The sequence below is a fragment of the Malus sylvestris genome, chromosome 13 (assembly GCF_916048215.2).
Source record: "Malus sylvestris chromosome 13, drMalSylv7.2, whole genome shotgun sequence".
Lineage (NCBI taxonomy): Eukaryota > Viridiplantae > Streptophyta > Magnoliopsida > Rosales > Rosaceae > Malus > Malus sylvestris.
This window is the reverse complement of record NC_062272.1, coordinates 3,596,235-3,667,227: the sequence shown is the minus strand read 5'-3', so window position 1 is coordinate 3,667,227 and position 70,993 is coordinate 3,596,235. Positions and strand designations below refer to the sequence as shown.

At 37.1% G+C, this 70,993-nt stretch overlaps 5 protein-coding genes, 2 long non-coding RNA genes and 1 pseudogene across 9 annotated transcripts; 4 read left to right on the top strand and 4 right to left on the bottom strand.

Annotated features, from left to right (window-relative positions):
- Positions 1-4,122: 4,122 nt before the first annotated feature.
- On the top strand, positions 4,123-13,131 carry LOC126594955 (cytochrome P450 CYP749A22-like; annotated as a pseudogene).
- A 10,318-nt stretch (positions 13,132-23,449) lies between these two features.
- On the bottom strand, positions 23,450-25,280 carry LOC126594967 (uncharacterized). Its single transcript, XR_007613486.1, has 3 exons — positions 25,166-25,280; positions 24,320-24,397; positions 23,450-23,590 (listed from the first exon to the last, which is right to left on the bottom strand). It is a non-coding gene; the product is annotated as an uncharacterized LOC126594967 (long non-coding RNA).
- Positions 25,281-27,144: 1,864 nt separating this feature from the next.
- LOC126594947 (cytochrome P450 CYP749A22-like) lies at positions 27,145-29,752 on the top strand. The gene is made up of 5 exons (XM_050261237.1): positions 27,145-27,552; positions 27,665-27,888; positions 28,196-28,428; positions 28,672-29,053; positions 29,155-29,752. Exons 1-5 carry the CDS (start codon positions 27,258-27,260, stop codon positions 29,581-29,583), a joined length of 1,563 nt encoding a protein of 520 aa, XP_050117194.1. The 5' UTR covers positions 27,145-27,257; the 3' UTR covers positions 29,584-29,752.
- A 346-nt stretch (positions 29,753-30,098) lies between these two features.
- Positions 30,099-34,106, bottom strand: LOC126594945 (uncharacterized). Its single transcript, XM_050261224.1, has 5 exons — positions 33,925-34,106; positions 31,606-33,159; positions 31,017-31,130; positions 30,624-30,773; positions 30,099-30,512 (listed from the first exon to the last, which is right to left on the bottom strand). Exons 2-5 carry the CDS (start codon positions 33,151-33,153, stop codon positions 30,366-30,368), a joined length of 1,959 nt encoding a protein of 652 aa, XP_050117181.1. The 5' UTR covers positions 33,154-33,159; positions 33,925-34,106; the 3' UTR covers positions 30,099-30,365.
- Positions 34,107-41,424: 7,318 nt separating this feature from the next.
- On the bottom strand, positions 41,425-44,728 carry LOC126594953 (ACT domain-containing protein ACR4-like). The gene is made up of 8 exons (XM_050261242.1): positions 44,180-44,728; positions 43,809-43,881; positions 43,660-43,705; positions 43,462-43,576; positions 43,295-43,362; positions 42,624-43,214; positions 42,411-42,515; positions 41,425-42,106 (listed from the first exon to the last, which is right to left on the bottom strand). The coding sequence occupies exons 1-8, from the start codon at positions 44,181-44,183 to the stop codon at positions 41,765-41,767; spliced, it is 1,344 nt and encodes a 447-aa protein (XP_050117199.1). The 5' UTR covers positions 44,184-44,728; the 3' UTR covers positions 41,425-41,764.
- An 8,110-nt stretch (positions 44,729-52,838) lies between these two features.
- Positions 52,839-53,620, top strand: LOC126594969 (uncharacterized). The gene is made up of 2 exons (XR_007613487.1): positions 52,839-53,172; positions 53,306-53,620. It is a non-coding gene; the product is annotated as an uncharacterized LOC126594969 (long non-coding RNA).
- A 9,397-nt stretch (positions 53,621-63,017) lies between these two features.
- Positions 63,018-65,477, bottom strand: LOC126594959 (uncharacterized). 3 transcript variants are annotated; one of them, XM_050261249.1, is made up of 8 exons: positions 65,320-65,477; positions 65,113-65,222; positions 64,942-65,021; positions 64,670-64,811; positions 64,412-64,561; positions 63,925-64,126; positions 63,433-63,534; positions 63,018-63,336 (listed from the first exon to the last, which is right to left on the bottom strand). In XM_050261249.1, exons 2-7 carry the CDS (start codon positions 65,188-65,190, stop codon positions 63,434-63,436), a joined length of 753 nt encoding a protein of 250 aa, XP_050117206.1. In that variant the 5' UTR covers positions 65,191-65,222; positions 65,320-65,477; the 3' UTR covers positions 63,018-63,336; position 63,433. The 3 variants fall into 3 exon arrangements, with proteins under 3 accessions (XP_050117206.1, XP_050117205.1, XP_050117207.1); XM_050261248.1 differs by having other exon boundaries at positions 63,018-63,534; XM_050261250.1 differs by having other exon boundaries at positions 63,018-63,534; positions 65,113-65,202; positions 65,320-65,468.
- Positions 65,478-66,169: 692 nt separating this feature from the next.
- Positions 66,170-69,086, top strand: LOC126594956 (D-aminoacyl-tRNA deacylase). Its single transcript, XM_050261243.1, has 8 exons — positions 66,170-66,415; positions 66,476-66,805; positions 66,899-66,962; positions 67,312-67,364; positions 67,545-67,600; positions 67,733-67,807; positions 68,350-68,547; positions 68,743-69,086. Exons 1-8 carry the CDS (start codon positions 66,311-66,313, stop codon positions 68,828-68,830), a joined length of 969 nt encoding a protein of 322 aa, XP_050117200.1. The 5' UTR covers positions 66,170-66,310; the 3' UTR covers positions 68,831-69,086.
- Positions 69,087-70,993: the final 1,907 nt, after the last annotated feature.

The window sequence follows — 70,993 nt, the reverse complement described above, 5'->3', positions numbered from 1 at the left end:
TATGGTGGCAGCGAAAAAGAAACAACCGACTCAACAGGCCTGGTAGGGAAGTGTACAGGAATATGAGTAACTGGAGAAAGAGATGAGACCCAAGTGTGAGAGTTATCAACAGTGACATGGGGAATGGAGGAAGGGAGGTTGGCAAGAGGAAAAGTGGACTCATCGAATTGAACATGCCAAGAGATAAAAAGTTTGTTGGAGGAAAGATCAAGACACTGAAAAGCACTTTGATTAGATGAGTAACCAAGGAAGAGACATGGGCGGGAACGAGGGAGTAATTTATTGGAATTGTAAGGACGTAACCAAGGAAAACACAAGCACCCAAATGTACGAAGACGGGAGTAATTGGGTTGTTCATCAAAGAGTTGAGTGAATGGGGAGAGATTATGAAGAAGCGGAGTAGGCATGCGGTTGATAAGATAGGCAGCTGTTTTAAAGGCATAAGACCAATAGGTGAGAGGTAAAGAAGCTTGATGAAGAAGGGTGAGACCAGTTTCAACAATATGACGATGTTGTCGTTCGGCGACTCCATTGTGTTGAGGAGTGTGAGGTGGTGTAAGAAGATGGGTGATGCCATTGGATGAGAGAAAATGTTAGAGTTTGATGAATTCGCCCCCACCATCAGTGTATAATCTAGTGATTTTTCTTTTGAAGTAATTTTCGACAAGTGCTTTGAAGGTGACAAAAGTGGAAAACACATCAGAATTCTTTTTGAAAGGGTAGAGCCATATGTATTTTGTAAAATGGTCAACAAAGATAACATTGTAGGAAAAACCATCAATAGAAGAGTACGGAGCAGGGCCCCAAACATCACTATAAAGGAGGTCTAATGGACCATAACTGGTGAGAGACGAAGTACCAAACGGGAGCCGATGGCTTTTATTACATAGACATGAATGACAAACAGACTCGAACAACCTGGAAGACACATTAATGGAAGACATACGAAGGACTTGTTGGAGAGTTTGGTGGCTGGGGTGACCAAGACGACGATGCCAAAGGTTGGGAGAGACCACCACACCCAACATAGCTTGTGGTTGACAAAAAGATTTGGGAGACCACTCGTACACATCATCCTTATTCGGGCCTCGAAGAAGAACCGCCCCCGTGCTCAGATCCTTGACATGAAAGAAATCAGGAAAAAGTTCAATAGAGGTATTATTTTGTTTATTAAATTTAGAGATAGAAATAATGTCTTTTTGCATAGAAGGAACACACCGAACGTTTGATAAGTTGAAAGATTGGGAGGAGGAGGAGGGTAAAGTGGTTGAACCGACATGAGTGATACCCAAACCTGAACCATTACCAATAATTATTTCATCAGGAGCATCATATATAGAGGCACCAGAAAAAGTGTTGACATTGGAGGTAACATGGTGAGAGGCACCGGAATCAAGCAACCATGTTGGAGAAGAGGTGGACCGGCCATGGGTGGTAGGATTGGCCACTGGCGGACTGTGAGGTCCAGATTGGAGTTGAGGGCAGCGTTTGGCACTATGACCTTGAGTGCCACACCATTGACAGAAACCACGATAACCTGTGTTGTTCATGTTGGTAGAGCGGTGACCATTGTCGGTGAAAGATTGTTGGGTAGGCTTGTAGGAACTACGAGAATTGGTGTCAATGGAAGATGTGTGGGGGTGCCCGAAGGAACCACGAGAAGGATTGCGAGAGGCAAAGGACCCACAGTTGGAGTTGGAGTTATGAGAGCGGTAACCACAGGTTGAGGTGTGGGAGCGAGATGTCTAAGTGACATTGGCAGTGATCACTGGGGCTGCAACAACGGTATCATCACGCTTGAGAGCAGCTTCATGTTCAACCAGTTTGTCATGCAGGTTTTCAAAAGAGATTGAGGTGTCGCGGGAACGAACTACCGCAACAATTTCCTTGAAATCAGAGCCAACACCATTAAGAATGTAGAGGAGGAGATCGTCATCAGAGAGGGAGACATCATTGATGGCGAGCTCATCTGCAATAACGCGGACTTCTTGCAGATATTCAGAGACAAGCTTGTTCTCACGGCGCAGGAGAGTAAGGCGTTCTTTGAGACCAAGAACACGGGCACGAGCTTTGCTAGCAAAGAGATGGAGAAGTTTGTCCCAAGCCTCCTTGGATGTCTTGGCAGAGGCAATAAGGGAGATGACCTGCGGTGAGACGGAAGCAAGAATCGCATGAAGGAGGAGTTGATCTTGCCGAATCCAAAAGGTGCGAAGCACGGTTTGAGCGGTTGATGGGCAGAGATTAGAACCATCCACATAACCCATGAGGTCGTAGCCGTAAAGGAGGGCGTTGAACTGAGCACGCCAGGATGGGTAATTGGTGGGTGTGAGGTTCACAGGTAGTTGGGCTGTAGCGTTGATTGTGATCAAGGTGGGAGTAGTGGAGTTGAGCTCTGGTAGAGGGTTGGTTGTAGAGGCGTCAGTGGCCATGGATGAAGACAGGGAAGAGAGGGATCAGGAAAAAAAAAGATTTCTCGTTGGAGTTTTTGGGCTCGTGATACCATATAGAATGGGTATATTTCATTGATTTGTTTATAGGTACAGGTCTGTGATTATATACACTTTGAATACAATCCTAATATGGTAAATACAATCATACTTGAATGACTGAATCAATCCTAATCAAAATAGAATAGGAAAGACAGCATAGCATATATCATAGTTGACTTTCATACGGAGGAGCCGATTGTGTGGTAGATGGAGCAGATTGTGTTGTTGACAAACTGATCTCCTTTGATGTAGGAGATTCCTTAACAATTAGTTCCTGTTCTTGCAGTTCTTCATCTTGTTTTTTATTTTCTCTCATACGCGAAGACTACATTATGAAATGCTTATTAGTTAAGTTGAATAACAGTGTCATTGGTTTCAGCAATCTTCTACTCACTATACGCAGTTGTTTTATCCGTAGAGTAGGAATAGTTCAAGAAACAGGATGCCATTTTCTTGTACAATAAATCGTACGATCTACTCTGTCTTGCTCCAATCTAATTGCAGACGTGAGCAACCATAGAGTATTTAACAAATTAGCCAATCCGCGTGGTGATCATTTCCCTTTGGAAGCTAATACAATCTGGATAATGTAGATATCTATGGACAAGAGTCGCATCTGGATAATGTAGATATCTATGGAAACTCAATAATTTTACTCATGTAATACTAAGCGCAGAAAAGGAAGACAAATAAATTGTTATTACGTAAAAATTTCTATATCAAGGTGAAGGAGATTTTATGAAAGGATGTGCCCAAGCCAATTAATTTCTTGGCACCAAGCTGGATAACTAAAATCTTGGATGAAATGGTAAGAAAAAAACTTAGCTATGAAAAGCCAATGCCATTTCAGGCTGAGATATTGCCTATAATTATGAGCCGTAGAGACTGCCTTACCATTGGCAAAAATTGGCTCATGCAGAACCCTTGCATATATATATATATATATATATATATATATATATCTGCTGTTAAGGCTAAGGCAAATCAAGGAGGGTACTGAAATTGTTGTCGATACACAGGGTAGGATGACTGACTCGCTTTGCATAAATGGAGGGGAAGTACATAACCTGTGCCAGGTGACATATTTATTGGCGGACAAAGCTGATCAAACGTTTGACATGGGTTCCGAACCCCAAATTGCTCAAATTGTTCAAAAACTAGGCCTGATGGCCAAACTGTGTTGTTTTCTGCCATGTTCCCTCCCGGGTTTGAAGCCTTGGGGCGTAAGATACTACTCCTGAACAACAACAACAACAAACCTGTCGGGATACAAGTCGTTCGAAGAAGTCTTGTGAATAAGAACATTACGCAATTGGTCGAAGCGAGGCGGCTGGAAAGCTGAAGGTACAGAAAGAATAAAAACAAATATGTTTAACAATTTATGTGATGCTTTGTTTAGGGATCTGCTTAATTAGGAATGCATAACCTAGTCTCTCCCTGTCCCATCATGGGGGAACAGATCAAACAGATCGTGAGTCCTCCATGTGAAGCTGAGCATGCAGCTGCCATGAACTTGCAGCATAACATTAGCCTAGCACTTTACATATTCAAGCTCATGTCATGCATTGACACTACGAAGCAGAATTAGAAATAAATGATTTTCCTCAGAATTCATGATGGAAGATTATGCAGATGGACACTTTGGGACCGATATCAGAGAGGACCGGGGCTGCCATTCCTACCAGGGGCCAGTACCTATTTCCCAATTCTCACAAGGCAAGGTTCCAGGACCAGGAGACCTGCGCAAGCTCTACTTGTTTATTTGGGCCTCTTCTTAATAGTCTGTCAAGAGAGCTAAAGCAGAACTCAAAACACATTTTGGACGACATCACAAGTCAGGCATTAGCATCAACTCCTGGTGGAGCTCAGCTAGAAATACATCAAGTTATGCAAGTGAGAAATTGATTCCAACTTTACTACTTCAGACATTAATGTTATTTACTTCTGCTCAACTTTAATCTGAATTTTTTTTAAATTTCCTCATTGAATGATTGTACTTAACTGATTCTATTTGTCTTTGCACAAACCTTTCTCTAATCATGGATTTTATAAGCTTGATACACAATTTTCCTTTAGGAAGTTATTTTATTGTTACCACATGCTGTATATATTTTAACTGCTGTAAGGATCTTGTGAATTTTCCTTGCTTTGCACAATTTTGTTCCACCTTCTGATATTCTTTCTTTCTTTGTTTATCTTTATGGCGCGAGGGAATGTTATTGTCATGTTCATTGCAACGCTGCGCAAGAGAGCCAATGCTGAGTGTGGTTTTTGTTTGGAAACTGCCGGAGCCAACTGCAGCTACACATACAGAGACTTCCTTAAGCTTCACCTATATGTTGTTCAAAGACCAGAACCTAATGGTAAGATTTCTTGCAACCAACATTGTTTTTTTCTTAAACTATATATTCTTCCATTTCTCATTCCTTAAACTCTATTACCACCACTGCTATGCTTATCAACCAAAATTTTTTTTATTCTAAATTAATAATAAATTAAAATGGCTACCAAATGAAAACAACAGTAAAATCCGAACCAAGAAAGTAAACTAACAAATAAAAAAGACAAAGGTAAAACTAAACACAGCAAGAAAACCAAGTCCAGTCCGGTTGTCTTTGACTAAATTTTGAATTTGGGCATCTCTCTGGTGGCAAAGCCATGAACCAAGAGTCTAAGATATACGTACCAAACCCTAGAGGACATAATATAGCATTACGTGAGGAGATTATGTTGTAGTAAAAAAAAAAAGAAGATATTATGCTGCCAAAGAGAAGGATCAAGGAAGATCGTATGATATGGTTTCTAAAATATTTATCCACGTACAATTCATTTGAGTATAAATTCTTAGAGCCGGAGCTACATGCAGAGTAGCATGGGAGCCCCAGTAGTCATTGTTTCTAGCATTCTGTGTGTGTTCGTTCTTGTTGGAGTATGTGGCCAAGTGGCCACCTTTTAATTAAACAAATCAAAAAGAAAAAAAAAAGACAAAATAATTATGTCTCTTCCTTGTTTTGGGGAAAAGAAAAGGGAATTGGTCTAAAGTTGTCTTGGTCCATGGGAAGTCACGGATGAGTTCTTTGAAAGAGAAATAATTGCTATTTTGATGAAGTGTAGTAATGAAGCCATAAGAGAGGAAAAAACATAGCAGAAAATGAGAGCAAAAACAGAGGTGCTGCAGCCCCATTTTGAAGAGAAGAAAGAAAGGTGATTTTCTTTCTTTGTTGGTACTCACTCAATCAAAGTTGTATTTGTGTATTAGCTTTGAGCTTTGTATAGAGAGGAAATTATTCACTATATTTCCCTCTCTATTTGTTTCTTTGGTGTGTGAGAGCTATTGGGTGTATTGGGCTTTTGGGTTGTGAGATTGTCAACACTTTGTAAACTCCCATTTGGTTGATAGTGGATTATTGGGTGAGCTCCTACTGCTCCGAGGATGTACTCCAGTTACACTGACTGTTGAGGAACCTCGTTAAAATCTTGGTGTCTTTAATATTTTGTTCTTGCATTTCATTTGATAAATTTCCTGTGGGTTAGCTTGAGTTGGTTCCAACGGGTTTGGTGTTATCTTAGCACAACAATTGGTATCAGAGCACTAGTTGCTCTTGGGTACTGTCTAGTTGCCAAAGATGTCAGACGGGCAAGATGAAAATCCTTTTGGAAGCACCTCCGGGTTTGCAAGAACTACGGTGCAAAATGCAAAGTTCGAAGTGGAAAAGTTTGATGGCACAAACAACTTCGGGATGTGGCAATGTGAGGTTAAAGATGTGTTGGCTCAACAAGATCTACTTGCCGCTTTGGGAGAGAAGCCGGAAGCTATGTCGAAGCCGGAATGGGAGAAATTAAATTTGTGGGCTTGCTCTTCAATTCGGTTGTGCCTTGCAAAAACTCAGAAGTATTTTGTGATGCGGGAGACGATAGCAAGTGTGTTGTGGCAAAAATTGGAAGACAAGTATATGACGAAGAGTGCAGAGAACCGGCTACACTTGAAGAAAAAGCTCTACCGCTTCCAATACAAAGAAGGTACAAAAATGATTAGACACCTTGATGCTTTTAATAAGTTGATTGCCGACTTGTTAAATTTAGATGAGGATATTAAGGATGAAGATAAGGCCTTAATATTGTTGAATTCCTTGCCGGACTCTTATGAGCATTTTGTTACCACTATTATGCATGGTAAAGAAACTGTGAAATTTGAAGATGTGTCAAATGCCTTGATGAATTATGAAATGAGGCATAGAGATAAAAATCATGATAGTACCTCTGAAGCTTTATTTGTTAGAGGTAGATCATCGGAGAGAAGATCATCTTCTAGTAGGAAAAAATCACAGTCTCGACCTAGAGGAAACTCTAAAGGTAGAAAACCTTTGGAAAGGGATGAATGTGCCTTTTGTCGTAATAAGGGCCATTGGAAGAAAGATTGTCCTAAATTGAAGACCAAAGGCAAAGAAAGTTCTGAAGCTAATGTTGCTGAGGTTGAAACAGATTTTTCTGATTTTGCTTTAACCACTTCCTCATCATTTGATTGTGCTACTAAGTGGGTGTTGGATACGGGTTGTACTCATCATATGACTCCTCACAAGGATTGGTTTTCAAGCTTGAAAGAGTTTGATGGTGGCGTTGTGTTCATGGGAGATGACAATCCTTGCACAACAAAAGGGATTGGTACAGTTCGTTTGAAGTTGCATGATGGCATGGTTAAAGAGTTGACAGGTGTTCGGTATGTACCGAATTTGAAGAAAAATCTTATTTCTTTGGGTACTTTGGAATCTAAGGGTTTCAGGTTTCATTCAGATGGACATACATTGAAAGTTACTTATGGTGCACTTGTTGTGATGAAAGCTCCTAGATGTGGCCATTTGTATTTATTGCAGGGAAGCACTGTGACAGGTGAAGCATCTGTAGTCTCAGAAAATATGGGTACATCTGATTCAGATACTACTAGACTATGGCATATGAGATTAGGCCATGCTGGTGAGAAAGCTCTACAAGGGCTTGTGAAACAAGGTCTTTTAAAAGGTGCCACGACTTGTAAACTTGATTTCTGCGAGCATTGTGTCTTGGGGAAGCAAACTAGAGTGAAGTTTAGTACTGCTGTACATCAGACGAAGGGCATTCTTGATTATGTGCATTCGGATGTTTGGGGTCCTACAAAGACTCCCTCTTTGAGTGGTAGACATTGGTTCGTGACCTTTGTTGATGATTATTCAAGAAGGTCTTGGGTCTACACTATGAAGCATAAGAGTGAGGTGTTAAGCATTTTCTTGGGATGGAAGAAAATGGTTGAGAACCAGACTGGGAGAAAGATTAAGATTTTGAGATCGGATAATGGTGGTGAATACACATCCGATCCTTTCTTTAAAGTTTGCAAAGAGGAAGGAATTGTGAGACATTTCAGTGTTCGGGGAACTCCACAACAAAATGGAGTTGCAGAAAGATTGAATCGAACATTGCTTGAGAAGGTTAGATGTATGTTGTCTCAGTCGGGTTTGAGCAAGTCATTTTGGGCAGAAGCAGTTAATTATGCATGTCACATCATCAACCGGTTACCCTCAGCTGCTATTCAGGGTAAGACACCAATGGAGGTATGGACTGGAAAATCTTCTTCTGATTATGACTATATCCGTATTTTTGGTTCACCTGCTTATTTTCATGTGACTGAAAATAAACTTGATCCTAGAACCAAAAAGGCTATCTTTCTTGGTTTTAGTAGTGGTGTCAAAGGTTACAGGTTGTGGTGCCCAGAGATGAAAAAACTTGTAATCAGCAGAGATGTGACATTTGATGAAGAAAGTATGTTCAAAGACTCTGAGAAAAATGTGAAAGATGTCCAACAGGTGGAGCTTGAGAAAGTTGCCTCTGGTACTTCAAATCCTATTTCCGCTGATGTTGAAGTCACTACAAGTGAAGAAGTTGGAGACCATGAGGATGTTGAAGAAGTTGAACTTGAAGATTCTATTCAAGTTGAAGAGCAAGTTTCACCTCAAGAGTCTATTGCCAAGAACAGAGGAAAGAGACAAATTACCAAGCCAGCTCGGTATAGTGACTATGTTGCTTTTGCTCTTCCTATTATCACTGAAGAGATTCCATCCAATTTTGAGGAAGCCATTGAGAGTGATGAGAAGAAGAGGTGGTGCAATGCCATGGGTGATGAGATGAATTCTCTCTTGAAGAACAAGACTTGGGAGTTAGCTAAATTGCCTAAGGGCAAGAAAGCTATCGGTTGCAAATGGGTGTATGCCAAGAAGGAAGATGCTGATGAGAAAAGCAATGTGAGATTTAAAGCAAGATTAGTTGCTAAAGGGTATGCACAAAAGGAGGGCATTGACTACAATGAAATATTTTCTCCAGTTGTGAAGCACTCCTCAATTCGTATTATGTTAGCTCTTGTTGCACAATATGATCTTGAGCTTGTGCAACTCGATGTGAAGACGGCTTTCCTACATGGTGATTTGAATGAAGAGATTTATATGTGTCAACCGGATGGGTATATAGTGAAAGGGAAGGAAAATTTGTTTTGCAAATTGAAGAAATCACTTTATGGCTTGAAGCAATCTCCAAGGCAATGGTATTTGAGGTTTGATAAATTTATGAGAGGCCAAAATTATTCTAGAAGTCAATATGATCATTGTGTGTACTTCAAGAAGTTGCAAGATGGGTCTTTCATTTATTTGTTGATATATGTTGATGATATGTTGATTGCCTCAAAAAATGTTGAAGAAATTGAAAAATTGAAGAAGCAAATGAAGAATGAGTTTGAGATGAAGGATCTTGGTGAAGCGAAGAAGATCCTTGGCATGGAGATCACTAGAGATAGAGAGAAGGGTTTGGTCAGTTTGAATCAAAGACAATACCTTGAGAAGTTGATTCGGAAGTTTGGAGTTCATGATTCAACCAAACCGGTTAGTACCCCTTTGGCTTCTCATTTTAAATTGAGTTCTCTACAATGTCCTAAAAATGATAAAGAGAAGCTGCAAATGAAAAATATACCATATGCAAATTTGGTTGGTAGTTTGATGTATGCAATGGTATGCTCTAGACCGGATATTGCTCATGCAGTTGGCATGGTGAGTCGATATATGCATAATCCAGGTAAAGAGCACTGGCAAGCAGCTAAGTGGATATTGAGATATCTCCATGGTACTCGAGATGTTGGTTTATGCTTTGAGAAAGATGACTCTGGTATTGGTCATTTTGCAGTTGGTTATGTTGATTCAGATTATGCAGGTGATCTGGATGGAAGGAAGTCTACTACAGGCTATGTGTTTACTATGGCTAAAGGACCAGTTTGTTGGAGGTCATTTTGCAGTCGTCTGTTGCCTTGTCTACTACAGAGGCTGAATATATGGCAGTTGCTGAAGCTATAAAGGAGGCCATTTGGATACATGGGCTTATTAGAGATTTGGGGGTTGATCAGAAGCAGGTGGAGGTACATTGTGATAGTCAGAGTGCCATTTATTTGGCTAAGTATCAGGTTCATCATGCGAGGACCAAGCACATAGATGTGCGTTATCACTTTGTTCGTGAAATTGTTGGTGAAGGGGAAATCATTCTCCAAAAGATTCCAACGAAAGACAACCCCGCTGATATGTTGACTAAGGTTGTTGGTGTAGCCAAGTTTGTTCACTGTTTGAACTTGGCTCACATTATGCCTATATAAAGAAGGCGTTGAGCAGTAGGAGTTTTGGAGTATTTGGCTCGGCATGAGTTGTTCTCTTGCTAGTGTTTGGGAGTGATGTTGTGTGTTAATTGTGTTGGTTGGCTTATCATGACGTTTTTCGGAACTTGGCCAAGGTGGAGATTGTTGGAGTATGTGGCCAAGTGGCCACCTTTTAATTAAACAAATCAAAAAGAAAAAAAAAGACAAAATAATTATGTCTCTTCCTTGTTTTGGGGAAAAGAAAAGGGAATTGGTCTAAAGTTGTCTTGGTCCATGGGAAGTCACGGATGAGTTCTTTGAAAGAGAAATAATTGCTATTTTGATGAAGTGTAGTAATGAAGCCATAAGAGAGGAAAAAACATAGCAGAAAATGAGAGCAAAAACAGAGGTGCTGCAGCCCCATTTTGAAGAGAAGAAAGAAAGGTGATTTTCTTTCTTTGTTGGTACTCACTCAATCAAAGTTGTATTTGTGTATTAGCTTTGAGCTTTGTATAGAGAGGAAATTATTCACTATATTTCCCTCTCTATTTGTTTCTTTGGTGTGTGAGAGCTATTGGGTGTATTGGGCTTTTGGGTTGTGAGATTGTCAACACTTTGTAAACTCCCATTTGGTTGATAGTGGATTATTGGGTGAGCTCCTACTGCTCCGAGGATGTACTCCAGTTACACTGACTGTTGAGGAACCTCGTTAAAATCTTGGTGTCTTTAATATTTTGTTCTTGCATTTCATTTGATAAATTTCCTGTGGGTTAGCTTGAGTTGGTTCCAACGGGTTTGGTGCTATCTTAGCACAACAGTTCTCTCAGCTGTCATCAAGGTCTTTCAAAAACTATGTTGGACTCCGATTCGCATTCAGAATCTGATGGCTTTGCAGGGAATCACAGGCCCTTCGTACAAACTTGTGCATGGAAACACGAAAGAAATCATAAGCATGAAGATGAAAACTATGCGCAGTCCCAGGAACTTATCGAATGACATACTTTCTACAGTTCAACCGCATATTCACTCATGGACCAAGATCTTTGGTAACAAGCTCTACATTAACTACGTACAGTTTTGATCTGAATTTTGGTTAAAACAAATTTAAGTTTGGTTGTTTTGCTGCAACAGGGAAGAATTTTCTTCTGTGGTATGGTCCTCAACCTCAGTTGATCATTGCACAACCCGAGTTGTGCAAAGAGATACTAAACAACAACGATAGAAACTACAGAAAACAGAAGTCCCAAGGGTATACAAAGAAGCTTTTAGGAGATAGCATTTCGATGGCAGATGGTGAAAAATGGATAAAACTAAGAAAGCTGGCCAACCATGGAGAGAGCTTTTAAAGTAATTAATTAAGTTCTTACAGTTAATTATATATAATTCTTGCAACAGATACTAATTTAGTAGTAGCTTTGTCAATTGTTTATAAGAAAAGAATAGATTCAACGAAAATTTGCTAATTGCATGCTGGTATTGTGTTACTATAGAGTATGATTCCTGAAATGATAACTAGTTCTGAGACAATGCTACAAAGGTGGAAGAAACATGAAGGCAAGAAGATTGAAGTGTTTGAAGAGTTCAGATTGTTCACCTCAGAAGTAATTTCTCGAACAGCATTTGGCAGCAGCTACTTGGATGGGAAGGACATTTTTGAAATGCTGAGGGAGTTAACCGTCCTCATATTCAAAAATGCTCTCAGTCCCAGGTTTCCTGGCATCAGGTTAGTTCTTATATATCCCGAAGAATTCATGATATTCCTTTCAGCAGTGAAATTTTTTTTTACTGATCATTAGCAATAGTCTTGGAGGATTATGGAATTTATCACTTCCTATGCTTAGTCTATCAACTTGCAGTAAGCTTTATAAAACCAGTGATGAGATAAAGTCGGAGAAGCTATGGAAAGGAATACGTGACACCATAACAAAGATTGTTAAGAAAAGAGAAGAGAAGGCAATGACTGGAGGAGAAGATGGTTTTGGGAGTGATTACCTTGGAGTACTTTTGAAAGCTCATCATGATACCAATGAGAAGCAAAGGATTTCAGTGGATGATTTGGTCGACGAGTGCAAGACATTTTACTTTGCTGGACAAGAAACCACTAACTCTTTGCTTGCTTGGACCGTCTTTCTTCTTGCGCTTTATAAGGACTGGCAAGAGGAAGCAAGAAAGGAAGTCCTACAATTGTTTGGCAAAGAGAATCCAACCTGATGGCATTGTCAAACTGAAAACGGTAAGAAAGTCAACCAGTTAATTGATAGCATCTAAGTAACAAAAATATTGTTCTCGATTAAGGCTGATTTGCTGATTCATTTTGTAACCTAATTAATTTTCATTTTGAATCTGATGCATGCATGCAGATGACCATGATCATCAATGAATCTCTAAGATTATATCCTCCTGTTGTTTCCCTACAAGGGAATCTGCAAAAGAGGTTAAACTGGGAAAGCTCATTGTTCCCGCTAATGTTGAATTGCACATTCCAAATCTAGCACTTCACCATGACCCTAAATATTGGGGACAAGACGTGAACCTTTTCAAACCAGAGAGATTCTCGGAAGGGGTTGCTAAAGCTACTAACAACAACATGGTTGCATTCATACCCTTTGGAATGTGACCTCGAACTTGTGTGGGCATGAACTTCGCACTTATTGAAGCAAAGATTGCTCTGTCAATGATTCTGCAGCGCTACCATTTCACCCTTTCCCCGGGTTATGTACACTCACCCATTCAGTTTCTGACAGTTCGCCCACAACATGGAGTTCCAGTGATGCTACGCCCACTGTGAACAGTGAAAACCAGAGCTTCCAATAAAGTTGCATTAGGTCCATAATAGAATAGAGAATGACAAGTCTTAGCGAAGACAAAAGAATATCATGCGAAATTCAATCCTGGCTGCAAACCGTATGAGAACCTATTTAAGTTGATTCCGTTCATGTATTCATTTATTTTTACTACATGCTGTATTCGTTTTATTTTCTCTGTGAATTGTTATAATTTATCTTTAATAACCATATAGTCATAACTGATTCATGTAACTTATTCATGTAACTATATTGGTTAATCAATTGGTTTGAGTTAGTTAGAAGAAGGTTGTTAGAAAGGGTAATTGAGTCATTCTGTATTGAAAGGTTAGCTATTATAAATAGCTGTTGTAACTGTCATTTGGGATTGTATTGCATTTCATATGGGTTTGTGAATATACAGAGCTTTCGTTTCGTCTTCCTCTCTTCATCTTTCTTTCTGCTATTGTTCTATAACGTTAGTATATCATAATATTCTAGGTTAATATGGTATCATCGCCGGAGAAGGTTCGCTGCCATTTTCGATCCTAGGGTTTCTTCCGCTACTCTGGTTCAGTTTCTTGGTGGTTCCCCCAAGGATTTCTTTCGCTGGGTTCTTTGGTTGTTTGGGCTACTGACGTTTCCACTGGTGTTCGAAGGATTGGCGTTGTGTTTGAAGAATTGATTCCTTTCAGGTGATATCGTTCATGTTTCTTCATCTGGGTTTGTGTCTTGAATGTTGATTTTGTTTCTGGATAATAATGGAGTTTCAGAGTCTGTTATGATTCTTGTGAATTGGGGATTCTGTTATGTTTTCTCCTGGGTTGATGAATGAATTCTGATATAGTAGTTGTGTTTTTTAATGGAGTTTGAGATTCTGTCATGATTCTTGTGATTTGGGGATTCTGTTATGATTTCTCCTGCATTGGTGAATTGGTGAATGAATTCTGATATAGTGTTTGTGCGTTAGTTAATTGACGGGTTGATAGTGCTATTCTGGTATATCAGTTTCAAGAAGGTTGTTCGTATTTGTTTGATTCAAGATCTGCTTGCAAGAAAGTGTCAATCTTTCTTGTGTTGTCCAAGGTGTTAATCTCTCTGGTTAGTTGGTGTTGATCTGTGGCAGTGTTCATTTGTCTCTCATGGCTGCGTCTTCGTTTAAAGTTGAAGGTGTTTTGGGAATGCTTATTATCAAGCTTAGGGATGATAATTTTGCCAAGTGGGCTTTTCAGTTTCAGTCGGTGTTAAGAGGATATAAGTTGTTTGGTCATTTTAATGGTACAACTCCTTGTCCATCAAAGTTTGTTGTTGATTCAAATAACGGGGTCACAAGGGATATCACAGAGGCGTATACTGAATGGGAAACAACTGATATGGCTTTGTTGAGCCTCTTGCTTGCTACTCTTACTGATGAGGCTATGGAGTATGTGATTGGGTGTCGAACGGCGTATGAAGCTTGGAATAATCTGGTTGATCGATATGCCACTGTGTCTAAATCCAGAATCAATCATTTGAAAACTGAATTACACACAATTCAAAAAGGGTCTGATACGGTTGATAAATATATGTTGAGGCTTAAACATATTAGAGAACAACTTAGTGCTGCAGGTGAATCTATCTCAGATAATGATGTTATGATTGCTGGTCTTGCTGGATTACCTAGGGAGTATGGTGTTATTCGTACTGTTATATTGGCCAGGGAATCTACACTCACGTTGAAAGAGTTTAGAGCACTGTTACTTGGTACTGAAAGGGAAATTGAAGGTGAACTGAATACACTGTCAGCACTCTACGTTCAAGGGTCAAGTTCTGGTTCCAACACTGGTTCTGGTTCTTCTGCTTCATCTTCCAATTCTCACAGTCATGAACATATTCCAGCTATCACTGCTGGTACTGGTACTCTCACTGCTGTACCTTATGCTTCACAACCGTCCTTACCATCACCTCCAGTTCAACAATCATATTATTCTCAACCTCCACCTCAGTTTCCAAATGACTCAGTTGGTTACGGTTTTTCTACAAATTACAGTGGTCAAAATGCATCTAGACCACAGTCTTTGAATGCACAGTCTGGATCTTTTGGGAATAACTATAGAGGTCACAATAACTATAGAGGTGGTAACAATTACAAAAATAACACTGGCTTCAGAGGAAGAGGATATAGTTCTGGCAATTCAGGGGGTTCAAGACAATCTGGGAATGGAAATAATCATTGGTCAAGTATGGTTGATACTAGAACTACAGTGCTGATTGAGTGTCAGATTTGCAACAAACGAGGACACACTGCAGTAAATTGCTTTCACAGGAATTCAAATGTCCCAATTACGGGTGTTGTCGTCGAATGTCAAATATGTGGGAAGAGAGGTCACTCAGCCTTGGATTGCTATCAAATGGGAAACTATGCTTATCAAGGACAACCTCCACCTCCATCATTGTCTGCAATGAATGCACAACAGACTTCTCAATTTCTTCATCCCGATGCTTGGATTGTTGATTCTGGTGCGTCACATCATATCACTTCTGATATCAGTGCTCTCTCTCAAGTAATACCTTTTGAGGGATCTGAGAAGATAACAATTGGGAATGGTACAGGTCTACCAATTCAGAATATTGGTTCAACTATGCTTCACACTCATAAATGTTCCCTGATTCTTAATAAAGTTTTACATGTGCCTAATATTGCTAGGAGTTTACTCTCTGTGAAACAGTTATGTGCAGATAACAAAAGTTGGTTTATCTGTGATGATTTTGAATTCTTTGTGCAGGACAAGAAGACAAAAGAGATAGTGTACCACGGAAAGAGTAGGCCTGAGGAATTGTTCTAGATCCCTGTGGTTACAAGTGCAAAGGGTTCTCAGTTCATAACAAAGTATCCAGCAGCTTATTTGGGCAAAGCAGTGAAGAATACTATCTGGCATCAGAGATTGGGACATCCAGCTCATGATGTAATGACTACAATGTTGAAACAGTCAAATATTTCAATACAAACAGATGATAATCATAGTACTTGTATTTCTTGTATTCAAGGCAAGATGTCTAGGATTCCATTTCCGGTTAGAACTGATAGGTGTACCTTTCCTTTTCAGAAAGTACATACTGATGTCTGGGGTCCATCACCTGTAAAATCCATAGAGGGATATAGGTATTATGTAACATTTGTTGATGAATATACAAGATTTGTTTGGATATTTCCCATGAGCAATAAATCTGATGTGTTTACCATCTTTGTTAAGTTCTACAAGTTTATTCTTAATCAATCAAGTCATTGCAAACAGATGGGGGAGGGGAATATACAAGCAAGAGTTTTACTTCCTTTCTAGCTGTCAAGGGTATCTTGCATCTCATATCTTGCCCTTATACTCCTCAACAGAACGGAGTGGCAGAAAGGAAACATCAACATATTTTGGAAATGGCAATCACTCTTCTTAGTGCTTCTGGTTTACCTTCTGAGTTATGGTACTTTGCTTGTGCACATTCAGTTCTGTTAATCAATAACATGCCTTGCAAAAGTTTGTCTTTCAGTTCTCCATACTTGTCTTTGTACAAGAAGGTACCTGATATACAATATCTTAAGATTTTTTGCTCTGCTGTATTTCCATGGCTGAGACCCTACAACATTAATAAGTTACAACCACACTCAGTGATGTGTGCATTCTTGGGCTATTCACAGGGGTACAAAGGAGTGATTTGTTATAACTTACAGACCAAGAAGTTTATTATTTCTAGACATGTCTGTTTTGATGAGTCTTTATTTCCTACGAAAATGGTTCAACACACAAGCCCTGCACGGGTGGATAGACATGAGGAACATGCACAACCAAGGGATGTATCTGTTATTGTTTCTATACCAGTGTCACATGCAAGGAGACCTACGGATTCTGCAGACTCCCAGAACTCTTTATCTCAATCAGGCACAGAAATACTTTCTCCACATACTACTACATCAGAAGATCATGTCTCAACAGCATTAGAAAATCAAGGGTCTGGAACACCTTCTGCTCATTCCTCTTCACCGATCATTACTCATTTGCTTCCTGTCATTGATCCTGCACAACTCCAGGTAGTTCTTCCTTTTACCTCTTCTTCATATCCTAATAATTCAGTCATCACAGATGTCAATCAGAATTGTATCCAAACCAGGTTAAAAACTGGTACCATTGTTAAGAAGAGTTATGTGGGATGTCTTGCTTCTCTACCTCAGTTGCATTCCTTACATCTTGATGAGTTATTCTCTGCTGATTTTTCTACCAACTTCCGTACTACTTTGTCTAGAGGTTTTTCATTTCTTGCTGACATCACGGATGGGGAAGAACCTCGAAATTTTAAAGCTGCATCATTGAAGCCCGAATGGCAACTTGCCATGCAAGAGGAATTTAATGCACTGAAAACTCAAGGCACTTGGATCCTTGTTCCACATCCATCCCATCGGTCTATTATTGGAAGTAAGTGGGTGTATAAGGTCAAGAAAAATCCCGATGGTAGCATATCTAGGTTCAAAGCCCGGTTGGTGGCACAGGGGTACTCTCAGGAGCACGGCTTGGATTACTCAGAGACATTCAGTCCAGTGGTTAGACATACCACTGTACGACTTATCTTAGCCTTAGCAGCTCAGTTCAGTTGGCAATTACGACAACTTGATATCAAAAACGCTTTTCTTCATGGAGACTTGGAAGAAGAGGTTTATATGAAACAACCACAGGGGTTTGTGGATGCTACATATCCTAATCATGTCTGCAAATTGGTTAAATCCCTTTATGGGTTAAAACAGGCTCCTCGAGCTTGGAATTCCAAATTTACTAGCTTTCTTCCTGCTATTGGATTTCAATCCTCTCTTTCAGATAGTAGTCTATTTGTCAAACTTGATGGTGGAGACATAATCCTTTTATTGTTGTATGTTGATGACATAATTCTCACTGGTTCAAACTCAGTTAAACTACAGTCTGTAATTGATGATCTTGCTGGTGTGTTTGATCTCAAAAATATGGGGCGGTTAACCTACTTTTTGGGGCTGCATTTACAGTATCGAGATGATGGTTCCTTGTTTATCTCTCAGACTAAATATGCTAAGGATGTGTTAAAAAAGGCAGGCATGAAGACCTGCAAGTTTACTTCCACACCATCTAAGCCTCATACTCAAATTCTTGCTGGTGAAGGAACAATGTTATCAGATCCGAGTCACTATAGAAGTATAGTTTGGGCTCTTCAATACCTCACTTTTACTCGACCCGATATAGCCCATTCGGTGAACATGGTTTGTCAATTCATGGCACAACCAACTGATTTACATATGTTTCTGGTCAAACGAATCTTGCGATATATACAAGGCACTATTGGCTATGGCTTACAGTATACAAAAAGCAAGGACTTTAATATAACTGCTTATTCTGACTCAGATTGGGCAGCAGATATCAACACCAGAAGATCCATTACAGGGTTTGTTGTGTATCTTGGGACAAATCCAATTTCTTGGCAGTCTAAAAAGCAGTCCACAGTTTCTCGAAGCTCTACAGAGGCAGAGTACAAGGCATTAGCACACTGTGCGGCAGATGTGTTTTGGATACGCTCTGTCTTTAAGGATATTCATCAAACCATATCAGTCCCAGCATCCTTGTACTGTGATAACCTCTCGGCATTGGCTCTAAGCTCCAATCCAGTTTTTCACTCCAAGATCAAACACCTTGACACCGATTATCACTTTGTGCGTGAGAAGGTCCAGAAAGGAGATCATATGGTTCACTATATTCCGACAGAGGATCAGGTAGCTGATGTATTCACCAAGGGGTTACATAGTCCAATATTTCAAAAACATTGCAGAACTCTTGGCTTGGGAGTTGGTTCTGCAACAAACTTCACTTCGGTAGCTCAGCTCAGTTTGAGGGGGGAGTAATAACCATATAGTCATAACTGATTCATGTAACTGATTCATGTAACTATATTGGTTAATCAATTGGTTTGAGTTAGTTAGAAGAAAGTTGTTAGAAAGGGTAATTGAGTCATTCTGTATTGAAAGGTTAGCTATTATAAATAGCTGTTGTAACTGTCATTTGGGATTGTATTGCATTTCATATGGGTTTGTGAATATACAGAGCTTTCGTTTCGTCTTCCTCTCTTCATCTTTCTTTCTGCTATTGTTCTATAACATTAGTATATCATAATATTCTAGGTTAATAATCTTTGCACAATTTTCTCTCCCCTTTTGACATTGTTTTCTGTTTTTATGTATCATTCCCACGTCATGAAGGATTGTGCTTATGCTCATTGCAAAGTTGTCCAAGAGATGCAGCGCAACCATGGTTTTGTTTGGAAATTTTTGTAGCCAACTGTAGCGACAGATACGGAGACTTCTGTAAACTTGTGCTGTCCTTGTGTGAAATATGTAACATTTTTATAATAGCCGAACCAAATCGAAACCTAACGGCACATCTAAATCAAGAAAGTCAAGTGAAAAATACTAAAGACAAAAGTTAAGCTAAACAAAAGAAACACAACCAAGTCCTATTTGGCATCTCCGGGCGGCCTGCAGTGAGAACATTCGGCAGTATCTGAATATGGCATCTCAATGGCACCGAAGCCAGGAAAAAGGATATATGATTTTAACTTTGTTGCCAAAAAGAAACATCCAAGAAGAATATAAGATATGATTTTTTAACTTTGTTATCCACAATTGACTCGAGAATAAGTAGTTATGAGTTCAAAGCTACAACCGGAGAGAAAAACTTAACGAAAAATGAGTTGTTTGGGTCCAGTAGTCATTTTTTCTAGCATTCTGTGTCTGTCCATTCTCTTAGCTCTCATCAAGGCCTTTCATAAACTATGGTGGACTCCAACTCGGATACAGAAACGTATGGCTTTTCAGGGAATCAAAGGTCCTTCTTACAGATTTTTCCATGGAAACACCAAAGAAATCATGAGCATGAAAATGGAAACTATGGGCAGGCCCGACGCTATAGTATTTTGCGTACTCATTTTTGACCTTACGTCAATATATGTTTTCAACTTTATATCTTTATAAAGTATGATTTTTACTATTACACTGATGGGGAAAGAAAGTATGAGCCTGGGGGCACGAAAGATGGAATCATTGCAGCCGATCGCGATGGCGTGGCATTTTCCCTTTTGTGTAACCGCTCTTACCTAATATCTTTGTTACATATATGTATATTATTCTTCTTTCTATTTTCAAGTATTTCAGTTTCGTAAGTGATTTTAAATTTCGAGGACGAAATTCTTTTAAGGGTGGTAGATTGTTACAACCACCCCCAAATAATTACATTATTTGTTATTTCCACCCCCCCCCCCACTGCCACGTGGCAGTCACCTAACCCTCTTACTTTTCCCTCTCTCTATCCATTACCCCCGAGACTTCATTCTTCTTCATCTCTATTTCTCGTAGCTCTCTCAGCTATCCCGTGTATCTCTCTCTCCCTTAACCTCTCACATCTCTCTCTTCCCCTGGACTCACTAGGACAGTGTCACCATCAGGAGAGGCTCGCCACAAGCCCAGGACTCTCTCTCTCTGTGAACTCGACGGCACGGAGCAAAGCTCCGGCGAACTTTCTTTCCTTTTTTAGTTAGGGTAAGTCTCGAATCCCTCATTCTCTTTCCTAGCATGATGCTTGGTTGTGTTTTGTGAACTAGATCCTTCCCTTTTTACGTAGGTTTTTCTTTGGAATCGTTTTGGGTGAGCACACCCGTTTTCCGACGAACCAGTGGACTTTGGGGGCTTTTCCGGTCACCTCCGACCGAGTCACGGTTTTTGGAAGGTAGCAACATCCTCCTCTCTCCTTGTTCTTCATGTTCGTACTTAGATTGGAGCTTAAAGCTCATGTTTTCAGGTGACCGGAGCTGTAGTAGCTCCGGCCTTCTTCTTCCTCGGCAACCAGGCCATCCGGCCTTTCCCTCCCCCTCGGGCCGTAGGCCCGTGTTGTCTTAGCCCAAAACCCCAGCCCTTTTAGTTTTAATTTTAGTTATTTATTGTTTTTAAAACCCTTAGGGCCTGGGCCGGTTTTTGGTTAAAGGGCTTAAAGCCCTGTCCTTTAATGAGGCCTTAGGGCCTTTATGAATGTGTGTGTGTGTGTGTGTGTTTAGGCGTGTGTGTGTGTGTGTTTAAGTGTGTGTGTGTGTGTGTGCGCGCGCGCGTGTGTGTATATGCATGTGCATGTGTGTGTGTGTGTGTTTGTGGTGTGTATATATTTGGGCTTAAGCCCAAACCCCTTTCCTTCACCCTAAAACCTTTTTAAGTCAAAACCCTAGGTTCCTAAAACCCATTAAAACCTAAACCCTAATCCGGATTCAAGCCTAAACCCCATTTGACCTAGTTTGACCGTTGACTCCCAGTCAACGTTGACTTTAGGGTTGACTTTTCAGGTTTTCGTCCGGGACCCTTCTTAAGGTAATTCGACGTTCTGAATCCGTTTCTAATGTCCGTATTCCCAAATTCAATTGCTAGTATATAGTTTTATTTATTGGACTCTTTATGTGCTTATGGGCAATTATTGTGACGTTCCCGTCTTCGCTAGTGGCGCAACTTTTGGTAACTAAGTACTGTGAGTGAACCCTTTCTAAAATTTCATGATTTTATAATTTAATTGCATAAATGATTAGCATGCCTACGAATTTATGATTCGATTTATGTTGAGTCTGTTTATTGAATTTATTGATTTCGTCTCGTGTTTTGGTGAGGAAATAAATTGTTAGCCTTTTATATATCGTATTTTCTATAAAAACCATGATCTGGTAGACTATCTGATGGATGACGATATGATGCTAGAACATGTTTTAGAAACCCCTCTTTATAGTATAGACGATGTATGACTTTATACTATGAAGTGGTTATTTATGAGAGGCGTAACTATTTGTACGTACCTAGAGGACACTATGCCGCCTGGGGCGAGGATCTGGTGTTGGCATTTAGGCCGGAAGAAATAATCCTTAGCTACGGGCTGAGGGACATGGAGCAGGTATTGGGCCGGGAGTTAGTAATCTCTGGCAACAGGCGCAGAGACCACGGAGCAGGCATTAGGCCGGGAGTTATATTTATTCGGTGATCTTTCTAGCAGCACATCGCGTTTACGAGACTATTTATGATACGTTTACTGTTTTGATTTCCGCGATGTGACTTTTGAGATATTTTTTGCATCCTAGGATTTTGATTAAATCCATCACTTATTATGTTAGTAGTTTTCATTATATAAATTGTGGGGGTTAGTACTTTGATAACTGTTTTATTATTATGTATATATATGAACTTGGTCCACCCACCTTTGTTTTGCACCCCCATTCAGGACTTAGGATCAAGGCACTTAATCCCGGCGTCAAGACACTTCCGCAGCAGCATCTTTGAATCCTTTTGATGTAGGACCCACTTCTTTATTCATTCAATTTTATCTTAATTCTTTTTAGTGATCAGATTTAGTTGTATGCTCTGAGCACGTTCCTAAATTATTATTTTATTGTATTTTAAATTTCTAACTTTTATTTACTTCTTATCCTTAGCTTTTGTATCAATTAATGGCTTTCGTCACCCTCGGGTGTCGGCCAGCACATGTCTATCCTGGTATTCAGGGAATATCAGGGTCGGGGCGTGTCACCTTTTCCCACTAAGTGGGGTCGGCTATATGAATCCTAGAACGTCATTGGGCTCGGTCCTGTGTCATGTTCTCCGTTAAATCCAAGTACTCTAATAGCGCGTTTACTAATCCGTAATCAAATTGAGAGGAATTGGATTGAGAAGGAATTGGATTAAGGAGGAATTGAAATGAGGTGGAATCAAAATCAGATTCCTGTTGAAGTTGTTTACTAAAACTGTTCGGAATCGGAATAAAATTCCATAAAGCTGTTTACTAATTCAGCAGAATCGGAATATAAACCAGTATGATTACTAAAATGCCCTTGTCTCAAATCAAATATTTTATATACTTTTTTGTAATAAAATTTGATATAGTATATAATAGTAAGAAAAAATTAAATTGCTTTTTTATTTCACAGACATGCTAAAATGATTTTGTTTATTTTTTTTTATAAATTTAAGTATTGACTTTAATATCTAAATTTTCTTGCTCAAGTTGTAGTTTTTTCTCTTCGGCATATGTATGAAGTTGTGCTTAATGTGAATGAACATAGAATTATGCTTAATGAGCTAGTAGCACATGCAACGAGGGGAAAATAAGTCTAGGGTTAAAAGGATAATCTTGGAAATAATGAAAGTAAGTGAGGGCATAAAGGGAAAAAAATTATCATTCCAATTGCTTGGGCAATCCGGAATCCAAATACCTTGTATATGTTGGGAATCCAAATCCTCCAATTTCAGGAATTGGATTCCATTTTTTGTGTGGGCCCCACGCACTTTTGATTCCTCCCAATTTTAGTAAACACAGGTATAATCCGTAATCGGAATCGGATTCCTTATTCTCATTCCGATTACGGGTTAGTAAACACGCTATAAGTCTTTTCTTAGAGTCTCTTCCAAAGTTTTCCTAGGGAACGTAATAAAAATTTACAATTTACAATTGATATCTACAAGTTAGATGGTGACTTGAAAATTAAAAATCCATATGCATCCAAATTCATTAATAATTATAAATTCATGGAGTAGAATATGCGACACTTCAACATGAGCAGCAACCTTAACATGACGGTGGAATTCTAAAAGCTCTCATTTCCTACAGGTTCAGTAACATTGCCTGCAGAGAGAAAACGATACGAAAATGAGTACTTTGGAAGGCCTAGTGATCATCCTTTCAGGCTCTGTGTCTGTTCCTTGTTTTAGCTCTCATCAAGATCTTTCACAAGCTATGGCGGACTCCGACTCGCATACAGAAGCTGATAGCTTTGCAGGGAATCAAGGCCCTTCATACAGATTTACTCTGAGAGAAAGCTGAAGTAGAAGTTGTGGCAATTATTTATGAATTGAAAAATCCTCAATTACTAAGGACGGATTACACAGATTATTCATGTGGTCAGTGGTCACAGGGAAGTCAAGGTGGTATAAATGAATGGACTAAACATCACAACAATGCACTAATCATAGTAATTTGGTTCGAATTCGTCTTTGGCGAATATCAAACATAAAACCTCTTACCTACTTTCGAAGAGGAGTACTATTAGAAAACTAGTCTTATAAGAAAGGATATACTTCTCATATGTTTAGTACTTTTATCAAACAAAAAATCAATATACGTAACAGGTAGTCTAGAAAAATATATGTTATCTAACGGTACAAAACTAAAGTCCTTATATACCTCTTTCTTATCTAACTAAGAGGTACTTTAACAAATTACTATATATACATAAGACACTTTAATCAAATTAATATACAGAAAAAAATTGTTATAATACCCCCTTCGTAGCTAGGTATATAAAATGACCCAATAAGCAAATGACCATATCTTTGAAACTAAATCCTTGTATACCTCGAAAAACATTGTTACCGCGGATTTTTATTGCTCTTTGCATCTCCCTGGGCTTTGCCCTCTTTGAATGCAATTTATCTTTGACAAAACAAGGAAGAGGAGGACAAATCCAACCGTGAGTAAAATAGGAAGAGATAATTGCTACAATTAATTCTCCACTTAGAGATTATGTTCTTTATTAAAACTTCCTTGACGTCAAGTTTGAGTATCTTTATATGGAAATGATTCATAGTTCTTGCAGATTATAACAACACTTCGTTTTGATTTATAAATAAACTAAATACTTTATCTTTGTCTTAGGTTACATTATAACGTTTAACATTGAATTTGTAAGACGGTTTAGCAATTTTTTCAAAAACTTACTATTCCAACCAAATGCTCAAGTATTATGCCTTCTACTTTTCTAATTTCCTTTTTCTGTGTGTTTTCCTCTATGTAGTAGGCTCATTACTTAAAACTATGATTTTGATGACACAATACGATCTACAAATGAATGTTTCTTATGGCCTGCATATCCATATATAGCAAGCAAAGTTTAACTTCATTGGTTCTTAGGTACTACAACGTCTTTTTAGTTGCTTTGTGGAAACAATTCATGCTTGTAAGCTTGTTGCGACTAATATATTCAACGCCCACAGCAAAGTGCAGACACATTTTCTAATGAATTCTAATATAATTCAGACAAAATTCACAACTATAGCCATAATCGAAAACGAACTCAAAAAATAAACGATTACAGTAATAATTTTAAACAAAAGGTAAACTTTATCCGATTTAATTAGATAAGATTGTAGAATTTTGATGAAATAATGATCGAAATGGCAGATAACTAAATAAGGTCCATACCTTTTATTTAAGACGAAAAATAGGTTGATAAAATTGAGATGATCAACATCAAATATCAAGATCAAGAAAGAAAATTTGAACAGCCGCCATGTAAGAATTGAAGAGAACAAGTTCATCATTATACCCAGGACGACGGAAGAAAAGTCATGTTTTATACCCTAAAGAATCCTTTCAGCTTTTTATTCTTCAAGTCAAAGTAATTGACACACCGCACCCTTTCAGCTTTTTATTCTTCAAGTCAAAGTAATTGCCAAACCGCACCCTTTCAGCTTTTTACTCATACCACATGTAAGTATTTTCAATTAGGAAAAATTAGAATTTCCAACAATTTTTCTATATCATTTAAATTAAATATTTTAATTTTTTTTAAATTTGATTAAAGTGTTTTGATCAATAGTCACCTCTATTTTTTTAAATTAAAATGTTATTTATCCTTTTTATCTGCATGATGCACTTTTCCTTATTTAGTGAAGATATTAGTAATTAAACTATATGTTCTCTTCTTCCAAATATGTTTTTTCGATCACAGTTTTTTTTTTTTTTTTTTTTTTTGGTTATGCAAACATTTAATATTATTTCTTTTTCCAAATGGTTTTTTCTTTTTCAAATAGTTGGTGATCAACATAAAAGCTCCGTGTAATTTTTTCAATTTTTTTGTGATTTTTTTTTTTTGCTGTTTTTTTAAGTATAGTTGTTGACGAAGTATTATTAGGTACGATACATTACATATATATTATATGCGAGTACGTTTGAATTTAAAAAAATCATTAATTGGTACGTTTATTTGGAATTTTGGTACGTTTGATTTGATACTTATTGTTAATATTGGTACATTATTTTTATTTTGGTACGTTTTATTTTGTACACATTGTGTATTAGTACGTTTATATTATTCACAATCCTATTTTCTCTTAACGTACTAAAAGAAAAACTTATTTTGGTACGTTTGATTTTGGGGGATTTAAAAATATTTTTAAACTATTTTGGAAAGAAAATATCTTAAATCGTAGATAATTATTGCTAAATTGTAGCATTATTGTGAAAATAAATTGAATCTAACCAACTTTTTTTTTTTACAACTATCTCTAATGGAGGAGAATGTAATAAAAGGCTAGATTATAGGAAATTTGTTACAATATAATGTGCATATAGCACCAAAATTATGACAATAAAAGTTTAATCAAATCACTAAAAGGCATGGATGTTTGATTTAGAAAATTCAAAACTGAGGCACCTATATCAAAAGATCCCTTTCAATTAAGGATCTAAATCAATTAAATATAAGTAACTATAATTAATATCAGAATCGTATATAGAACTTTCTATCAGTAAAACTTACTTGAAGAATTCAACATTCCAATATATATCCAACTGTTGACAGCCATCATCCCATAATGTGAGTGGCTTAAACTACTCCATCAGAGTTCTATTTCCAATCAATTTTGATATAAATAATTATATTATTTATCTCCTAATACATGTATAATTCTATTTCTTATTTAATATAAAACAGATAAAATGATGTGACAAACTCAAACACATTGCAAAATCTTACATGAAACTGACGAACAATGTAATGGAGGTGTAATGTGAGATAAATTCACAAAATAGAATATAACGTTGCAACTTGGATGGGCTAAAATATAGTAAAATCATTGAATGTTCAGCTGTCAACTGGGAAAGATTTTTCAATGTGACCGGAACACAAGATGGTACATCACGTGTCGCTATACAAATAGTAGGATATGTGTGTTAAAAAGTTAATAAATTAAAAATTACAATTTTCCACTACTTATAAAAACACGTGATGTACAATCAGTGTTTCGATCACAATGAAAAATTTCTCGTCAGCTGGTACGTTTAATTTGTCCTGCGCAGCCTTGTTTGATTTTCTTCGTCCATGTCATGACTTAATGCAAGGCTTTTGTGTTGTTAAGCACCCTATATAAAGGAATGTATGTTGTACATTTTCTATCATCCATTCCAGCTCTGTTATTCAGTTAGTGAGAGGGGAGGCAGAAAATCAAAACTATTGAGAGCGGTCGAGAGGTGTGTTCTAACTTATATACCAAAAGGAAAAAAAAAAGGGAGAATGAGTTGGTTGGGATTCGAAATGCCTCTAATTACTACTTCAAGCTTTCTGTGTCTGTTCCTAGTAATTCTTTTAGCTCTCATAAAAAACTTTCAGAAACTATGGTGGACTCCAAATCGCATACAGAATCGGATGGCTGCCCAGGGAGTCCATGGCCCTTCTTACAAATTTATCCATGGAAACACCAAAGAAATATGGAGCATGAAAAGGGAAACAATGGGCAGGCCTAGAAGTTTAACCCATGACATATTCTCTGCAGTACAACCTCATATTCATGCATGGAGCAAGATCTATGGTAACAAACTCTTCATTAACTGTGCATGAGTATATACATATACATATACATATATATGTATATATTTCTTTGTTCAAATATATAATTAAGTTTGGTCATTTTGTTGCAACAGGGAAGAATTTTCTTCAGTGGTATGGTGTTCAACCACAGATGATCATTGCGGAACCCGAGTTGTGCAAAGAGGTACTAAACAACAAAGATAGAAACTATCGGAAACAAAGGTCCCAAGGCTATATCAAAAAGCTATTAGGAGACAGCATTTCGATGGCAGAAGGTGAAAAGTGGGTGAAACTAAGAAAGTTGGCGCATCATGCCTTCCATGGAGAGAGCTTAAAAGTAAGAGAGTTTTAACGAAACACTTCCGGCACTGTTCATTTTAATGAAAAATCACATTTTTATTCTAAAAAGTCATTCCTAATGCTATTCACTTATAACACATTTTTGTCATTTTGATTAAAACTCAAAGTTTTTAAGCTCTTTTCGTTAGTTTTCCTTAAAAGTAACTAACTTTTTGCAATGGATACTATAGTAGTGTTTGTTTCAATTGTTTCTAAGAAAATCATACGTTCTCGACCAAAAAAAATAGAAAATTGATACGTTTAAACGTAAATTATCTAATTGCATGTTGATATTATTACTGTAGAATATGATTCCTGAAATGATAAAGAGTTCTGAGACAATGGTAAAAAGGTGGAAAACTTATGAAGGCAAGGAGATTGAGGTGAATGAAGAATTTAGGTTTTTCACCTCAGAAGTGATTTCTAGGACAGCATTTGGCAGCAGCTTCCTTGAAGGAAAGGACATTTTTGAAATGTTGAGGGAGTTAACCTCCTTAATATTCAGAAACACTTTCAAACTCAGGCTCCCTGGCATCAGGTACTTTCTTACCAATACGATGTCCTTTTTATCTGTAGAATTTTTAACTGTAGAATTTTTTTAACTGATCATTATGTAACATTCATTTTGTAAAATAAGAGTAAAGAACAAGGCCACCTGAATATTAAAGAACTCTTACGATGTGCGTTTTACATTAATAAATTAACTCTATGTAACTAGGTGTGTCAATTATGTGTCATTGTCACTTCGTATGTCTAATTAGTGTGTGATTCAAACTTGCAGTATGTTCTATAAAACCAGTGATGAGATAAAATCAGACAAGCTCGAGAAGGGAATACGCGACACCATAACAGAGATTGTTCGGAAAAGAGAAAAGACGGCAATGACTGGAGAAGCAGACGGTTTTGGAAGTGATTATCTTGGAATACTTTTAAAGGCTCATCATGATGCCCACGAGAAGCAGCGGATTTCAGTGGACGATTTAGTCGATGAGTGCAAGACGTTTTACTTCGCTGGACAAGAAACCACTAACTCTTTGCTTGCTTGGACCGTCTTTCTTCTGGCTCTTCATACAGATTGGCAAGAGGAAGCTAGAAAGGAGGTGCTAGAATTGTTTGGTAAAGATGAAACTCCAAACTCAGATGGCCTCAACAAACTAAAAACGGTAAGAAGATCAATCCTAAGGGCTTACTAAGCACTTTAAAAATTTAAGTGCTTCTCGATCGATGCGTTATCTAACTTTGATTTTTATATTGATGCATGCAGATGGGTATGATCATCAATGAGTCTCTAAGGTTATATCCTCCTGTTGTGTCCCTTACTAGGGAATCTCTAAAGGAAGTTAGACTAGGACAGGTCGTTGTTCCCGCTGATGTTGAGTTGCACGTCTCAAATCTGGCACTTCACCATGAACCTAAATATTGGGGAAAAGACGTGCAACTTTTCAAACCGGAGAGATTCTCAGAAGGGGTTGCGAAAGCTACTAACAACAACGCAGTCGCATTCATGCCCTTTGGAATGGGACCTCGAACTTGTGTGGGCATGAACTTCGCAATCATTGAAGCAAAGATTGCTTTGTCGATGATTCTGCAACGCTACAGTTTCACTCTTTCCCCGGGTTATGTGCACTCTCCCATTCAGTTTCTGACAGTTCGCCCGCAACATGGAGTTCAAGTGATCCTACACCCAGTATGAATGAGCTCTGAAGACCAGAACTGCGAATAAATCTAGCACTTAATGTAATGGGCTAAAATTCTTCCTCTAGTTGTGGATAGGACCCAACATATAGTTCTTTCTTTTTCAGTTGTTCTTGTGTGATGATTACAGTTCTTCCTATCAATAACAACTTTAATTTGTCTTCAAATACCCTTTTTCCGATGATCATTCGTTTCTATCAAGTAATGGGTTGGCTTTCAACTTTCAAGCTCATCAAGTGGAACAACTAACTTCTATACATGTGATGATCGATGAAAAATTGCTATAAAGAGGAAGACCAAAAAAATAAAAAATAAAAAAAGCCTGACCCTGACCATAATATCAGCCATAACAAATATCGAAGACATGCAGAAAAACTGGTTTATTCAATCCAGGCATAGAAGAATGATTGGAAAATCACACGCCCCCGCAGTCCTCAGAAGTCAGAGACAAAAGGGGGTGTCTGAGAGATTAAAAAGAGTGAAAATCTACAGTCTTGTCAATATTCACGTAGGTTGGCCAAAGAAAGCAGAGGTAGTATAATTTCTTGCCCAGAAAAACATCAGGGCCAAATGGCATTACAAAAGCAGAGGTACTTGTATTTCCACATTTGAAACAACAGTTTCTCTGGCCACCTACAAGAAACTACAACTGATTTACAATATAGATCTTCGTTACCTGCTAAATTCAGGTTGAAAAAAAAATGACATTAGCCAAAAATACCCTAATCTGTTTGCCATTGGAAAATTTATCAATTTTGAAGAAAATTTACAACTATGTATTCAGTAACATGAAGTCGGTAGAAGTTTTTCCTTCATGCGTGATATAAGCTTAAACTTCTCCTCGGCTTCAACTTGCTCGCGTATGTCACTTCTTGATGCCCGGTCTGGGTGAAATTTCAGCAATGCCCGTTTATACGCTGCGTGCACCTGAAATTTCCATTTCCATTTCCATTAAGATAGTGTTCATCAAATTTGAACCCATCCAACCATAAACTACAAAGGAACCTAAATCATCTTCAGTAACTTATTTTAACTTACCTCATTGGGCAAAGGACGGAAATCAGCCCCCACTTGTATTCCTAAGCCACGAAGCAAAGAAGCCATATCTATGCATGTCAATTCCAATCTTTTAAGCTCCTTCCTTACTTCAGCACGAAGTTGGTCTTTCAAATTTAAATTTTCTTCATCCTAAATATGACACTTAACAAGTCAGTGATATAAATAAAAAATAAAAAATAAACAAGTCAGTGATATACAATCAATTGAACTTGATCTTAAAACCAGACAGATCGTCCTTTAAACTTGAAAGTAAATAAGTAGAGAACTGTTGTAGGGGAGGGGAGAGGAAGGGGGGGAGTCAAGAGAGGACGAGAAGCAACATTCAGAGTAAAAAGTAAGATGCGATAAATATTGAATATCTGAAATACAGACCTTCTTTTGCGTCTCTCTTACTTCTGCCACACGTTGCTTTTGCCTTCTCTGCATATCCAATAAACGCATGCTTTCTGCCTTTCTCCTTTTCCGTAATCTTTGTGCCTCTTCTGCCTGAAAAAATTAACATTAGCTTGATGTCAGGTCAAGTGGTCACCTACAAGCTACAGAACACCTTTCAAGTTCAACTTCTACCAAACCAAGCTATTGAAATGAACAAATACTAGAAGTTACAGAAGTGTATGCATGGACTATTAAAAAAAAGATACAGAATTTTTGACACAGGGTATAAACAAATAAAAGATAGGGCACCAAACTGAGATTAATGAGCATGTATAAATATACTGCATATGACATATTTTAAATTATTGATCAGAACTTGTCAAAAATCCTGTAACAAATCATACTATGAACTCCATAAATATAAAATAAATAGCACAAAAGCCAAGTAGTGAAGAAGGGATCATGATGACTCTTGTTGTGTAGCCTATAATCCCAATGTGCCTACCGTAGACCACAATAAATAAATATAACATTTACTTTGCTAAAAATGTAAAACAAAAAAAGGTAATGTACACATGTTGAAAACCTGAATTTGTAAGACTCGCTTCCTGGATTCCATTTCTTCTTCTATTGCTCGCTTGTATTCAGCAGTCTCCTTGTGCTTTTCTCGATCAGTGATTAAATCACTTCCAACAATGGCTGTATCTCTTCGAACAGGACTCACATAGCCATCCTCAGCAGGTAACTGATCCCTCAAATCACATGATTCTTTCCCTCTTGCTGAATCAAATCCCCCCTGATTACTAGTTCCCTGAAATGAGGTGTTGCCCAAAGATACTTCCTCAAAGTTAGCACTAGCTTTATCCTGGCAATAAGTTTTTTTATGAGCGCCAAGTTTGTCTTCGGAAGGAGCATGCCCACTATCCATCAGCGTTTCATCAAATTGTTGACCAGAAACTGCATTGTCTTTTTCCTCATAACTAGAAGGAGCATCATGAAATTCACCATCCTTGCCCCTTAGTTCAACTCTATCGTGGTCACTAGGCATTTCATCAGAAAGTTGGTTCTTGCCAAAAGATTCTTCCTTATTCGAAACAGTAGCTTTTCTTTGATCATCATTGGTTTCACCCCTAAATTTTTGCCCATTACCCATAAAACAAGTCCCTGGATATTTAGACCATTTACCGCCTAGTTCTGACGACAAAGGATGCTCTTCATGACTTTGTTCTCCTTCATTCCATAAACCGGCCATGCCATCAGTTTGGAAACTCTGCCACTCATAAATAAGAGGATCTTCTTTAGCGGCGTTCCGATTGGATTCAACAAAAGGACCATCCATTTGGGGATCCAAAGAACTACCCTCAGCGTTGCCATCATGAGTACCCATAAAGTTTGGAAGGTTTTCCTTTTCATGATTTCCACTTTTAGAACTTGAACAAACAGGGACATCTCCAGGTGCTGCCCTATTCTCTACTTCAGCATTAGCATGGGTTTCACTATGAGATCCAGATCCACTAAATTGACCATCTGAACCAGACTGGCCATTATGAACAACATGTTTTCTCTTTTGGGAAACTTCTTCCCAATGTTGATGAAGCTTCCCATAAGAACCTTCTATCAGCTCGCAATCAGAATAATCACTATCAGACGAACAACTCTCAGACTCAAAACCGAAACCATAACAATTCCCGCTAGGAGCTCCACCAGAGTGGGTTTGCTTGCACTTTGACCCCTTTACTGGAGAAACCTTTTCCTGGACACCCCGACATTCATCACCATCTGAGGTTACAGAACTCTTCCTAGAACCAAGAAAAGAACTTTTGCTTGAAGTGGCATCACTATCGAGGTCCCCAACATCCTCAACAGTGATTACAGGACTTGCAAAATTATCTTCATCATCATCTATATATATGAAACTACTAGACTTAAATTCTCTGTCTTTTCTCAATGTACTGGAACCTCGTGACTTTGCCTGCAAAGATTCCAGATAATCGATGTCGATGAGATCTTCACACTCAAGATCAATGAACACAAATTTATCAGCATCCCTTTTAGCCTTACAACTTTCTACAGTTTTCTTCCCAGAACAACTTCTGAGTTCAGAAAATTCTCTTGATGGCCCTCTCCTTCTCATCTAGTTCTGCATCAAATTAATGCATTATCAATAAACATGACAGAAAGTTGAGTTCTCACCACAGATATTTCAGCCTCTAGAGACAATAAAGTCAAACATTGAACACCAAATCCAAAATACACACACACACACACACATCAACTCATACACGTCTGTAAATGAACCTGAACTGCAAAAGCATAACACGAAATGGAAAAATCCTAATGCACAACCGTAATAATCTTATAGTTTAAGTTCGCATGTCTGTATTGATATAGAGTATATAGATATCATTATTGGCATACCCTACATATTACTTCTAGCATGTGTTCGTGTTTGTGTCTGTAATTATAACGAAATTGGGTCACAATAACAAACATGAGTCTTTAACCCATACACATGCTAAATCCGTAGTTTCGAAATACATAAATTCCTCACCAAAAAACCTGTTAAAGTTGATATTCAGCCAAACCCAATATATTACAGGTGACGAATATCAATGGATTCTCGTACACCCAATCAAAGCAACACCACCCAAATTAAATTCCAGCGACAATTACTAGAAACCCTAACTTAAGAAATCAAATTTCAATAGCTTAAAGACAGCCGAAGAGAATTGGGTACCGATTTAACCCTAACTTGAATTAAAAACACTCGGATAACCATAATTGAATAAAACCCATTAGCAGAAACCGATCAATCCACCAGTAAACACAACCAAAACAGATGAATTGAAAGAATCATACTCGAAAAATGAAAACTTCACAAAATATACAGAAGATCAAACCTTACCTTTCAAGGAAAAGAAAAGGGGGACACCCTAGCTCTTCGTAGACGAAGCCAGCAGGCAGCGATGTTGAGAGAGAGAGAGAGAGAGAGAGAGAGAGAGAGAGAGAGAGAGCTTCCAGAGGAAGATTAACGAGGATTGGCGAGGTCAATATTTGGAGAGGGTTTTGAAAATTGGGACCCAAAAACGTTTTGGCACCAAACGTAATTCACCAAAAAGTAGAAAAGTCGAAACCGCAATGGAAAATAATTAAATTAAAAAAATAGTTCATAAATTAAATTAACACATTGAAATAATCGCCTGATCTTTTTTTAGCGTCGTGATCATTCATAATATCTTGTGCGGTTACTTTTTATTAATTACTATTTATATTTAATTTTAAATTTTAAATTTTAAAATGATTTCTACATTTAAGAAAAGGATCATGCCGCATCCTTTTCGTGAAAGATGTGCCGACTGTTGTTAATTTACGTTAGCCGTGAGGTATTGAGCGTCACGGACGAACCCACATCACAATTTGTAGTTGACGAGTCGTAAGCAATAAGATGATTGGTCTGTGATTTTCTACAACCTTAACGGTAAATTTTAGCATCCGGGGGGTTGTAGGTTTGACTTTTGACTGCGGTGTGGATGCCTTTTGTGGTATATCCTAGTGAGTAGTGAGATCAAAGGCTTAGATTTGATAAATACCAATGCAAGAAGACCCAACCCTTAGATTGGTAACACAATTTAGACCATATCAGAAGTTGTAACCCAATTTAGATCATATTAGGTACTGGTTTGGTACTGAAATGTTTTTATAAAATGTGGGTATAAAAAAAAGCTAAAAACTTGAAGTAGCAAAAATGAGTTTATTCTCACAGCATAGCAGAAACAGTTTTTTTACAAAGCACAGCAATACCAAACCATCCCTAAAAGTAATGTTTTCGTTAAAGTGTGAAGATCTAAAAGTTAGAATTGTGGGAAGGTAGTATTATGGTAGCTAATGAAGCAGCATACCGTCTTGTGCGCACATCATTTATTTGTAATGTTTTCGTTATTGGTTTCTGATCTCTAAGTTGATCTTTTGCTTGAGGAGGGTCTCTCTTTTGTGTAAGTGGTGCCTTTAGGGTGCGTTTGGTACGTGGGACGGGACAAGACGGAACGGGACGAGGCGTTCCGTCCAGCGTTTGGTGCGCCAAAAATGGGTGGAACAGGCTGTTCCACGGGACAGATTTTGGATGTTTTTGCGTTCCACCTCCTCCCACTGGAATGGGTTTGTTCCACGTCTGTGGAACACAATGTTTTACCATTTTAAGACAAATATACCCCATGTCTTTTTCAAAAATTACACCTTCGTTCCGTCCCGTCCCGTCCCGTCTCGTCCCGTCTGCGTACCAAACGCACCCTTAGGTACCGTTTGGTACGTGGGAGGAACGGGACGGAACGGAACGAGCCGTTCCATCCCACGTTTGGTGCGCCTAAAAACTGTGGAACGGGTTGTCCTATGGGACCAAATTTGGCTGATTTTTTGTTCCACCTCTTCCCCCTGGAACACAAATTTATAACATTTTACGACAAATTTCTCCTTATCTTTTTTAATATTTATATCATCTGTTCCGTCCTGTTCCGTCCTGTCATGTTCTGTCCCGTCCAGTCTTGTTCCGTCCCGTCTGCGCACCAAACGGTACCTTACGTGTTTCTCTCTTCGGCCTTCTGCTTTTTGAATAAAACTCTGCCGTTGATTTTCAAAAAATAAATAAAAAAATTAATTATTCACTCAATACTGTATTTGACGGTTAAAATATGACACAGTGTGCTCAATGCTCATGAATATTGTTACGATGTCGACAGGGACCAATAAATTTGAGTCCTCGAAGCACCTATTGCAACAATATTGGGCTTATAAGTTACAGCACTCTATAGAGTTGGGCCTATTTGCATATATTATATTTTTGTGTTTTCAAATTGCAAATTCATATAACAATAGTGCTTCTCGAATTTCCACATGAACTATATTGGGAAATTTTATTTAAACCCAACTATCTTATTCTTAAACTCAACTTAAATATTTTTACCATTAAATTCTTCATTTTGCCCCGATATTATTTAGAAAGTAAAAATAAATTAAAAGAACATGAACACACATATAATAACGTACAAATAAATTAAAAGAACATGAACCCATATATATGCCCACCACTTTTCGGCATCTTCTTCATTGATGCCGGCATGAATCTCTTGTCGCCGGCGTCTCTTAACCACCTCCTCTTTCGTATTATATCCCTCCTCATTTGTCCCTCTCCCTCCTCTATTTCTCACGTTCTTCAATCATAACGCCGGCATCGAAGGCCTACAAGCATAGTCAAAGCTACGTGAGGGCGAGGAGTGGCAGCCGCCCCTCCCTTCGTCGAAAAACATGCCTAGGAACACTTCAATTGAAACTTGCACAGGTGGTGTGTCGTGGTAGTCCTTGGCCGAGAAGGAGCTCCTTCTTGCAACTTCCATGTCAGGGCGTTTGGCATTAGTGTGGTGCTTTTGCTACCGTTCAACTACTTGAAGCTACGTTTGCCGCAACTCATTCAAACAGTCGGAGACGTGAAGATCAAGAGCAAGAAGCCAAAGCACATTGCTTGATAATGCAGAGAACCACAAATGTCTATGGCTGAGAAGGGATGGCGGAGTCGTCGACGAGGAAGGCGTTGAGCCGAAGAGGGATTATTTATCTTGTATGGACAGTTCGAAGTCAAAACTTGTGGAAACTAAATGGTGTGCCATATAAGGCGGTTGTGACGCTAAAAGAATTTGACTTGAAGTTGCCATGGAGAATTGCCGGTGAATCTTTCATGGGGTTTGAGGTGGAAGAGAACCACTAGGTGTGGAAAGAGATTTTGGTTTTATTTCTTTCTTTTTTTCAGCTTTAATCAAAGGGTGAATTAGGAATTTTAAGAAAATATTTTTTGTATTAGGTGTAGAAAGAGGTTGAATGGGTTCCAATAAAATTTCCCTAACTATATTTTGATTTCTTAATCACAACTTAAATTTTCTCTTTGTAAAATCGATATTTAGAGAGGGCGTGGCTTGAAACCAACACTCTAATCGCAAACAAAAAAAATACTCTTAATTAATAAGCTACAAATATTTTTCTTTAGATCACAATTTAGTTAATTTAACACGCATCAACAAGTTAACAACAAAATTCCTAGAAGTCTGATTTGTTATGCTTCGCTTTTCCCAACACATTGCATTCTCATATGTGAATGGTGAAATCGTTCCCACATTACCGTAGATATAAAATGTACTCAAATTTACAAAGCCTCGTATATAGGAGATAACATTTTGCCAAAGTACATAAACCTTCTAAAATTCAGCAATTTTTTCTGGCACCAATCAAGGCAACAACACCAGAGGAGAAAGTAGGGGAATGGGATCTTTGCTCTGATAGAACGAACTCAACGAAGAAGAAGAAGAAGAATTTGAACTGCTCGCCGCGGAGTTTTGCATACCACTGCAACCAGAAGAGGCATTTTTATTAGGGTTCAGCTGTAGAGGACATGGAGCTCGTCGTTGCAGCCGGCTCAAATGCCTTCTGAACACATTGTTGTCATCTTTGTGAGCACAAGTTTGGAAGCCAGGAAACTCTGGACCAGCAGTATCCCCCATTGTGTTTTACTTGCCTCTATTTCTAAGTCATTTGGATCTCCCTATATAAAACTTCGAAAGAGATCGTAAGCATTATTTAATTTAGGTATGAATCATGCCACATCTTATAAGGTTATCGTTAACCAGCTACGGGGGACTTTTTTTATGTTCAACAATTGTCATTCATGAATAATGAGCTAATCTGTTATAATATAATGGAGACTAAATGTCGGTAGACTCAATAATTATGGACAAAGGCATTGAACTTTAGAAAATAGAAAAGATATTAAAGAATGTAAGAATCCTGCATGAAAACTTGACTCTAAAAAAGTAAGGGAGTACTATTTTTACATAACGAATAGTCACTGCTATATATAAAGAAGAATTTTGTGACTAAACTCTACATGTGTGCTATTAAGTGTTTAATACAGGTTAGGGACGATGAAAGCGTTGATTAGTAGTGAATTGTTGATCTGTTTCTCTGAAATCTTTAACGTGCTACTTGGGACGCGTTGATTGAGCTCAAATGGGTCTCTATCTATTAGTTGTATTCATATAAGTGTTTGGACTTGAACGAAATTCATCACTAACCGGTGTAGAAATAGATAGTATCGATGGTGTTGATTAGTAGTGAGCCACTCTTCCATCTCTTTTTGAACCCTTAAACATAAAAAACTAGGGGTTTGTGCCGTTTGGCGGACGAGGATTTGTCCATCTAATTTCCAGTGAGGGCCCACAACTAGTAGCTAAATATGGATGAGGATCCTCTTCGGATCTTCTTTATGAGGATTCTAGAGATCCTTACATTCTAACCATTCATCATATATCGTGCGACTAGTTTTCGTTAGTTACTATTTGTGTTTTATTTTAAATAATAAAATTCAAATTATTTTTACCGCACAATGTACGATGAATGATTAAGATGTGAGGATCTCTAGAATCTCCACAATTTGAATCATGATGGGATCCAAATCCGCTAAATAATGCTAGAGAATGGGACATCATGTGCAGTTGTGCAGAATTAGCACCAAAGTTGCTGCATTGTTGAATGCTGCACGTAATAAAATATGAAACGAGACTGGGGCATTCATGTGACGGCAGGTTTTGCTTGGTTGCTTTGGTTCTAAGAAAACTTGGAATTTGCCCAGATCATGCAATGCCCACTTTCTGTCATGTGAGGAGGAATAACTGCACATCTTCAAAAGCCCATGGTTTTCAGTGACAGAAATTTCAGAGGCACATGATACTGTAATGAATATTAAAACATATTGGGTAGTGTGATCTGGGTTTTTATTAATTTTTATTTTAACAAAATATTTAAAATAATATCTCAAGGTTTGCAGATGAATTTCACCATCGATTTGTGGTTCAAGCAATCACTGTTAAATTCATATTTTATCTAGTTTTTTATGGTCATAATTTTACAATGATCGTCATGCCAACCTAGCTGATCAAATTAACCTAGGGTTTATGGTCTTTTTCTGTCATAAAAAATCTGCTTTTTTTTTTACACGACAATTATTTTACTGTAATATATATAAACTAATCAAAGAGTAATTCAAACTCAGTGCATAAAAAAATCGTACCGGTTTAATCAACGTGGATACTGATATTTTTTAAAGGGAGATAACAACTTGCAAACAAAGTCGACATGTTAGGGGAGTAGCCTGTTGACCGGTCCAAGCATAAGACAGAAGAAGCAGTAGGGCATCTGTTTCTTTGAAAATTGGTGTTTCTTTGTCTTGCAGGACGGATGTATACATGTGAAATATATCAGAGTTAAAAACATATAAAGAAAATGGAAATGGAGGGGAGTGTTAGACTTGAAGAAACAGAGAAGCGCATTGGTCAATTAAATATGGGGAGCATATATAGCATAGAGAGGAAATTCGAATAATTGCTGTGCTGTGCTGTGCTGCAGAATGCAGCATGGCACTTAATACTTGTATGCTTTGTTCTGACTTCCATATCGTGTGCATATTTTGGAAAGCAAGTGTATTTACTTTCCCATGATCCCAAATTCATCCAAATCATAGCTCAAAATATGATTTAATTAAGAGCTCGTAGGTAGAAATTGCTCTCGAAAAAAGGCTTATCTCGTTAGTTTACTCTATCAACACTAGTTCAGTGATGATCATTTTGTGACTCGCTAATATGTTCAGTCGCACATAATATCAACTCTCTTAATCCAGTATACAAGCCGCTCCCTTCATGTAGTTTGGGTCGAGTTGCATGGTCAAACTAGACTCTTATACTAATTGTTAAGAGCTTGTGGATATAATTTTTTTTCACTAAAAACTAGCTTACTAAAACCAGATATACTATTTATACAATGCAAGTCAATTGTGTTCCAAAATAAAATTATAATTTCTAGTATTGTCTCATTTTCACATTTTGTATTATATAACCAAAATCAATCAAGTAAATGCGCAGTACCTTACATCATACCATGAATTAGATTGACAATGACAACCAAAGGCAGTCAACAAAAACAAATTGGCCACAATCAAACACAACTATATACATCATTTCTTAATAAAATACCAAGAGAAGTATTAAGGAGATTCTTTCAAAATAAAACTTTTCATGAACTCTTTATTACTTCATGTTTTTATCATAATATTTTATAATATTAGTAGAAATTTTACCAAAAATAATAAAATGATAGAGAATTTATAAAAAATCTTCCTCTCGCTCCAATTCCAATATCCTACTACTTTTGCATTTTACTTATCCATCTTTTTTTGGTCAACAAGATTACTTGTCAGACCTGGATTTCTCCTTGATCAGCCAAGTGGCTGCACCCTGCATGATTACTGCGCACCAGCCAATAATGTTGGCTCCTATCACAATGACAACGGAAATGGATCCTTGATCCAATCCTTTTTCTAGGGATCCTAGAATTTGTGATCGTGATCATTCATCGTATATCGTATCATCAATCGTCAGATTCTTTTTCCAAAGACAACGACCAAAATTATACAATATTTTTTAAATTAGCTTTAGAAAGTAGCCTACAAAACTTCAAAAGATGGTGCATTTCCTCCTCCTTTTTTTCCTTTTTCCATATATTTTGGCTTTTTTTGGGGGGGATGCTTTGTGCTTTCATCACATCCTTCCTTCTTCCTCAGCTCAGCATTTGGTCAAGAGGGAATGTTAAAAAAATTGGACTGCGAAAATTCCAAGTTCCAACCAAAAAATGGGTTCAAACCAATGCCTAATGCAGACGTGAAGAAAGTCCCAACCTAATTGTTTCAATTCCACCCCAAATTCTTGGAATTGTCTGGAAAGTTTTACCACCAAAGATTCAAATCCCGTAAGTTTGAATGAGTTTCTGTCTTCATCTGATAATGATTGAATGCATAAACTAAGTTGGGAAACTCCTATCCAATTGGGAATTCAGAGGTCAATGTTTGTTTGGCACCCTCAAAACCAAACTTTGAATGAAAACTTTTGTCACCAACCAGAGAAAATGTAGCTGACGTCAATAACAGTTTCTTACGCTAGTGTATCCGTCCCTTTGCATCAAAATTTAAAATTCTCTTTTCATTGATTAGAGTAATTTAGATTGACGATATTATAAAAACAAAACCCAATAAATTAGAAGTTGATGGTAAGTATAAAAGCTACCATAAGATACAAAATTCTCCCCTGCCCAAGTGGGAGTTTGTAGGTCAATGTTTGGTACCCTCAAAACCAAACTTTGAATGAAAACTTTGCCACCAACCAGAGAAAATTTAGCTGATGTGAATAAAGACAATTTTTTGGCAGCAATGTAACCGTCCGATTGCATTAAAACTCAAAATTCTCTCTTCATAGTTAGAGTAGTTTAGATTAGCGGTAGTATAAAAAAAGAAAAAAAAACTCAATAAAATGGAAGTTGATGATAAATAAAAAAGCTACCATAAACTTTGAATAGAGAAATATTATGTACAAAGCTTAAAACCCTAGAACTGACTTTCTCTGAACATTACACAAACCAGACGATCCTTCCTTGCTTTCATGATCCAACCCAAGGTTGGATCACAGTAACAAATGAAGGCTAAAAGCAGAAGCTGAAAAGGGGAGATATATGCAAGCACTTCACACTTCTATGGCTTTTCCTTCAATAATGGCTGCTTTTGTTTTCCTAAACTCAAGTGAATAATTAAACCACTAAAATGGTCTAGTTTGGTGAAGTTTTCGACTAAGACGGGTTCTTATGTACAAGATCTGACCGATGTCTCAAGAATACGATCTGATCAGCTTGAAGTTGACGAAAGATCTGGACTTGAAGAGACCGCCAAAGAGGAACCTTGTTGGAGATTCCTCAGAACCAGGTTTTGTGTCTTCAGTGTTGCCTTTTACTTTGAGTATGGTCTGCCCGATTGCTTGCCGGATGGACTCTATGGTCTTGGAGTCAACCGGATAGCCTGATGCATCGCGAACATAAAATGTATTCACAGCTTTGCCTGCTTTCGTTGCAACTTCTGCTCTTGTTACGGTGAGGCTGTTCTCTCGAAAGATCCGAGTGACATCAGATAGCAGCCCTACTCTGTCAGTAGTGCAGAGTTCTAGCTTCAAGTCCTGAACAAGGAAGAAACACAGATTAGTTGTCCATAATTCAATGGAGTCTCTCAAGAAAAAGGAGACAGAATCAAACAGAGGAGTGCAATGGAACATAATGAGACAAAAGGGTCGACATCCATGGATTTAAAACTACAATTTGACTCGAAATTATACGATGACAATGACTAGGTTACAACATAGGAAAATCAAAATTTCTCACTCCTCCTCATGAATTGGAGATATTAATAATCTCAAATGTGTACTTTGAAGCCAAAGAGACTTGAGACAAGCAAAAAATTTGCAAGAACATAGTCCAACTAACCTCAGATACTCTTCTCTCAATAGCCGCTTCGAGGCATTGTATCACTCTTTGTCTCTCTGCATCTGATTTCACTGGGGATCCATCTACGTGTCTGATATAGTATTCCTACACACGAATCCAAAAAAAGTAATTAGGCAAGTTACTTAAGGATAGTCTCACTGCACGTCCCAAAAACACGATCATATTCAAGTTGAAAAAGCAAAACTCGCAAACCTGATAAGCTTCCGGACCCTCAGCATCAATACTAGCATGAAAAACCACATATTGCATGTCTGTCAAAGTGCAAACTGTGTCGAAGAGAAGCTTTGGCCTGTCTTTGCTCCGAATAGTGACCACTGAGTAGTCTTTGTCAAGCAAATTAACAACACTCACATCCGGTCTTTGCTTGTCATCCAAGACATCATCATCAACTCGTTCGTAATCCCTATCTGCAAACATCATTTGGTGAAGCCTCCTATCAGTGTGCGTAACAGCGTGAGAGACAACAGTCCTTGCTCCTCTGGCTTTGTTGCTGCCCTTTAGCACATTGCATAGTAATTCCTTAATCCTAGCTAACCTCTGAGAGTCGGTAATTGCCAATCCCGTCTCCTCATCGGTGACGCGCATCACGGATGCAGCCCTAGTGTTGTGCGTCCAGACTTCCGCGCTCACTACGTTGCACTTGAGATTGGTTAGGACAGCGCTCACTTCGGAGAGTAATCCCGGTCTGTCACTTCCAGTGAGCTCAATTACGGTACTGTCCATTGATTGTTTCACACCAACAGATCTAATCGAAGATGCAAAGCATGCCTCCGGACCAAGAGACTGAAAATCAAGCGAGAAATTAGTATCTTTTCACATCAGTCGCTGCAGAAACAGCGGAAACAAATATCAACACAAATTACCTTATGAATATACTCCAAAACCTCTTCATCTGTAACCTTGTTTCCATCTTGATCAGTGACATTAAAAACTGATTTCAAGGCCAAATCACAGAATCAGTTTCTAAATCGAGCAAAAAGGGACAGGATTTTCACAACACTAACAAAGTCTGTAATAAAAGGACTTTTACCATCCATGAACCAGCCACCATCCGAAGATATGTACGCTTTCATCACGATAAGGTCGAGATCAGTAAGTACTTGTACAACTTCCAGAAGTATTCCATGTTTGTTTGCACTATCCACCTGCAACCACAGTAACAGATTAAGCACCAAAACTTCCGTACCAATAAGAACACCAAAAAAGACACATAACAACAAGGACATACCCTTATCACCGTTGCATTCTTGCAGGCTTCGTTATCGATTACAACCCTGAGACAAAACAACATCGGATGAAGAGGCGTAAATCTCAAGACGGGTTAGGGTAAATAATTGCAGTAACTTTTGAGGAATTTAAGGTATGTTTGGTATATACCTTGGTGGGTTCATTCTCCGGATGAGTTTCTCGTACTCATCGTCCATGTCATGTGAAAAGCTCATGTTAACTTCTGCAGAAAGCCACCCAAAAATAATCAAAAATAAAATTAGACACAAAGGTTAGACAGAATTTAAAAAAAAAAAAAAAAAACCAATCGGAGAGATGAACAGAACCATTGTAACCAATCGGGGGAAGATACTAGTAAATTCCAGGAAATATAAGAGAAATTTAATTAAATTAGAAAGTTCTCAGAAAACCATCGCCCCAACACTGGAAAATAAAAACCACGAAGCAACCCGGAAGCTGGCAGACAACAAAAATCAAAGAACGGAACGCGCGAGAACCAAAACGTTAAAAACAGCACATACCCATGTCGATTTGCTGAGAATTGGTAATCTCCTGATCTCCAACACCAAAAAGCTTGTTCCTTTCTTCTCGGTTGTCTCAAGACAGAGGAAGAACAAAGGCTAGAGAGAGAGAGGGGGGAGGAGAGAGGGAGGAGAAGTGGAGGTTATATGTGTGTATATATATGTATACAGAAAGAAGATCTTAGAATCTTAGGATTTCCTGTTCTTGACCTCTCTCGCTAAGGAAACAAATAAACTATAATAATTCAGAAATTTAAAAACCAACCCATTTAAACACTCCCCGGAACCAGACAGCCCACGACACAATACTCCAAAAACCTGCAACTCCAAAAAGTACCACTCAACACACTCACACAGCTTTCCCTCCTCTTTCTCTCTCTCTAACCTCTCTGTAATCTCTCTCTCTCTCTCTCTAATCTCTGTGGCTTACGAAATTCACTCTCTCTCTCTAAAAAGGGGGACTTCAAAAGGAAGTTTTCGAAAAATGCAGAGTTGGGGGATGGCTTGATCGCGGGGGCTCTGACTCTTTGAATCCAATGAACCAACTACACCCGCGCACTTTAGCAACGACCTCCAACTTTGCGCGGCTGATGACGTGTTACCGTGTTAAAATGCGCAGGGGGGTGGTTGATTTGAGGACCGGCAAACGGTAGAAAGGTCAAAAAATCATCATGGACTCCAACTCCGAGGTTTGTGGAGCGGACCAACTGAACCAATTGGGTCGCAGTCAACGTTGGACCACTGTCTGGTCTTTCGACTTTTACTAACGGTTTGTCCCTGTCGCCTCAGAACGCGGGTAAATTTTGCCAAACGCACCGTTTTGGTCAATCTCTTTCGCCAAGTTTTTGTAACTTTCTTTTTAGCTGGTGCCCACGAATTAATGGTTATTTATTTGACTTTTTAATTCTTGCTTAGTGAAAACGGTTAATGATGTGGAATCTGGATCTGCATCTTTTATTTTTTGAGTTACAAATGATATTTAGTTATTTAAGAGTGGCACACGTTAGAATCCAATTTTTGTTTTTTTTTTTATTTGGTTATCGGGGAGTCCTTTTTTCTCGTTCTAACTCAAAGTAACCCTTAACTCATTTCTCTAAATTTTGGTCGCGTGTTTTTTTTTGGAAAAATAAAAACATATTAAATAGAGTGATCACAATTACAAATTGTTTCCGGACAATCAAATAATGGGTAAATTAAATGACATGAAAGTTGATAATTAGATTATTACTTAAGTGTTGATTAACGTACTTATTTCTTATTAGTAGCATATCATTTAGTTTGAAATTTAGTCTACAAATTTAATCTCTTTAACATTACCCTCAAATAAATAGGTATTTTTGGCCGTGGAAAGTAGTGATCCATCCATTGCATGAAAATTACTGAAATAGAACCCAGTATTAGTAATCCCATTTGCAAAAAAAATATTGCCTCTATGAAAACGTGAGTCCAAGAAATTGTATCAAAAAAAAGCCGCCAACCATTTGATGTCTTCAGTGATATTTTTAATCGCCATAGAATATTACAAGAGCCCTTGACGAAATCAATCACTAACTTTGAGTGAATTAACATAAAACTTAACATTTATTTCTTCATCTATACCCCATCGATTCAAAAAATTGATTCAATTCGTAATTGATTGCAACGACAATTACCAACCCACCAGTATTCGTTTCTTAAAACTTACCGTCCCCAACCCAACCGACGGGCCGCCACAGACAAGCCTCTTAACACTCTAAACCCTTATGGTCCTAATGCTCCTTCAAAGAAAGGGGGGCGACAAATTATGGGAAGATTGAAAAAGGGAAGGGGAAATAATGATTTGAAGAGGAGAAAGGGAAAATAATGATTGCAATCAGTTATGAATTAATGATGATTAATAAAGAAGTGAAAATGGTAAGCTCTTTTGCTTAATTAATTCAATTATTATTGTTTCTCATAAGTTTTAAATTAAATAGAAAGGCTTACTATGGTTGGTGTTTAGATATGGAATTGAGATCATCCCCGAATCTCTTAGTCCAAAGCCGATAGATCCTAAAATCCGGACCACTCAATTTAAATTATACGACCACATTAGCTCATTTCACTAGCACACCTCACACAAACCTAGCTTTTGAACGGCCTAGATCTCTTTCTCTCTTGAACAGCCTGGATTCCCAGGTCCATCGACTGCAGACATAGAAATTTGGAGATGATCTCAATTCTTAGACACATAACATGATTCTTTTTTTGAACAATCAATATTATCTAAACTATGGGGAGGGGGTGGGCTTAGCCTCACAATAGGCTAGCAATAATGTAGTTTAAATTCGTCTTTGGTAAGAATCAAATATAAGACCTCTCACTTGCCAACGTGATTCTAGATGGGAAGGATGACAATTACCTTGAGCTAGGGGGTGAGCAAAAACATACTCGCTCTTGGGGTAGGCCATGAGGCAAAATCTCCAAGTTTCACTCAACTTTCATCAATGTTTGTGAATCTTAATTAATATTTAGTGGCATTAACTAATATGAAAATACGTTGAATACATATGTCATTGTATATCAAAAGAGAGTCTCTTTAACATTTCTCATTAGATATAGTGCACAGTTGTATGATCGTTATCTTGTTTCATTTTTTTTTTTTTAACATTGAACAATGAACTAACTGGTTTGTCATTTATTTATCTTTGTTTCATGTTGCATGTCTACAAATAGTTGGCATTTTGTATATGCAATAATATTCAACTGAAACAGTATCACTGTCAAATCGCAATTTCTGATGTTGTTTGGGTTGGTTTCACGGCACAAGCCACTAAACTAACTCCACAACGTTGCCATGATCTTCATTATGTAATGCCCACCTCAATACATAAATGGTCAATTAAGTTTATAAGTGGTGAGTAATTCTTATACTAATCGTATACGAACGTAATTAGAGATTCAGAATCAATTAACTGTGATTCATTGCAATCCGCGATTAATGAGTGATGTCCCATGCATGTATTCGTTAATCAAATTAGTTAAGTTATGACTCGTTTGGATACGCTTTTAAAATGACTAAAAGTGCTTTTAGAGAAAATATTCTTCTGTTCCAAAAGCACTTAAAGTGCTTTCTACAAGAAACACCAGTTATGTACTTCTTCCAGGAAGCACTTTAAGTGCTTTTCCAGAATTTGCTTGTATTTTTACTAAGGATTGGTTTCAAAAATATTTTCACCAAAAGTGATTTCAATCATTTTAAAAACATATCCAAATGAGCTCTTAATTATACATTATATATGCAACACAAGAACTCAGTTTAATTAAGCCGTCGAAATTCCATATATTCATATTTCTCTAAATCGTATGTCAATGTTTTCGGTGGATATGAGCGTCCCACGTCCACACCCCAATCCCACATGATTAGGCAAATTGCAAGCAAACCATATTATAACAAAAAATAAATAAATGTTAGTTATCAATTAAGTATATCATATATTAGAATCGAATAGTGTCAAGTATAAATACCATTCTCCTTTGGCTCTTTGTTTGGAGAGATTCTTCAATGTACCAAGATACGATGCGGAACAACATATGTCACCATACAATTGAAAGATTTTTTTTTTAAATGTTTCTCTGATTATATAATGATACCTGATGTTACACTACACATTCGGGACAAATCTCTCTTTTGCTTAAATAATATATTTGAGTAAAAAAATATTAGGAAAACTAACAAAAAGTCCAAAAAAAAACTTTAGTTTTAATGAAAAAAAACAAATAAAGGTGCAGTGAATAGTACTAAGAAAATGTAAAAATATAATTTTTCGTTAAAAATAAACAGCACCGGAAATATTTCGTTAAAACTTCCAAAAATATTTGGTGCGCGCGCAGTGCACATAAGCGTGTCTTGTGGTTCATGCCGGCCTCCTGCCCGCCCCTCGCACGTGTCCCCAGCTCTGCTCCTTCTTTAGGGTTAGGGCATACAGGGTAACCCTCACTATAATAGTCCAGTCCCACAAAACATAGTCCAGTCCCATCCCATCTCAACTCATCATCCTCCATTATCCCGTCCCACGAATTCGTCCGACCAAAATTACCTTCTAGCAGTAAAAACATGCCTCGTTTTATTTGTATGTGTTGGATGAAATTTATAATTACAGGTTCCCATTTTTCAGGAATGTGGCGTTAACTTAATCCGATATAATTATTCCAACGTTGACGTTGGAAATTTGGTTCGATATAATTATTCCGATGTTGACAATGGAAATTTGGTGTGAGTTTGGTGTCTTCCATTGCAGGGTAATGGAAAGATTGGGTGGCCTAAGACTGAGAGGCTGAGGTGGTGGAAGTGGTGCTACATCTATGCCACGGCCACTTGACTTATTGACAATTGGCCTGCATGCATTCATGATTTCTACGCAAGAGGCCAACTGGCCTAGGGCACATCACAACAGAAAACTTACCAAGAAGGGCATTTGCCATTTGTCTCTTCAAATGTCCACCAATTTTTTCTGCGTAGACGATACTTACAGAGAAATGACTGACTTGTAATAGAGACGTTGAAGTGGCAATGTTTAAACTAATCATATAATGATAAGGTCGTACCCAGTGCACAAGGCTCCCGCTTTACGCAGGGTCTGGGAGAGGTGAATGTAGATAAATTAAAATATGGGTAAATCGTTAAAATGGTCCTTGAGATTTGCATAATTCATCACTTTGGTCCCTGAGATTCCAAATCGATAAAAGTGGTCCCTGAGATTGTCCATCATCCATCATTTTGGTCATTCCATTAAAAACTCCGTTAAGTGTCTCGGAGCTCTTGGCCAGAAGTTTGGGCAATTTTCAAAACTTCGTAACTCAATCGTTTCTTCACCAAATTCGACCCATAATATATCAAAATGAAGATAGAAAAGTGTAGAATAAGATTATACCTATTTCGAAGCCCAATGGTTGTCGGAGATTGCCGGAAAATAGCCTCAAAGTTGACTGGTCCGAGTGAAAACTTGAAAACTCGCCGGAAACTGGGTAAACTTTAAACGTTCATAACTTATTCGATACTCAACGAAATCAAGTGATTCAAAAACAAAAATCATACTTCTATATGAGACAAAGAGAATGGTACCTTTTTAGACAGCTAACTAGTCGTGGTTTGGCCGGAAAACGGCTCGAAAGTGGCTAACTCGAGACCAAGATAGTTTCGAGCCGTTTTCCGGCCAAACCACGGCTAGTTAGCCGTCTAAAAAGTACCATTATCTTTGTCTCATATAGAAGTATGATTTTTGTTTTTGAATCACTTGATTTCGTTGAGTATCGAAGAAGTTATGAACGTTTAAAGTTTACCCAGTTTCCGGCGAGTTTTCAAGTTTTCACTCGGACCAGTCAACTTTGAGGCTATTTTCCGGCAATCTCTGGCAACCATTGGGCTTCAAAATAGGTATAATCTTATTCTACACTTTTCTATCTTCATTTTGATATATTATGGGTCGAATTTGATGAATAAACGATTGAGTTACGAAGCTTTGAAAATTGCCCAAACTTCTGGCCAAGAGCTCCGGGACACTTAACGAAGTTTTTAACGGAATGATCAAAATGATGGATGATGGACAATCTCAGAGACCACTTTTATCGATTTGGAATCTTAGGAACCAAAGTGATGAGTTAGGCAAATCTAAAGGACCATTTTAATGATTTACCCTTAAAACATTTAACAACGCACACCCTACGTCATCTTGACATCTTCATGTGAGGTAATTTCTGCTTAGCTGTTGAGCTTAGGGACACAGAGAAAACCTAATTGAGACCAACCGTTAAGTCTCGGACTTTGTCTTTCTGTCATACACTGACCCCACTACGGGTTGTTCCCCATTGAATGGGTAAAAAAACCACGTCCATGTATCGAAATTCGAAACCCTACTCAAAATTTAAATGGTGTCCTAATCAGCCACCTTTTGTTTTCTTCTAGGAAATGTATGGCATATGTAGTTTCTAGGCCAAAAAGGGAACATATCATGGAAGAACAGCAAAAAATTTTTCAATTGTCCTAAATAATAGAGTAGAGGTCTTTGTTAAACTGAGTCTCAATTTGGAGCTATTCGGAGAATAATTGATCAGTTTTTTTCTTTTTCTAATGAGATATCTGTTAAATCACGAATCTAAGTCAACACATGCTAATTCATTTATACGTCATACCGTCCCAAATTTTAGATAAACTCAAAATCGAATAAGTTTACTTGTGAAAAGTAAGAGTTCATTGAGATGAAAACTATACAATAACTCGGTCCATATATATAACATGAACAGAAGGACTACCAAACGGCTTACTATTCTTTTGTCCATAAAAGAAAAATTCTAAATCAAATCTCGTATCAACTTAGATTTTAAGATAATAAACGATAATTTTGTGCCCAAAAAAAAAGTACGCGATAATATTTATTCCTCCTAATGATACTTGCTTTTTATACGTGCACCAACTAAAATTTATGATAATCATTAGACATCGGGTCGGTGTACCCAAACAACAATTTTATATAACAATTGCTTGTCTTTGAATCAGGAATGAGATCCTCATTGGTTCTCCTCGTTAGGGATCAAATGGATCAATTAATATCAACCGTTCATTAAAGATCATAGGGCCACAATTAAATGCTTTTTATATTTTTCAAAAGTAAAACAGTCTTGTTTTACGTAAAAAAAAAATTATGACTGCACAATCTTTAATGAACGGTTATTATTAATTGATTTTCAGAATCTCCTGTGAGAGAATCCGAAGGGTATCTAATTCCTTTGAATCAAATCCAAGTGAATAAGACTCGCATTTTATTCATTTTTATATTTCTAATATCCAAATCCGTATCGTCATGATTCATCAGTACACCACTCCACCCACAGTTAACGACTAACTACCATTCTAAGTGTCTCCAATCCCATGAAAATATTCAATACATTGAAACCATAATTACGGAAAATATTTTTAAGAAGAAATTAGGTTTACATCTTTCTTTTTGTTCATTGATAAAAATTCTATTAATTTTTTATTTTTGATCAAGGTCCTTGGGTATTAATAACATCACTAATTATTTGAAAAATAAAATATTTTTATTTTTAAATATATTTCTTTAGTGTTAAAAATGTTAAAATTAGTATATTTATATTTATAGCTAAATTTTTTATCATATATTTTTATTTTTAGTTTGTACCTATTTTTAATTTGTACCAATTTTCTTTTCATTTTTAATTTGTACCCATATATTAGTTTCTTTTTGTGTCCATATTTTTTAAAGTTTTATTTGTGTTTGTACCCATGTGTATATCGTCACGTGACATTGTATATTTAATCCACGATAGAAAAATTACATATGATACGTTGATGCACAAAATCAGTGAGGACTTTGGTACAACAGAAAGTGTTAGGTTTGTGACCTCGCTAGATTGCCCCGGTCACTAGTGTGGATAAGTATGTAAATGGATAGAAACAAGAAAGCAAACACAAGATGTACGTGGTTCACCCAGATTGACTACGTCCACGGAGTAGAGAAGTTCTCATTAATTGTGAAGGGTTTACACAAGTACATAGGTTCAAGCTCTCCTTTAAAGAGTACTAGTGAATGATTTAGTACAAATGACATTAGGAAATATTTGTGGGAGAATGATCTCATTTTATAGAAGAGAGTTTCTAGCTTTGTTTTTACATTGACACGTGTCGTGTTGTAATTGACTTCTGATGTTGACACGTGTCGCGCTATGATTGGCTTCTGATGTCAACACGTGTCGCGTTATGATTGGCCTCCTGGTTGGAGGGAAACTCTTTTGGGTCATTGACCGTATAACGTTGACCGGTGCTTGGTAGTTTCGAGATCAGTCAAGTATGGTACAAACATGATATATTTATTTTATGCCTAAACTTTGTATCATATATTTATATTTGAGTTTGTACCCATTTTTAATTTGCAACATTTTTTTAAATTTGTAGTATTTTCTTTTTAGTTTTATTTTGTACCCATGTATTAATTTCTTTTAGCGCCTATATTTTTTAAAAATTCATTTGTACTCATAATTTTTTAATCTTTTATATGTGCCCTAATTTATTTATAATGTACCCATCCTTCTTTATTAATATAACACTTTGTTATATGTGAAATGTACCAATTTTTTGTAAAATGTACCAATTTTTTTAACCCTATGGATACATTCTTTTGCCATTTATTATTTCTTGTTTTTACATAGTTTTTATCCATTTATTCAATCAAAATGTTTGAATTTTTTGTTATAACCGTTTCTAATAGTATTATAATGAGGGATTTTAAATTTATAGAATTATAAATCTCATAAAATATCAAACAATTAATGTCAAAACTATTAAAATATAAATATTAATTGTAATATAATGAGGTGTACAAAGTCAAGGGACTTTGATCAAACTTTGAATACCATTAGGGTACGTTTGTTGCACCGGACTATCTTGGACTGGATTAACTTTAGGGACTAAGCTGGACTGGCTTAAACTAGACTAAGCTGGACTAATTTAATGAAGTGTTTGGTGTAGTATCAGATTAAGAAACTAAAATAATAAAAATAAAAATATTTAATTCTATTTTTTACTTTTTTTTTTCTTTTTCTTCTTTTCTTACCTTTCTAGAACACCCTTTCTCTGTAGAATACTCTTCATTTTTTTTCTCCTTCCCGTCCGACTACTTCTCTGTGTCTTTCTTGTTACTTTCTCCCTCATCACCAAATTCCATTCTTTTTCACCACTTTCTCCCTCATGATCAAATTCCATTCTTTTTCATTCATTCTAAAAAAAAGCTTCTGATTTGTCATATGGTTTTTTTTTTCTTCTGGATTTTTCACAAGCTTTTGAATTTCATTTGGGTTTTGGCAGATTGGTATTTTTTTGTCTTCTGGGTTTTGGTTGGCATCGTGGAGTTTGCCGACGATGTCCTGGCGGATGAAGGTGATGGTCGAGATCGATATTGGGAGTTGAGGAAGCCGAGGATCTAAGCAAAGGAGAAGCACTGCCTTTCGACGACGAAGAGGTAGGCTCCACTCATCTCTCTACTCTTTTCCGTTTAAATTTTTATTGACTTTTTTTGCTCTGATTACACTTGTTCTTGCAAATTAGCTACTTTAATTCACTTTGTTCTCCATGGGTGGGGATTGGAGTTGTAGACGGCAAGGGGTGTGGGTGGAGGAAGCCGAGTCGTCGTCAGAGATGGTGCAGTCGTGCAGGACGAGCACGAGGACGCGGCATGAGAGGGAAGACGGGGAAACGGGACTAGCAATCCCCTCCTTTTCGGGGGCTCTCGCTAAGCCCAACTAACGAAGGATTTAGTCAGCACGAGTCCGACTTAATCTCACTAAACTCAATCCTTGCTTGCACCAAATATGGGTTATTAGTCCTAGTTAGTCTAGTCCTAGCTAAGGAGGTCAAACAAACGAGGCCTTAAGGTTTTAGTCAAATAATGTTAAGGATTAAATACCGCATTCAAAGTATCCCTATTTTTAAAGTGTCAAAAACATAGTTTGGTACACTAAGCTTCATAATATAACTCGTTAGAATTTTTTTGAATTTTCAAACAACCGTATTAGTTACATGTTGATTATCAAATTGTAATTTCGACACACTAAAAATATTGGCTTACCAGGGTCATATGGGTGGTTTCCTACTAGTAGTATTGGTCAGCGGTCAAACAACCTATTGCTACGCTATGCATAATGCATAACGGATCCTTTTTTTAGGGATATGTGAGATCTCGTAATCATGATCATTTATCGCATATTATACTATCAGTTTTTATTATGAATTATTTATATTTAATTTAAATTTTAAAATTTAAAATAATTTTTAACCGCACGATGTACGATAAACGATGAACCATCTCTGCATAAACAAGCACCGACCACTTTTGTAAAAGAAAAATGTATATTTTTTTCTTTAAATAAAAAGACCTTTTTTGGGGGGCCGTACAAAGCACGTGACAAGAGGCAGACCAGCATGCAGGTTTACATATGGAGCTGGCATGGCAGTCACGCACGTAACACGTGCATGTCATTATCCTTCAGTATTTTGCCCTTTTTAATTAATTAATTAGTTTTTTTTTCTTTTAAGAAATTAGTAAATGGCTTTAAGTGTCCTCTAGCACGTGCCAGTTCAAGTCCACGTCAGAAAAGCCGTGAAAAAAGGAAGGGTTCCGAATCCGATTCCTAAACATCTGCTAACCCGGTCTGTTTTATCTTGTTAGCTTCTTTCTGATTCGGGTAAACCGGGTTTAGGTAAAAAGTGGCTGTGTGGGCTACTGAGCTGGTTTGGAGTTGGGAGCTGTGACCCCTTTTTTAAAGAACGGCGTGTTTGCTAATTCTGTAGTTTATATAAGTTTTTTTAAAACAATATAGTTTATATAGTTGACAAAAGTTTCGAAAATAGGGTCATTGATACTTTGAAAATGAAATATTCTCGAGGATAAATGCTAAGGGACGCTCTAATTCATAGACTTTTTGTAACCTCATGTCTTTGAAACAATTGTTTATAATGCTTGAACGAGAATTAACGTTAAATTATGAAGTGATAATAAGTTCATGAAGAATCATACTTTTAAAATAGTCCTCTTAACATTCCTCATTCTGGAGATTTACTTGATCCCTCCCGTGTTAAGCAAAAGAATGTACAAGCTTGAGTGGAATCATATACCTCGTTAAAAGAACTCGATACAATTTTATTTTCTGAAAAGATAATTTGACACTCCTTATTGTTCATAAAAACATAAAGAAAGAGTAAAACACATTTAGGAACGCATGATAACATTTTTAGTGTAGATCAATCTTATTATTTAGAAACCATTTTCCCCATAACTGATATATAAGAAGTATACTAATCGAAAAGGGGCTTTGATCACCAACAACATAAAATAAAATGAATTATGATAGTTTTCCAACTTAACTTCAATCAAACCATACTTTTAGTTAGGGCATAACACTAGTAGTATGTATATTTGGGATGAGCTTATCCCCCAAGCTAAAAACGGTATAATTCTGTTAGATATCAGGAGTAGGATTCTCTTCTTTCTTAATCTCTCTCCCCTTCCATCCCTTTTTATTTAAATTGTTGCGATTACGTCATATGTATATTTTGTTTTGAATTTTTTATATAGAGAATGAGACAAAAAGAAGAGTGTGAGATGAGGGGATGGAAGGGGATGGAAATAGGAGAAGAAAGAATCCAACTCCTAGATATTAGAGACATTGGGTGTTTCCCAGGGAGGCAGATTGTCTGCCATCCTGTTTGGATGCCCTTCTCATCCCCTCCTATTTTATGCAGTCACGGTTAAGCCACGTCAACATTTTATATTAATTTTTTTATAAAGATAATAAGACAAAAAAAATAAAAATATAAAATGTTGACGTGATTTAACCGTGATCTCACAAATAAGAGGGAATGAGAAGGACACCCAAAGAGGAGAGCAGACAATCTACCTCTGTTTCCGAGACTTCTATTCAATTTAATTCTTTTTCTTGCTAAAACAACCAATGCTTATTATAAGATTTTGTTGCACGTAATTCAAAGTCAAGTCAATGAAGTGAAACATTTCTTAGCTCAATAAAGATAAACAAATTTTAATATTTTAGTCATTTTATATTACATTTTGTGGTAACTTATCTATTTGAAAATGAAGTTAGGGAAGACATCCATGGATATTTTGTCATTTTATATTTTTGGAAGTTTCAAAGGAGTAGAGAATGCAACTTGGACTGATATTAATTGTTACCAAACTTGATTTGTTCAATAAGTTATTAAACTATCTCCAATTAAACTGATGTTTTTCAAATAGAATTTCTAAATTGTGATTTAAAAAAAAATGAATGACTCTGATAATAATATGCTTACAAAATTTATTAACAACGATCAAATGGACTATGAACTGCACCTAAATATATGCATATATATATATGCGCGCGCGCGCACACACACACATGAGGATGAATATATGACACAATTTTTTTACACACGTTTTTATGAAGGTCACTTAGTAAATGTATTTCTAGAATTCGAACCGTCTATCTTTTAAATTTTCTTTCAAATATCAAGTCTACTGAAAATGCCCAAATATGAAACTATATGACCGTTAGATTACAGGTTTAGGGTTTCTTTATATAACCTTATTCGTTCATTATCTTCACTACAAATGAATGTTTACATGTTTTTCAAATTCTGTGACTTTTTACAAAGATGATTTATGAATAATCTCTAAAAAATAGTCGGTTCAAATCTTTCAAATGCATTATGTAATGGCTTCCATAAAAACGTGTGTTGAAAATTATGTAAAAAGAGTAATGTTAAAAATCTTCTCCAATATATATTTTACTGCCTAAGGAATCAAATTTTGTACTTGAGAATCAGATGGAAGAGGCAGTTGCCGCTCATGTCTATAAGATCATTCGGTGTTTGTTGAGTTGTGATTGACAATACTATTGCTAGTTCCAAAGTGGAAAACCGGACGTCCTAAAAGCCGAGGGCTACCTGTCTAGACTGTACACGTTTCGAACGCGGAACACCTCTTACCTAATCAACGAAGAGTTGGGTATGCCCTCTTTGGTCCCAACATGAACGTGTATGGTCCACTTCCACCCTGTAATCTCAACAGAGGAGAGGGTACCCTACAGCCAGAGGGCAACAGAACGACAGGGAACCACGTTCCCAGAGGCCAAAGCCCAATGCATTGATAGAACCTCCCTCCTCCTGCTGTCTCTCTGTTGCTAGATGTGGCTGCATCCGGATTCCTCTACCACCGAAGTGTAGTACTATTGTACTATTGCTTGTCATTTCGGAAAATACTATGCAAAGAGGTTATGTTTTCTCCCGTCCACAATCGAATTTAAATAATTAATGTATATAATGTGATCTTCACATGTGTTTGGATTTGTAATTAAAAATTATGAACGACTGACTCTAGCAATATATAGGTGTTAAGAACGAGCTAATTTTAATAATTGATGCATGAAAAATTATGGGCGATTGACTTTAAGAATACATTTTTTTTACGCAAAAGAGATGCCGAACAAGATATTGAATGAATATGTGACAGGTAGCTACCGAATAAGAAAAATTGAACAATATCGATTATAAAATCAAGAAACTCTTCAAACCTTAATTGTCATAACTCAACAATAAATCCACACTTAGCTAAACGATGAGCGACTTTAATTAAGTAATAGCCCGTAGTGAAAGTAGGAGTTGGATTTGAGAGCACGTCATGCCGCATGCATGCATATCGTGGCAAAAGAAAACAACAGCCGATATGGCCTAGCCAGCTAAGAAACAAACGTAGTCCCCTTCCCTTGCATTACATCTGTGAGTAGATATGACTATTTGGTACCACCTAACTCACTGACTAATTATGTTTAAACTAACATTCGTTGCTCTTAAATGTTTGCTTTGTAAAGAAGCCATATTTTGTGTGTGTAAGATCCTCATAAGTTGTCTAGTAAGATTTGTTAGTTGAACGATTATTGTTATGGGGACCAACATGTGACTTTGTCACAGCATTCGATCTTTTTAGGAGCCAAGAAGAATAACAGAAGCATTTCAACTTTTTCCTGATCACCATCGTGTGATTCACCAACGTAAAAAATTGAACTCATAGTGTATTGTGTGAAATATGAGTCTGATATTCGTCTCTATCCAACCACTAAATCACCTCACGATGGTTAATTAAGTTTCATAATTTAATTTGCTAACAACTGTAGTGTGTGCAACCAACAACAAATATGGTGTCGACGATAACATGATATGTCTCCTGACTCTCCTCTGACATGTTACCTTTAAAAAAAGGACTTGGATTGTCTGCCCTCCTATTTCGGTGCCCTTCCCGTGCCCTCCTGTTTTGTGTGGTCACGGTTAAGCCACGTCAATATTTTATATTATTTTTTTATAAAAATAATAAAACAAAAAGAAATAGTAATATAAAATGTTGACGTGGCTTAACCGTGACCACAAAAACAGGAGGGCACGGGGAGGGCACCACAATTAGAGGGCAGACAATCCAAGTCCTTAAAAAAAAGCAAATAACTCATCATGCTTTCCAATTTCTTTTGATTACGTATTAAATCACAAACTATTAATTTAGTGGACCTGCTTAATCATATGTACTATCTTGAACAACTAGAAATTTCTAAAATGTATAACACGTTTGCATGGATTTTTTGATGAATTTTTACTCCAATTAATAATGCCTACAGTTTTCTAGGACATATACATTTAAATTTCTTCCATCGGTATATAAAACCATCACCATAATCGCATCGGTCTCAAGAGAGATTTATTAGTGTATTAGAAATACGACTCAGTATATCAAATGTCACAAAACAATTAGTTAGATAACTACAAAAAAACTTTCAATCAATTATTTTGTAACACTTGGTTTACCGGGTTATATTCCTAGTACACTGAAAATGTTCTCCCCGAAGTGGACAATATGAGGAACATAAATATGGTACGTAAATATAGAAACCAAAGTACGGATTTTTTGGGTACTTTGATGGCCTATAAATATCGTTATTGCAATTTAAAGCATCATCTACTCTTTTGGTGGAACGTACTACTTGAGTTTATCAAATGGAAGAGGATTTGTTCTTATTGGCAGTTAATTTGACAACCAAAAGATTTGGTAGCAAACATAAACTACTTAATTAATAGTAACATTACAGCTAATGCTATAACATTTGCTGCCCAACTTTACAAAGCTGTCCTATTAAAATGAGTTGTAATTAATTATAAGTTCTGGCATAGTGGGCAAGTATTGCGAGAAGCATATTAATATTGAGAAGCACAAGTCCAACTCCTCAAGTAGAAATGTCAATGATCGATCGATTTAATGGAAGAAGAAGAAAAAAAAAAAGATGAGATAAAAAAATAAAAAACAAACAATAATAAGATTGTAAGTTTGTAACTATGATCATCAAGGCATGTTTTTTAAATCAAGCAATGCATTATTAAGTATTATTAAGGTGTTTCCCTCTTTTCGGACGGACCGGCGGCCTATGAGGATTTTTTGTCCTTCTTTATTTAGATGATGTTCGGGCTGGATTTTGGATCTGGTCCTTCGCACAGCTCCTTAGGGACATGGTTTTCTCTTGCCTGCAAGATCTTGTTGCTTGGTGTGTTGCATGACAAGTTTGTAGTTAGTTTGAAAGGTGCATTTGTGGGGCTTTTGGTGTAGGCTTTAAGGCTCACAATCAAAATTAACAAAGATTTGAGCGTGCCACTGTTATCTTTGTATAACATATTGTTGAATGGAAGTGAATTAAGTTGGTTACTTGCGCCACAAGTTACTTAGACTTTTTGTTTATCAAAGGATTGTCACAAATGGGTTAAGTTTGCATTAAGTTCTTTTCTTGCCTTGTAAACAAGGACTTTTAATTCATAGTTTTGTATGTCCAAAATGAAGGGAGTCCAGGGCCCTTCCAACCATTTCCTCAATCAAAGTTCACTTTAATGAAAACAGGCTTAATAACTTGATCACATTCGAATGCAAATGAAACTCTTAAGTAGAAAACAGTTGAAAATGACTTAAATACATGAAGGAAAGTACATTAAACGACAAATATACTAAATATAAGTACAAACAAAAGAGACTCGGGTAAGATTTAACCTTGTCGGGTAAGGCTCAACTTCTTGAAACCGCTTCTCTTTATGTTTACAAGTTACTTGTATACTCTAAGGGATGAAAAAGTAAGTAGGTTTTAGTAGAGGGAATCGATACCAACATTAAGGGAATGTAACAGAGCTTTTAAACTAGACAAGAGATGACTTTCTATAACAGAACTATAGTTAAAACAAATTGGATTTGGACAAAATTCAGCTTTCTGGGTACGAACTGGCTTGAGAGTAGAGTTTGTATGTCTTTTGATTGGTTGGTTGAGTGTCATCATCTATTTACTTGTCAAGCCCTTGGAAAAGTGCTTTTTGGCTGGTGGTGAGTTGTCCTCTGTCACTCATCACTTCAATCATAGGCATGTGACCTATGTTTTGGCTGAAATGGCTCCCAATTTACTTTGGGCCTATCGACTGGGCTCGGGCAAGTCTGCATTTGCTTTTGAGTCTTTGGGCTTCCATTATCACCAAGCCCAATGTCAAATATAAACCCAAACAGATGCATGAGCGTGCCACACGTTGGTCGACGTAGAAAAGACATCAATGTGAATTGTGTTTGCGCTTTGGATTTGACTTCTAATCAAATGATTGAATGGTCGAGTAAGGAACCTCTTCTCGGCTTAGGTTTTTCTCTACCTCGAAGACAAGGCTTCAAACGAACAACCAAATGATGTGTAATGGTCATGGTGAAGGTCAAGTGAGAAAGTAAAAAGAATTTAAAATTAATCTACTTGCAAGAAAGTAAATTAAACTAATAAAGAGTGCTTAGGAAATAAAGGTGCTTTTAAGAAATAAAGGTGCTTTTAATTAAATAGAATATAAATGACAAGAAGGAAATGAAATGCTTAAAATAAAGAAGTGTGTATATTAAATTGCATAAATGATAAGAAATTGACATACAATACGTAATATAAATTGCATAATGTAACACTATGTTTGACGAGGGAAATAAACTTGGAATTTGGATAAAAGTCAGAATTTATAAATTGACATGCAAAAATTCCCTCATTTGGATTTATAAACATAGAGATTTAGAATTTCCGCATGGAAAAAGAACTTGGAATTTGAAATCTCTAATTCCCAAGTTTAAATTTCATGTAAATATATGTCATTTCCCAATTTCTATGATTGAGAGTTTAAAAATAACAATTATGTATTTAATTCCATTGTTCTTTTAGGTTAACCAAATAAGAAAATTCACAGATTCTAGAAAATAAAATCCTGTCATTTCAATTTCCGTCATTTTAAAATTCTTTGGTAATCTTAAATTTTTTCATCCAAACCTTCCCTAAAGGAATTGAATTACAAATTCAGGAAGTAAATTGGATGAAAATAAATTAATCTAAACTATGTTTGGATGAAGAAATTTAAGATTACTAAGGAATTTTAAAATGATGGAAATTGAAATGAAGGGATTTTATTTTCTAGAATTTGTGAATTTTGTTGTTTGGTTAACTTAAAAGAACAATGGAATTGAAAACGGAATTTGTTAATTTTAAACTCCCAATCATAGAAATTGGGAAATGACACCTATTTACATGAAATTTAAACTTGGAAATTGGAGGCCCCAAATTCTAAGTTTTTTTTCTATGCGAAAATTCTAAATTTCTATGTTATAAATCCAAATAAGGGAATTGGTGTATGTCAATTGAAGAGAAAATAGAACGATAAGTTGTGCGTTTGATCGAGGATCATTTTCTCTTATTCGAAGCTTGTATTTATATGGGTTGAATATGTCCAGAATCCAGATACGTCCCAACACGGCTGTCCAGATACATTGCTTTGTGATCATGTCAATCAACAAAAATCTTCCTCAGCTAGTGATAGTGGACATTGGCTAGCATTGATCGTATCTATTTCCTAAGAACAAGACTTGGGCTGTTGAACAATTCAACAACCACTACTGCTTATACCCAATCTTGTGTGGACACGTTCAAGTTTTAATTTTTTTAATCAAAATTTAGACACATGTCCACACGGGATTGGGTATAAGCAGGAGTGGCTGCTGAATTGTTCAGCAGCCAAGTTAATTCCATTTCCTAATCCAAAATGAAAATGCTTTCAGTCACTTAAATCATGGATGCGATTTAATATGATATCCCCTTTGGAAAATGATCCTCGCCGGATCTTTTTTCTGAGGATCCCGTGATCATGTCCGTTCATTGTACATCGTATGGTTAGAAATCATTTGAAATTTAAAATTTAATATAAATAGTACCTAATAAAAACTGACTCCACGATTGATCACGAGATCTCCCGGATGATCCTTTTCCATCCCCTTTTTCACCCTGATTTGGACTGCTAGATTAAAGCTAAGAGTCATTTAGACCGGTGAGAGTGAATTCGGGTACAAACATGAGGACCGTCTTGGTAATTTAGTATTAGTCACGTTGAACGATGATTGTGGAGAGTATGTGAACTTCTGATGGAGGAGAAGAGAGCGATTTGTTACGAGAAGAAAACACTAGTTAAGATTGGTCACTCTCACTGAAATGGAGACGGAGACAATGGCAGAGGCTCCAGCTCCAGACTCGCCCACTGCTCAATTGAATTATAAACCAATGCAATAATGAGCTCCGTACACGTACTTGTTTTGGTGATGTTGGTTAAGTAGCCGACATATTTGGGCTGCTCCTTAAGGACTGAGATCTTATTTAGATCTCAATGTTTGAAGTCCAAGGACTCTGAATTCCAGCTGTTCAAGAGAGAGAAAAAGATTTAGACGGTTTAAATTTTGGAATTTTGTGGGGCGAGTCAGTGGAATAAACTAATAAAGACCGTATGATTGAAATTGAGTGGTCCGTGTTATAGAGTCGTTGGACTCTGGACACAGAGATTCGGAATGGATCTCAATTGGCTTCTCAAGATCAAAATATAGGGAATCTAAATAATACACTAATTCCTGTGGTGGAATGTTGTAGTTAGAAAACACCAAGAAGAAGAAGAAAAACAAAGAAGAGTAATATGACCAAGAAAGAGAGATTGGAACACCATCATTTTGGCGTTCCTGTTTATGTGTACTTTCATACCCAATGCCCAACAACTTGTGACATTAAGAGTAGTCCAATTGAAATTGATTGAAATCGTAAATTCTTGCCTAGTGAGTTCAATACAAAACTGCAGCTCATCATGGCTTCTTGTAGGTAGGTAGCGAAAATGGCGCAACAGGTCAAAGTCCATCGAGTACACCATTCATTTGACATAACTACGTGTATCCATGTCTTATGTTCGTAGTTTTATGTTATATGGTTATATATTTATAGCCTTAGTAGTTCGTACAACAGCTGCATCAGCGTTCCATCATGGTTTGCCGAACTAACCATGCACAAAAATCGCAAGTGAACCTCGTGTGGAAGGGTTTCGCTCCAAGCTCTACAAATCTAATCCTCATAAATTTACAAAGAGCAGAAATTTAAAGCTTACAGATTTACTAAGAAAACATACGCAGGAATTGTTCATCAAGCAGCGACCACAAGATAATGATGATGAACTGCAATTCATCCGAACAAAAATGCAGGTGCCCATATATGCTCCTTGAAATCCTACCCTTTCCCTGTCGAAATCAAGAACTTTTCTCCTTAGTTAATTAGAACACACGTAATATAAGTACTTAAGCAGTAAGAATGAGAATGTAACGATCACGAGTTACATCATATTTCAACATCGGGCACTGCCAATAAGAACGAAGTTTGATCGTCAGAGCCAGGTAGTGGCATATACTCTGATCTTCTCACATGATCACCAAAGCAAGCTACAGAAAGATCTCAAGTTATTAAAAACTTTTTCACTTTTGGGAGAAAAAATAAAGAGTGATAAAACTTTTACAATGAAGAATTAAGAAGCTGTTAGGGCTATATGCTAGTACACATGCAAACTAGATAGAATCACGATTTAAGACCATAATATGAATTCGGAATTAGTTACGGTTGATTACTACTTCTGAAATGTTTTTAAAGTTTCAAAGTTTTCTTATTCTCAAATTCAAGGACGCCAAATTTGTTCCAATTCACAAACTGGAAGTAGAAAATTTCCCTGTTTTATCATTTTATTAGTTATTCCTAATACTCAAAACTTTATTATAGAGCAGTATGCTAAAGCATGAACTCAAATATAATTATTAGATTCGGTCATCGAAACATACCATTTTCTATCTTCATTACACTTTGAAGCATTGTATCCATTTTCAGCTTCATGTCACTGCTATCATCCATAAGTGGGACAACATGGGTCAGTTCCCTGTAAATTTCACGCACAAACTTGCATATCTTATCAGCAAATTCACGTTCTCCATCTGAAATTCGACCAATTGCCAACCGCATCAGCTCTCCGGTCAAGTCTGCAAGCTATAGTACAACAACACTTGGTTACTCTTCTGAAACATAACATATATGTCTCTGAGAAATGGATATAGCATGTGTTTATACGAAAGCTCTTGTTAAATCTAATAGGTGCATAAAAACATCACTTCCCAATACATGTATATATACATGTCAACATGTGTGTGTCCCTGTGTTAAACTAAAACAATGAATTCAATCCGCTTAATCCCAAAACCTTATTCAACTAATCAACTGGCCTATAGTTTCCTTTTCCACAAAAAGAATGTAACAGCGAAGTTGAAGAAAATACCCCGAGAAGATAGTCAAGTACATTGATCTGCAACGGCTCAAGAGACGGATCACTGAGTGGCAGCAAGGTGGCATTTATCTCATCAAGACTTAAGAGAGTCCCAGTCCTGCAAAATTTACAAAAGGTTGCAGCTTCAACATATTCTTGTACCTGCACAAGTCATGCATAAATTGATAAGTGAATTAACCAGGTATAACCGAAACCCGAAATTTCAAAAGACTGAAAGCAGAAGCAGAAGCAGGAGAGTTCCACACTCACCCCAGGTGAGTATGCTCGTCTCAGCTTCCAAAAATCAGTCCCCTGCAGCTCTCTAACCAGTCGGGAAATGTACCGATCCGTCACAGCTACTAAATCCTTTTCGGCTTTCTGCAGAACTTCCTCTTTGTTGTGTTTACTGATTCTGTTCAGGTTCAAATTCCACAGCAACAACATTTCAATGATGATAAAACAAAATTTAAAAAAAAAAACCCAAAATCCAACACCCAGAAAACAGTAACTAAATTTGAAGCAAAAGGTCGCAGCTTTCTTACCTGTGGACCTGAAAGATGACCTTTTTGCTGTTAATGGTGATATCGCGACTTGCTTTTACGACCCTTTCCCGCTTGTCGTTCTACAAACAAAACAGGCAAAAACTCACATTGTAAAACCCTTGAAATCGCTCGCGGTGCTGCAAATTGGGGGACGTTAAATCAGGGATTTACGAGATTGTTGAGGTAATCGGCGTGTTTGGAGAAGGCGTCTTTCATGGAGGAGGATTCAGTGCTCATCGTCGTCGCCATTTTCGGTACGCTCTGCGACGTCGTGTGTGTTACTGTGAGCGAGCCAATTACTCTCTCAATGTAAATTAACGAAGAGCCTAATTGGAAATAAAAATTCAGGAGAAAGAGGAGAGAGAGAGAGGGACTGACTGGAGTGGAGGCGGTGGGGTTTGAGAGCCGTCGCCAGAGATAAGCGCTGCAACTTCAACGTCTATCCCGTTTGGGAAATGTATTAAACGACGGGTTTAGATAAAATATTTTTAAAATTAAATTTTAGTAAAAATACATATTAAGAATTTGAGATATTTTAATAGATTTATAAATTTATAGACTTTTAAGAAGTTTAATTGATTTGTAACGATTTCATGTAAAATTTTGATTCAATTTTCTCCAAATTTCATAAGGAGAGGTGATATTTGTATATGCTTCAAATACATTAGGGAATCTCTCATATTTCCTCTAATTTCTCACCGTTTTCAAATTCTTTACAATCAAATTTAATTAAATACATCTTAAATATTATAAATCTACTTAAAATCTTAATTGAATGCACTAGATTTGTAAGGATTTTAATAAATTATCTTAAAATATACACATTGAATTTTAAAGAATTACTTAAAATTCTGATTGAATACCTCTAGATTGATTAAAAAAAATAAAATATCTCAAAATTCTAATTAAATACACCCCCTAATTCTGAAAAAAAAAACACATGAAGTTCTTCCAATAAGAAACACAAAATTAATGGTTCTTTTTTGGTGAAGAAAATTAATGTTTTTAGTAAAAAGTACTTCAAATGTTTTTGGAATCTAAAAACATATATGCATTATGAAAAATTATTTGAAGTGCTTCTAACAAGAAATACAAAATTAATTCTTTTAATAAAACACACTTCAAATGCTTTTAAAACTTAAAAGTATTTTTTCTAAGCGCGTTTTCAATAATTTAAATACACAAACCAGGCGACCACTTAATCAGTGTGCTTTCTTGATGTCGTTTTTAAAACCAGCGGACGACGCCCTTTTAAAACCAGCGGACGGCACCACGTTTTAAGGCGATATCTCACTTCATTGCCAGTCGCGGGAAAATAGTAAACAAAAGCTTCTTTCCCCTTCGCAACGCAGCCGCAAAAACCACAAAGATGGTGACGCTGATCGTGGCGACGACCACCGACCCGGCCTCTGTCAACCCGGCCAAGGCCCTCCTAGCCATGCCCGGCTGGGACCCCTCCCCTTCTTGTTTACAGGTTTGCTAATAACCTTCGCCTGATCACCAATTAACCCTTAATTAACGAATTAATTAACAGGACATGAAGGGGTTTGGCAATGGAGGAGGAGGAGTCAGGGTTTTGCTGCACGGTAGGGGAATTGTGGAAGAAGACGACTTGGACAAGCGGTGGGAGGAGGCCACCGGCGAGCGAGTCGACGAGGTGATATTTCTGAGCAAACACACCGCCGTCTCCAACCGGCCGGCACTGACCGTGCACCCGATCGGAATCCCTCATCTGCGTGAAGGCGAGGCTGGACCGCAAGGCGGAAAGCCCGGTTGGGCTGCGCCGCCGAGCCCCCGGATTGGTCCCTGGCTCCGGCACCTGAAAAAGCTTGCCCAAGCCCACAACTTGGTTCCTGAGTTCGAGGTTTCTCACTCTCTTGCCTCCATTTTATATGTTCATCTTCCGTTTGTGGAAATTTGTGTTGTAATTTATAGTGCTTTGCGTGTTTGAATGTAGATTACTTTGGAGGGTACACATCATGGACCGGTCACGAATACACGTACTATGTTCTTGGAGATTGGTGAGTTTTTATGAACCCGATTGCTCTTATGCTTTTCAGTTGTGGAATTATATTGCATGGTGTTATCTTTTTTCGGTTGGAAGTGAGAATTATACACATTTTCGGTTGCGCAGTGTGAATGTTTGCTCCGATGCGTTTTTAGTGAACTTATGAACATCTTTTTTTGTACCTTTTGGTGATCGGTTTGTAGGATTGATTTATTTTGTTCAAGGGGTAAAGTTTACCGCTTCCGCTAAATGTAGTGTTGTAACTGCTCGGTTCGGAAGCTTCTATATGTGACATGGTTTTTCGTATTTTTTACTATGCATTTGAGGGTTTCTTGTTTTTTGATGTTACTTGGTTGATATAGGCAGCACGGATGAGTGCTGGAAGAGGCAGGATGCAGCACAAGTTATGGCTCTAGTTAAGTAGACAACTACCAATTTCAATGATTTGAGCAATTCATAGATACGTCCCGCTGTTGGTTTTTTTAACAAATACTTTTCCTCTCTTCATAATGTTTCTGGTTTTCCCTGAGCTTATAAAGTTTAATAGAACAAACAACTCATGAGAATAAATTGGTGGCAATTTCTGTGCTTTCAGTTAGTTTGGGAAGGACTTGGGCTTGGAGGGGGAGCTGCTGTTGGAAACTGGAACGGGTATGTTGATTTTCATGAAAAGCTCATGTCTTTGTTTGCAATTTTAACCAAAGTTTGATGCTCTTTTGTTTGCAATTTTAACCAAAGTTTGATGCTTCTCTAACTTCATTTTATATATTATTGGCGCTCTAGGGAGAAGGATAAGAATAAAGTTCTTCTTGGATTAGGTGGTGGACATTATGCTCCTCGGCATATGGATATAGTTCTGTAAGTTATAGTCACTTTACAGTTCGTCCATTTTCTTTCAAATATATAGCATTGGTTTCTTAGTGGCAATGTGGCATGGCATCCAGCTTTATTCTTTGTTTCAATCTGTGTGCGGTTTGATGCATACTTATTAACTGTGAACTCAACCTCTTAATTTTGATTGATCGTGTCAAAGTAAATACGGTAAATAAGTCTGCTAAAAACGAATGGGATTACCAGACTATAGATGATACTGTCTTCATCCCGTTCGGAACTTCGGGCTTGATCTGCTTCCTCCTTCCTTTTCTCTGTCTCTGCAGCTTCCGCAACACCCCTAAGTCCTGCATTACCCTCCCAGCCCCTTCTTGCTTCCTCTTACATCTCTATCAAATGAGTGTGTTGCATTTACCTTTTTTTTACATGTGAAAGTCACATTCTGTGAATATCGTATGCTAGTCTGCATGCTGTCTGGATTTGATATGTTATATAGAAATATTGATGGTAGATATAGCGAGGAGATTTGGTTTACTCCGTGAAAATAGTCCCATTCTTTGCAAGTACAGGAAAGATGGTGTGTGGGTAGGCCATCTACTTTCGGGCTATTCCTTGCCGATGGAAGATCCAAACCAGTCCAAAGCAGAAACAAATGCAAAAGATACGAAAGACATTGGTGGAACTTGGAAACAAGCGATCAAAGCAGCATTTGAGGCTACCCAGTCTGCTTTCCCTGGTGGTGAAATTATAGCTCATCTTGATCAGAAGTAAGTTAGGTTTGTTTTAAGATGTGACTTGCACGTCAAACATTTTATATGCTGAAAATTGTCGTGCGAAACACAAGAAGGTAGAAGGCTAGAACCCTTATGCAAGCCAACGACCGTTGATTGCAGGGATTGGATCCTCTTGTAGAAGTATTATTGCCAAGTTATCTTATACGACTTTTTGATTGTTCATTGCAGGAGTTTCAAAAGCTGGCAAAAGAATGCTATAACGGCTTTCCTAGGCGAGCAGAACATCAAAATTGGCAAACCCAACGATTTCTACTAAATCTGATGAATCCCATGGACATATAGTTCTATTTTTACCCAATTTTACTACACAGATTACGGCTGTTGCTAAATGGTAAATGAAGCAGGAAGCAAATATGAATTATGAATGAAATATGTATATGTTTTTTCAAATCAGTTTGTCATTGTGATGTGATGTAATTTTGGATTTGAGGCTTGAGTAGAGCCAGACGTCAATGAAATTATGAAAACCCAATGCAAGAAGAAACTAAAAGACCAAAGCCCTTGACTTGCTATTCGGAAGAGTTACTTCATACTATTGTCCGTGTGGCGACATCTTAAGTTAATCCTGTATTATTATTTATTTTAATTCCTAGACATAACAATGCGTAAATTGTTTTAAATACTGTTACAGTGACACTCCTGCATTGGAGTTTTCTCACCTTTGAGACCCTAAAATATAGTGAACTAAAGAAGCAGTCATGGCTTTTGTGAATAAACCATTCCTTGGTCTGAAGGGCCGGATTAGTCTCCATCAGTGTGGTTACGTGATTAAGTTTCTCTATGTTGTCAAATGCCATTTGTCATGCCTATATTTAGTCTTACATAGACAGCCCAAGTGGGAAAATTTTCTTCATTTTTTTTAGGTGGGAGTCAGCTATAAAGTTTGAGCTGCAAGTTTTATTTTTTCTCTTTTGACAATAGTGATGATCATGATGGAGTGAGTTTGACAAAATATTTGTGTTTTTACTTTAATAATGATTAAGCTTTTGTTTAATGATCGTTTCGTTTTAGTTTTTAGTTTTTGTGTTTGGGATTCGGGGAATGGAGATAAGAAAAGGGGGAAGGAAGGATGGTAGTATATACAGTTGTAGAATAAACATACAAGGACAGGCATGCAAACGAAAGCAAAAAATTATGTTAAGTTTCTTTCATTCATTCATTCTTTTTTTTCCCCCTTCTTTTCTCTCCTTTCACCCTGTCAGCGGCCAAAACACAAAAAGTTCAAAAACTAGAAACGAAAAACGAAGTAATTATTCAATTTTAAGAAATGCGAAGTAGACTCTCTGAAAATGAGATTGTTTATGAACTCTTTACCACTTCATGTTTTTTATATAATATTTTATAATGTTGACAAAAAAATTATACCAAAAAATAGATAATAAAGTCCGTAAAAAGTTTTATTTCTAAGAAAATCTCCCCCGCATTTCTTATTTCATAAATATGGTTTGGTTGAGAAAAGGGTATTAGTAAGAAGATACAGCGTATGTGGAACATTTATCTGTAAGTTTCCACCTAATTTTTGCTTCTTATATTAGCACGCCAAGTGTCAACTATTTTGAAACATGCATATTGGAACCAGGTCCTTTTTCTAGGCATCATGTGATCGTGATCGTTTATCGTATATCGTGTGGTCATTTTTCGTTAGGTACTATTTATATTTAATTTTAAATTTTAAATTTTGAAATGATTTTTGACCGTACAATATATGATGAACGATCACGATTACGATCTCGAAATCCCTAGAAAAAGGATCCGACGAGACGAGGATCCTTTTCCCATAGCATATTTTATGTCAACTTTTTTTAATCATGCATATTTTATATTAAATTTTTTTAATCACGCAAGGACAGAGAGATAAACAAAGTCTTTAAGAACCCTCCAAGTATTAAAAAGATAATTAGTAAGAATGCAATCCAATGCCATCACAGATCGCCTGATCGAGCATGCAGCACCAGGTCATTGCTTTCCATAGTTCATCAGGTAGGAGAAGTCAACAATCCAAGTGCCAAAACCTATCCTTTCTCTCGTTGACATCGTTGGCAACACCTCCACCATTGGATCAAGCTGCATATGACATTGTTTACTCTCTCTCTCTCTCTCTCTAATATATATATGTATATATATATATACCCTTTATGTAAAGGGATCCCTATGTTTTTAAAAACATGGGGATTATGTGTGGGTTCCAATCCACATCGAACTTTAACAATCCGAACCGTTTATTTTGTAAGTCTCGATTCATAAATCATCCTTGCAAAAATTCAATTTAATCTGAAATCATTTGCTTATTTAATTATCAAGATAAAATTTCGTTGTTTCTTATATAACAAAATATTTGTTAATTTTTATGAACTTAATTAGATGTCTTAAACATTTACGATTTGGCTAATATTTTGCAAGGATGATCTATGAGATGTAA

Bases quoted from the DNA above. Each gene is read 5' to 3' on its own strand.
- LOC126594956 (XM_050261243.1), top strand. From the start codon at position 66,311: ATGGTGACGCTGATCGTGGCGACGACCACCGACCCGGCCTCTGTCAAC. The intron at 66,806-66,898 runs GTTTCTCACTCT...GTTTGAATGTAG, and splicing joins ACTTGGTTCCTGAGTTCGAG to ATTACTTTGGAGGGTACACA. The intron at 67,808-68,349 runs GTAAGTTATAGT...TTGCAAGTACAG, and splicing joins CGGCATATGGATATAGTTCT to GAAAGATGGTGTGTGGGTAG.
- LOC126594953 (XM_050261242.1), bottom strand. The intron at 43,577-43,659 runs GTATGTCCTTGT...CTGTGGTTGCAG, and splicing joins AGAATGCAACGGTGATAAGG to GTGGATAGTGCAAACAAACA. The intron at 43,215-43,294 runs GTAATTTGTGTT...CTTGATTTTCAG, and splicing joins TTTTGGAGTATATTCATAAG to TCTCTTGGTCCGGAGGCATG.
- LOC126594947 (XM_050261237.1), top strand. From the start codon at position 27,258: ATGAGTTGGTTGGGATTCGAAATGCCTCTAATTACTACTTCAAGCTTT. The intron at 27,553-27,664 runs GTAACAAACTCT...TTGTTGCAACAG, and splicing joins TGCATGGAGCAAGATCTATG to GGAAGAATTTTCTTCAGTGG. The intron at 28,429-28,671 runs GTACTTTCTTAC...TCAAACTTGCAG, and splicing joins CTCAGGCTCCCTGGCATCAG to TATGTTCTATAAAACCAGTG.
- LOC126594945 (XM_050261224.1), bottom strand. From the start codon at position 33,153: ATGAGAAGGAGAGGGCCATCAAGAGAATTTTCTGAACTCAGAAGTTGT. The intron at 31,131-31,605 runs GTTTTCAACATG...TAATTTTTTCAG, and splicing joins AGCGAGTCTTACAAATTCAG to GCAGAAGAGGCACAAAGATT. The intron at 30,513-30,623 runs GTAAGTTAAAAT...TGGAAATTTCAG, and splicing joins TCCGTCCTTTGCCCAATGAG to GTGCACGCAGCGTATAAACG.
- LOC126594959 (XM_050261248.1), bottom strand. From the start codon at position 65,190: ATGGCGACGACGATGAGCACTGAATCCTCCTCCATGAAAGACGCCTTC. The intron at 64,562-64,669 runs GTGAGTGTGGAA...TGACTTGTGCAG, and splicing joins GACGAGCATACTCACCTGGG to GTACAAGAATATGTTGAAGC. The intron at 64,127-64,411 runs GTATTTTCTTCA...GTTGTACTATAG, and splicing joins TACTTGACTATCTTCTCGGG to CTTGCAGACTTGACCGGAGA.